The sequence below is a fragment of the Bubalus bubalis genome, chromosome 11 (genome assembly GCF_019923935.1).
Source record: "Bubalus bubalis isolate 160015118507 breed Murrah chromosome 11, NDDB_SH_1, whole genome shotgun sequence".
Taxonomy (NCBI): domain Eukaryota; kingdom Metazoa; phylum Chordata; class Mammalia; order Artiodactyla; family Bovidae; genus Bubalus; species Bubalus bubalis.
Genome location: NC_059167.1, coordinates 77086794 through 77158882, shown reverse-complemented (window position 1 = coordinate 77158882; position 72089 = coordinate 77086794). Strand labels below are relative to the sequence as shown.

General features: G+C 42.2%; 1 protein-coding gene and 1 pseudogene across 1 annotated transcript; both read left to right on the top strand.

The window, feature by feature from the left end:
- The first annotated feature begins 14808 nt into the window (after positions 1 to 14808).
- LOC102390014 lies at positions 14809 to 16174 on the top strand (annotated as a pseudogene).
- Positions 16175 to 45774: 29600 nt separating this feature from the next.
- On the top strand, positions 45775 to 47490 carry LOC102389674 (brain ribonuclease). The gene is made up of 2 exons (XM_006062047.4): positions 45775 to 45917; positions 46704 to 47490. The coding sequence occupies exon 2, from the start codon at positions 46729 to 46731 to the stop codon at positions 47230 to 47232; it is 504 nt and encodes a 167-aa protein (XP_006062109.1). The 5' UTR covers positions 45775 to 45917; positions 46704 to 46728; the 3' UTR covers positions 47233 to 47490.
- Positions 47491 to 72089: the final 24599 nt, after the last annotated feature.

Here is a 72089-nt window from a genome sequence, read left to right as displayed (position 1 = left end):
GGGGGAGTATTTGGAATCCCAGGGCTGCTCAGAGAATTCTTGACTACTTTTTATGGGGTCAATACCCCTTTCTCCTAAGAATCCTCCAGGTAAAATGCTTTGCCCTGTGAATAAGTGCAATTTCCCCTTTGTTGTCCTTCAGAAGACTAATTGGTAACACACAGCATCCAGGGAATCACTATTTTGATGCAACAATAGTTTTTCTTAGAAGAATTGACTTTTCCCTTGGTCTCCTGACATTCTTTCTTAAAAAAAAAAAAAAAAAAAAAAGGCAAAATTCGAGGTAAAAAAGAAAGCAGGAGCTTTGTGTGAATACAGATAGAGGTATAATGAAAAGTTCCATAAAGGATTTCCCTGGTGGTTCAGTGATCAGGAGTCCACCAAAGCAGGGGACATGGCTTCCATGTCCAGGAAGATTCCACATGCCAGGGTACAAATAAGTCCGTGTACCACAACTACAGAGCCTACCCTCTAGAGCCCGAGAGCCACAACTACTGAAGCCCAGGCCCTAGAGCCTGTGCTCTGCAACCAGAGAAGCCAGCACAGTAAAAAGTCCATGCATGAGTACTAGAAAGTAACTCCTGCTCACTAACTGGAGTAAGCCCACGTGCAGCAGCAAAAGCCCAATGCAGCCCTAAAATAAAATAAGTAAATAAATAAAAAAATTTAAAAAGTTTCATGAAAAGCCCTGATCCTTTAAAGCTGTGTGACCTCAAGCCAAGTGCTTGTACCTTCTTCTGAGTCACCCCAGAGCAGCTTGCATTAGCTACAGAGGGGTCCTTGCAGACAAAGTCTTTCAAGCACGGCAAAAAGGAAGGGAATTTGTTAAGCTCTCGCTTAACAAATGAAAGAACAGGAGCCCAATCCAGATTACCTTCCTTTCCCATGGCTATATGGGAAATAAAACGATCTGTGCAAATATCACATTATGTGATGGAATCAACATTATACCTGTGAAAAAGTAAACATGACATTAACTCTTTTAAGCAACATTGCTTAAAATTATTGTCAGATTTGATGTATTTTCACCATTAAATGCTTATTAAAAAAAAAAAGAACTTTCTCTTATGTAGGGTTATGGGACAGAGAGCCGTAACTACAGGGTCTGCCCATTATTCTATGGAAAATACACTCTCATTAGGTCTGTCATATCCAGACCCTCAGCTTCAGCTTAATTGAGAAACCATCAGGAGAAAGGTCCATGCATATTTGTACAGTTATCCTCTGTACTTAGATCTGTGTTTGACACAGGGCAGACTTCCACATTTATTGACGGAAGTGAATTTCCCTATATTCCTGTCCAGCTAGAGAGACAGTCTTATCTCAAACCACATGCACACTCACACGTGTGCACATATACACATGCATATGCAAATGCACATGCAAATGTACACCGAACTGAGTGCCCAGAGGAACTAAACTTGTCAGTCAGTTAACCTCAACCAGGACACCTGACCTAGAGTTAGGTGAGTTCATAGTGACAGGGGTATGGAACATCTGAAGGAAGAAAAGGAGTCAAGAAGAAAAAAGCAGGAGGAAAGGGCAGGGGTATAAGGGGAGACAAGTGAAGTCTTCATGAGAAAGTGAAGTTTCTAGAAACTTCTCTTTCTCCCCCCAGGGCAGAAAGTTGGCCAGGCATGGAGACAGATGAGTGGTCACATCTGCTGGGGACTCCCTGGGACCGGTGTGTCTTTGAATCCCCAATACCTGGCACACAGTCTATGCTCAGAAATGTTTGATGGATGAATGGAAGGATGCCCTGTCCTTCCAAACACGGAGTTTGCTAAAAGTCATTTAATATATGGGTCAGAATATTCTACTAGTCACATGTTATCCTACTTTCTGTTATGATCTCAATGATCATCTGTCTGGGTTTTCTGCTTTGAACTTTAGCTGTCCTCTAGGATCAGAACCATGACTGGAACCCCAGAGATTCATATGTCTCACCAGCGCTCTCCCATTGAGAGCTGGCTTGTTTCCTAGCCCCTTTGGCTGTAGACAAGAGCCTTTTCTCCACTGTTCATGCAAAATTACCACCTGACCAATACAGCCAGTGGTACCTGCTTTCTGAGGTGGCACAGTGGTAAAGAGTCCCCCTGCCAATGCAGGAGACACAAGAAAAGCGGGTTTAATCCCTGGGTCTGGATGATCCTCTGGAGAAGGAGATGGTAACGCACTCCAGTATTCTTGGCAGGAAAATTCAGAGGAAAGAGAAGACTGGAGGGCTAAAGGCCATGGGGTCACAAAGAGTCAGGAGCGACACACGCATCTGCCTTTCCACTGGGTTGGCTCTTCTAGAATTTTGACATCAGCCAGAATCAACTGGGCATTTTACTCTGGACTCCTGGCGCCTCTCCTTGGGAGCTAGCTCTTTAGCCAGATCAATATATTTTGAAAACACCAGCTTCTTCTTTTACTCAGTGGCCTAACTCAGGGGTTTCTGAGTGACTGACAGTCAAATAGGGACACGACAGAGGGAAAGTTGGCAAATGTGATTAGATTATGGATCCTCTGAAAACTGATGCTGTGATGGAATGTCTGATTGTAATCCACATTAATGCTCAGTTCCTATGGTTAACAAGGCTTTAGAGAGGAGTATCTAAAAAGCAGAACCATCCAGGGGAGTTAAAAATGGAACCATCACTTGTAATACATTTGGTTTGCATTTGTTTTCTTCTCCTGAATAATTGATCTCAAAGATCTTCAATCCTCCCCATTATCTTAGATGATCAATAGTGCAGGAAGGAAGATTCCACAGAGTGCTCAAAGGGATCAAACACGTTTACTGATTCATGTTAGTCAATGGTTACAGGTTAAGACGTTATAACCGAAACCATTGTTAAGTCCATTCAGAGGAGGTAAGAGTAAATAAAGCCATTTCTCTCTTTGACCTTCATTTCTTTTGTTCTTTATTGTCTTGATAGTGACTTGTAAGGATCTCTAATCACTTTGTACTTTAGAAGATCAGTACTGCAGAAACATTAGTCTGATCAGATGCTTTCCTGGGGAGAACGAGTAGTTCCTATGGGTTGAGGAGACTTTAAGAAATCTGCTTATCATAGTTGGTTCTAAGATATTTGCAATACGTGTTAGAATATGAAAAGCTCTTATAAGGGGCTTCCCTTGTGGCTCAGCTGGTAAAGAATCTGCCTGCAATGCGGGAGACCTGGGTTTAATCCCTGGGTTGGAAAGATCCCCTGGAGAAGGGAAAAGCTACCCACTCCAGTATTCTGGCCTAGAGAATTCCACGGACTGTATAGTCCATGGGGTCATAAAGAGTCGGACACAACTGAGTGACTTTCACTTCACTTGTTCTTTATCCCCACATGTTTATCCCCTTTCCCCATGGCTCCTGATAAATTTTGGAAAATGCTCTTGAAATATTTTATGGTCTCCTTTGGGTGCTGGGAGTCTTTACCTTCTCATGTTTGCTCTTAAGTGTCGCTGTAGTCTTGGTCCACTAGGCAGTAAACCTGAAAATCAGGAAGAGTCACAGTTCTGAAAAGAGCTGATGGTGCCCACAGGTCACAGAGCTTTGCCAGATAGAAGCTTTCAAATACTGATGGAAAGGTCATGCCATTTACCTTCATGGCACAAGGACCGACAAAAAAGCAGGAAGAAACTTCCTGTAACCTTCCTTCTCCAGGATAAATGCAAGAATGTATTCCCACTCTTTTCCTCATAAAAGCTTCATGCTTCTGAGATGTGGATTGTTGGAATGCAGGAAGCGTCTGAACTGAGGGGGCTTGTGAATGAAGTTGCAGAAGGAAAAAATGAGAAAACCTTCTTTCTTAATGTACATCTATTCCCTGATGCCACTGAGCATTCTGAGTCCAGAAAGTGTCTCTTTAAGTTTTCATAGCCAGAAGGGCCTCTATATGGGAACTCCTAACAGATATCCACTCATTCTTCCCTTTAGCATTTCACTTCCAAGGAAAGTTTTAGAAAAAGACATTTGCCCCAGATCTACTCTTTTGTAAAGAGTGGGTGTATAATCACTTCCTGATGTTCAAGCTGGTTTTAGAAAAGGCAGAGGAACCAGAGATCAAATTGCCAACATCTGCTGGATCACTGAAAAAGCAAGAGAGTTCCAGAAAAACACCTATTTCTGCTTTATTGACTATGCCAAAGCCTTTGACTGTGTGGATCACAATAAACTGTGGAAAATTCTGACAGAGATGGGAATACCAGACCACCTGACCTGCCTCTTGAAAAATTTGTATGCAGGTCAGGAAGCAACAGTTAGAACTGGACATGGAAAAACTGACTGGTTCCAAATAGGAAAAGGAGTACGTCAAGGCTGTATATTGTCACCCTGCTTATTTAACTTCTATGCAGAATACATCATGAGAAACGCTGGGCTGGAAGAAGCACAGGCTGGAATCAAGGTTCCCGGGAGAAATATCAATAACCTCAGATATGCAGATGACACCATCCTTATGGCAGAAAGTGAAGAGGAACTAAAAAGCCTCTTGATGAAAGTGAAAGAAGAGAGTAAAAAAGTTAGCTTAAAGCTCAACATTCAGAAAACGAAGATCATGGCATCTGGTCCCATCACTTCATGGGAAATAGATGGGGAAACAGTGGAAACAGTATCAGACTTTATTTTTTTGGGCTCCAAAATCACTGCAGATGGTGACTGCAGCCATGATATTAAAAGACGCTTACTCCTTGGAAGGAAAGTTATGACCAACCTAGATAGCATATTCAAAAGCAGAGACATTACTTTGCCAACAAAGGTCCCTCTAATCCAGGCTATGGTTTTTCCAGTAGTCATGTATGGATGTGAGAGTTGGACTGTGAAGAAAGCTGAGCGCTGAAGAATTGATGCTTTTGAACTGTGGTGTTGGAGAAGATTCTTGAGAGTCCCTTGGACTGCAAGGAGATCCAATCAGTCCATTCTAAAGGAGATCAGTCCTGGGTGTTCTTTGGAAGGAATGATGCTAAAGCTGAAACTCCAGTACTTTGGCCACCTCATGCGAAGAGTTGACTCATTGGAAAAGACTCTGATGCTGGGAGGGATTGGGGGCAGGAGGAGAAGGGGACGACAGAGGATGAGATGGCTGGATGGCATCACTGACTCGATGGACGTGAGTCTGAGTGAACTCTGGGAGTTGGTAATGGACAGGGAGGCCTGGTGTGCTGCGATTCATGGGGTCGCAAAGAGTTGGACATGACTGAGCGACTGAACTGAACTGAACTGAACTGTAGTGGAGGCAGAGAAATGTTAAAGAAGTAACAAATAAATAATTGAAGATTCTAATAAGAGCTATGAAGGAAAAAGTAAGATGATTGGATTGAGGAGCTGGTGGATGAAAAGAAGAGAATTGCTACAGACTGAAGTTTTTCAACCTCCCCCAATTCCTATACTGAAATCCTATCCCAAATGGGATAGTGTTAGGAGGTGAGGCCTTTAGGGTGATCAGTCATGAGGGTGGAGCCCTCATGGATGATATTAAATGTCTTTTTATTTTATTTTTGTATTTGTGTCCTTCTAAAAGAGGCTTTGGAGAGCCCCCTGCCTCTTCTACTATGTGCGAAGTGTGCTTAGTTGTTCAGTCGTGTCCAGCTCTTTGCGACCCCATGCACTGTAGCCCACCAGGCTCCTCATGGGGATTCTTCAGGCAAGAATACTGGAGTGGGTTGCCATGCCCGCCCCATGGATCTTCCCAACCCAGGGATCGAACCCAGGTCTTCAACCCAGGCCTCCCACATTGCAGGCAGATTCTTTACTGCTGAGCCAAAGCGTCTGCCTGCAGTGCGGGAGACCCGGGTTCGACCCCTGGGTTGGGAAGATCCCCTGGAGAAGGAAATGGCAACCCTCTCCAGTACTCTTGCCTAGAAAATTCCATGGATGGAGGAGCCTGGGCTACAGTCCATGGGGTCGCAAAGAGTCAGACATGACTGAGCGACTTCACTTTCATTTTTCACCAAGAAAACCCTGGCAAAAAGAGCTATCTATGAACCAGAAAGCAGGCTCTCCCTAGACATCAAAGGTGCTGGTGCCATGATTTCAGACTTCTCAGCCTTCAGGACCATGAGAGATGAATTTCTGTTGTTCATAAGCCGCCCAGTCTGTGGAAGTTTCTTGTAGCCATCTGGAGGCCCTAAGACAAGGACTATAGAGAAGGTGGTCAGAAAAGAACCTCTAATGAAGGGAAATTTAAACTGAAACCTGAAATATAACCTGAAATATTTAAACTGAAATATAAAAGAACATTTCATGCAGAAAGTGCAGAAGTCCAGAGCCAGGCAAAAGCTTCTCATCTTTCGGTGAAGTCAGTGGGTGTTAAATGATGAAGCAGATATGAAAAGAGAAGACGTACATAATAGAAGAGTCAGCAGAAGGGTTAGCAGGGAATTCTCCAGAGAATAGATTTCCTGTCACAGAGTTGGCTTGGCCTCAGGAAAATGATAGAGAGAAATCCCCAATTTCTTAAAGAAAGAGACAATGTTGACTGCAGACTATCATTGGAATGAATTAGGGATCAGCTCACAAGAAGGAACTATGCAAGATGTGACCCAAACTAGTGCACAGCAGCTGAGGAGCTCTCTGTCCACTGCTGCTGCTGCGTCGCTTCAGTCGTGTCCGACTCTGTGCGACCCCATAGACGGCAGCCAACCAGGCTTCCCCTCCCTGGGATTCTCCAGGCAAGAACACTGGAGTGGGTCGCCATTTCCTTCTCCAATGCATGAAAGTGAAAAGTGAAAGTGAAGTCACTCAGTCGTGTCCGGCTCTAGCGACCCCATGAACTGCAGCCTACCAGGCTCCTCCGTCCATGGGATTTTCTAGGCAAAAGTACTGGAGTGGGGTGCCATTGCCTTCTCCGTCTCTGTCCACAGGGCCCCTCAAAGTTGGGAGTGTATCTATGAGCTTCTGAGATCCTTCTTCAGAGGAAAGGGTGATGTAATGAGTCTCATTACTGACAGAGAAGTTGAGTGATACTTTTCATGGAGGACCATGCTAACATTTCTAACATCAGTGGCCGTCGTGAGGAGTATTCATTGAAATACCAGCAGCAGCCACACAACAGACTGTATTAAATAATGACGAATTCTATTCAGATGTTACTTTCTCATAAGTAGTAAGAACAGAGGAAATTCCCTGACAGTCCAATGTTTAGGACTCCATGCTCTCACTGCAGAAGGCACAGGTTTCATCCCTGGTGAAGGAACTAAGATCACAGTTCTTGGCCAAAAAGAGAGAGAGAGAAAGCAGAATGCAAACACAGAGATTTAACAACATTATTACCGAGCTGACAAAAAGGGATGTGAAGTGGTCTGCTGGATTACTAAGTATAGTTTTCTATGTAGGTTTCCTTTTTGCAAAAAAAGAGGAAGAGGTAGACCAATCTCTAAATTAATCAATTATCCCATACATTAATGGCAATGAGAGATTACCGATAGAATAAAGAACTTCCATTTGATTTCCCCTTTCTCTATCAGTGGTCCAATTTTTTCCTTTATTGACATCATTTATCGTGCAGTGGCACCCCACTCCAGTACTCTTGCCTGGAAAATCCCATGGACAGAGGAGCCTGGTAGGTTGCAGTCCATGTGGTCGCTAACAGTCAGACATGACTGAGCGACTTAACTTTAACTTTTTACTTTCATGCATTGGAGAAGGAAATGGCAACCCACTCCAGTGTTCTTGCTTGGAGAATCCCAGGGACGGGGGAGCCTGGTGGGCTGCTGTCTCTGGGGTCGCACAGAGTTGGACATGACTGAAGCGACTTAGCAGCAGCAGCAGCAATCAATCTATCTGTGCAGAGAGCAGTCAGCCCCTCCTGTCTAGGTGCACGGCTACTGGGTTCAGCCTGCCTAAGTGCCTGATGGCTTGTTCTCAGGATGGATTCATTGAACCCTATGGATCTCACAGACCTTTACATGTTCCTGATCAATATCAAGGCTTCCTTCTCATTTCTCTGCCTGAGTGATGCAAACCCTGAACCTGTCCCTGCCCCCACTATAGTTTCTCCAGCAAAGGCTTCAGTCTCCTGAGGTCACCCACCTGCTCCGCTCTATTGTGTGCTTTTCAGCTGTCTCCATGGCGCAGCCTGAGGCTGGTGTCACTCATGCAGAAGTCTAGAGTTGGGGACCTGGAGGCTATACAGATTCCTTTCCTGTGCCATCCACGCTCTCTCAGCTGTGTATCATAGGGAGACCTATCCACCTGTGAATACCTACACACATTCCAAGTCTCAGTTTAAAGGTCAGTTACTCCGCGGAGCCCTCCTTGGAACAATTCCTCTTCCTTTCCTTAGGCTCCTTGCATATTGAAAGCTTTTTGTAATAGTTTGGCATGACTAAAGTGACTTAGCAGCAGCATAGAACTGTGAGTACCTTGAAGGCAAATACTGTGTCTCATCTCTGTGTGGTAATAAGAACTAGTGTGTAGTAGATGCATGGTAAATAATTGTCAAAGAAGTTAATTATAGTGAACATCTGTCTTAAGAGAAGTCAAGGAGGTGAAAGGAAGCAAAACACAGTACCCCATGTTAGTTTGCTTCCTGTTTTTGTATACAAATTTATCAGTTGGCCCAATAATATCCTTGACAGCATAAATGTTTCTACAGGTAGCCCTCCCCTTCAGCCTATAAAGGTTCCTGCCCACTGATTGACAGTGGGGGAGTTGGCCTTTAGACAGATGTCTGCCTTCCCCACCCCGCAGTTGCCAGCACTGGCAACAGAACAAACTTTCCTTTCACCAACCTGGGCCTCTTTAATGCCTCTTGGGTGGTGAGCAGCCCAACCCCACTTTTTGGTAACAATACTTAGAGATACCTACATGGTAGGCTATTGAAGAATCTTCTTTGGGTTTTAGAAAGCTTGTTCATACTTGAGCTGTGACCCTGAAATAGTCTTGTTGGACCAACTCCTTGAAATTCTGGCACTGAAAAAGTGCCACAAGAATGACCGTTTTCATGCAGCCATGCCCAACGCTTTGGTGGGACTCACCTGAGGAATGCAAAGCATCCTATGAGGCCCTTTTAGGGCAGGCCCTCTAACTTATTTTTGTACTCCCATTGTTGAATGAATGAATGAAAGATCAAATTCTAAACTGGTTAGTGTGGGTACCCACTCAGATCTGCAGAGTTGATATGAAGGTTATTTTAAACAAGATATTTGAGACCCAGCAGATGCAGAAAGAAGTTTTTTGGAGCATCTCGTATATGAATAAAAGCAGAATCTTCTGAGGGTAAAGTTGCTATAAATCTACTCATGGGAGTTTTATAGCCTGGGAAAAGATAGACCTCTCACATTTGCATAGACAGACATTATCACAAATTATTTTCCATCCCATTTATTCCCTTAAAATCTCATTTATTTCCTGTAGAATCCCTATTTGCTCCCCCCGACACACTGAGTTCAATTCAGTTCAGTCACTCAGTCATGGCCAACTCTTTGTGACCCCATGGGCTGCAGCATGCCAGGCTTCCCTGTTCATCACCAACTCCTGGAGCTTACTCAAAGTCATGTCCATCAAGTCAATGATGCCATCCAACCATCTCATCCTCTGTTGTCCCCTTCTCCTCCCACCTTCAATCTTTCCCAGCATCAGGGTCTTTTTTAGTGATTCAGTTCTTCACATCAAGTGGCCAAAGTATTGGAGTTTCAGCTTCAACATCAGTTCTTCCAATGAAATTCAGGACTGATTTCCTTTAGGATGGATTGGTTGGATCTCCTTGCAGTCCAAGGGACTCTCAAGCATCTTCTCCAACACCACAGTTCAAAAGCATAAATTCATCAGCACTCAGCTTTCTTTATAGTCCAACTCTTACATCCATACATGACTACTGGAAAAACCATAGCCTTGACTAGATGGACCTTTGTTGGCAAAGTAATGTCTCTGCTTTTTAATATGCTGTCTAGGTTGGTCTATGTTGTCTAGCTTTTCTTCCAAGGAGCAACTGTCTTTTAATTTCACGGCTGCAGTCACCATCTGCAGTGATTTTGGAGCCCAGAAAAATAAAGTCTCCCACCATTTTCATTGTTTCCCCATCTATTTGCCATGAGGTGATGGGAGTGGATGCCATGATCTTAGTTTTCTGAATGATGAGTTTCAAGCCAACTTTTCACTATCCTCTTTCACTTTCATCAAGAGGCTCTTTAGTTCTTCTTCACTTTCTGCCATAAGTGTGGTGTTATCTGCGTATCTGAGGTTATTGATATTTCTCCCGGCAATCTTGATTCCAGCTTGTGCTTCATCCAGCTCACTGCACGACAGGCCAGTGAATCCAAGAGCTGAGGCATTGAGTCAAAGAATATGACTTTATTTGAAAAGTTGGCTGACTAATGTCTCAAAACAATTATCTTCCTTTGGTCTGGATGTCAGGTTTCTTTATGGATCAGAGATGGGGGAAGGTGAATAAACAAGGTAAAAAGGCCATTAATCTTGCAAGTGTTTCTAGAATGGCAAGTCTCAGGCAGGGCAATGTGTTAATTTCTTCCTTCCTGCCATCTGTAGGTAGACAGGGTTCTGAACAAGGCACTTTATTTTAACAGTCAGGCAGAGGGGCAGGATTCGCTGAGGCAGACCTTTACGTATGATTATAATAACAAAAGCTAGTCAAAGAAACAGTTCCAACATGGAGTTTGAATTGACTTCTCCCTGCAATATATATATTTATATATATATTGAGAAATGAAATATTTCAGTAAACATGGATGTCACAGTCACCAGTGATTTGAGCTTTCCAATGTGAGCTGGTGAGCCCTAAGGGCACCCAGCAAGGAGAAGAATAACTGCGGTCTGGTAGCCATCAGACTGAAGCCACTCCCTACGGTGAGCCTGAAGGGAGCTCAGGATGTGAACAACATAGGATACTGGCCCAGGATAGCTGAGATGCTTATGAAAGGAATGATGCTAGCAAGCCCACTCTGAATCTTCCTACACATAGAAAAGCACTAAATTTCTTAACTTGGGACATCCAGTGTTCTTTAATTAACAATAATCTTTTCATGTTCACACTACCTGCCCTTTGCTGCAAAACTTCTATACAACCTGACTCTTCCCCTCGCCTCCTCAGAGTAGTTCTCTCAGGGTCACTTGGGATACTATCTCCTGGGCTTGAAGTCCTAAATATTTCTGCTGAATTAAACTTAGCTCTCAACTTTTAGGTTGTGAATATTTTGTAACTTTGCAATATAGGCATAATGTGCTCAGTCGTGTCCAACTCTTTGCAACCCCATGGACTCTAGCCTTCCAGGCTCCTTTGCCCATGAAAGTTTTCAGCAAGAATACTGGAGTGGGGTGCCATTTTATACTCCAGGGGATCTTCCTGACCCAGGGATCCAACCCATCTCCTGCACTAGCAGGAAGATTCTTACCATATAGCCCCTTACATATATATTAGTAGGGGGTTTCCCTGGTTGCTTTGTGGTAAACAACCCGCCTGCAATGTCAGAGATGCAAATTCGATCCCTGGGTTGGAAAGATACCTTGGAGGAGGAAATGGCACCAACTCCAGTATTCTTGACTGGGAAATCACATGGACAGAGGACCCTGGCAGGCTGCAGACCATGGGATCGCAGAAGAGTTGGACATGGCTTAGCGAATAAACAACGATAATAACAACAAATATATATGTATGTGTGTGCTTCCCAGGTGGCATTAGTGGTAAAGAATATATATATATATATATATATATACACACACATATATATATATACTCATATATGTCTGAGTCACTTTGTTACACACCTAAAACTAACACCATAATGTAAATCAACTGTATCTTAAAAGTAAATAATAAAAATAAAATTGTCTTCCAGCAAATACAGGTCTCTTTCTGGGAGGAAAGTCTATTGCCAAGAAATATAATGTTCTCTGCTGAGGTCCAGCCCCGGCTGATCCAGGGAGTTCGAAGCGGGAACGGCATCGGCGAGGATCAGGATACAATAGCTTCAACTAGATATTAATTAGAGATATAAAGAGTAATAGAATGAGGATAGCTCAGTAGGAAAATTCAGTGGAGAAAAGAGGCTGAGTAGCTTGGTTTGCGTGGGAGACCAATAAAACTTCAAGACAAGAAGTTTGTACCACTTATGTAGGCCGCAGGCGTCCTTCCGTTCTCCCGAAGGAGAGGAGACACTGAGGCCTCCCCGGCTGGATCTTAGAAGCCCAGGCAAAATTAGTAAGCTTGGTGGGTTCTGCGCTCCAGATGGAGACTCAGCCAGAGTTTGAGAGAGAGAGCTACATGGGGAGACCAGTATTTCGAGAAACTGATCCCAATTCTTTATTTTCCAGAGTCTGTTTTTATACACTGGGGTGTTATACAAAAGTCACGTGGGGTCAGCAGTCCTGACTTTTATCAAAGTCAGGTGCTTCATACAAATGTATACAGAAGTCTTAGGGGTGTTACATCATCTTCTGGCCGGGGGCCTGCTGACAATTTATGACCCTCTCCTTGTGACAGCGGTCAGTCAACCAGGACACTTATTTCTCCAGGGGTGATTATTCTTAAAAAAGACTCCACCTTCCAAAGGTACCAGATAAAGTTACATTCCTATAGGGTGAGGGTGTAGTGTGTTTTAATTAAGGAAAGAATTTACTTAGCCTAAGGTCTAACGTGATTAATATCAAAGGTTAATACTTATTTCTTGTATATATTCATTAATGTGTGTAAGGGCAGGGGATGTGGAGACTTAGCAACAAACATTGGCTCAACAAATGAAAAACCCTTCACCAATACAATTTCTAATCAGCCCACTAGACTATACTAATAGTTTTCTAACTTCTCTAAAGAACCTGTTTTTAGAAGGTTTAAAGCATCTCGTGCCTTTCACGATTGGGAGGCTGTGAGCAATCACATATGGCCGGACAAGCCTGTCAGGCAGGCTAGAGAACCTTCAGAGGAGTTTGTAAGTTTGGAACACTCCTGTCACGCCTAGGCATTATTATTAACTGGAACTCTAAGTTAACTCCTTCTCTGAAAGAGGTGGTGGGGGACAGCCCCCGTAAAGTCAGAGGTGTAGGTGAGAGCACAAAGTAGTAAAGTAGGCAGGCTCTGGTTTTGGGGGTAGATGTTGGAGAATTTCCAGGGGGACTCCTGAGGCTCGATCCCGCCTTTGCGTATGTCGAGCCTCCTTCCTCATGACCTTTGCCACGGGTGGAGGTCCTCCCGCGGCTCCCCGCAGTTCTCTATTTCTTCTCTAAAGGGGATTTTGCATTTTGGCTTTTCTCAAGTTCCTCTCCTCTACTCTGGCCTATGGAAGGATAGGTCAGTGTAGATAAGATCGGCCACACACTGTTCTTCATCAGCCCAGGAGAATAGAATTGGCCAGAACTGGGTGAGTCACACAGAGGCTTCCTTCTCCTCCGTGTTCAGGTAATCATCCCTTCTCCAGATCTAGGGATCCTTCCAGCTGGGGGCAACTGGACACCTCTTGCTTTTCCCCTTGCAGAGGTGCTGGCGGGAGATGTGGAATTCTGGCCAAAGCAGCTCCAGGACTTCTGGGGAGAGAAAGGACCTTCCTTTTTCTCCCCTTTCTGTGATCATATGCAATGTGCCTTTTGCTAAACTCATGGCAACCCACTCCAGTACTCTTGCCTGGAAAATCCCATGGACAGAGGAGCCCGGTAGGCTGCAGTCCATGGGGTCTCTAGGAGTCGGACATGACTGAGTGACTTCACTTTCACTTTTCACTTTCATGCATTGGAGAAGGAAATGGCAACCCACTCCAGTGTTCTTGCCTGGAGGATCCCAGGGATGGGGGAGCCTGGTGGGCTGCCGTCTGTGGGGTCACACAGAGTCGGACACAACTGAAGTGACTTAGCAGCAGCAGCAAGGGCTATTTAGTGCAGAACAAAGACTTGGTTGGGGTTCAAGCATCAGTGCTATAGTGACTTTCTCTGCTGCTTATAGAAAGAAAGGGTCTTATTGGCAGCCCCCAAAGAGGGTGCCCTGGGCAATTCCCAGTCCCTTCCTAACATGACCTTGTTTTCCTGTGGACTGAGACCAAGATGTTCCTCCCACCCTGCTCTTCTTGAAACCCAACCCCTTTTTAATTTGTATAAGGTCCACATTCCTGGGATAGACTGATTGCAGAAACTGCTTTCTCTCTCAGAGACCAAGCTAGAGACTTAGGTAAGAAGCCCAAGAGTTGGTTTCAGAGGCTGCTTCTGCTTGAGGGTTTGAGAAGGGGGTTCCAGAATGACCGAGACTAGCCTGAGAATCAGGATGGGCAGACATGAGCAGTGGGTAGAGCTGGGGTCAGGAAAGGCTGCAGGGAACCCATGAGGCTGGAGAAGGGACAGCACTCTGGCTGGGGAGGCTCAAATTTCTCTTAGGAACACAATGGTGTCCTTATGTTGTGGTGTCAGACACGGAGCTGAGCTTCCCTTGCATTGGAGGACAAGAGGGCTCTATCAACTGTGATCCTGGGTGAATACTGGGTGGTTATTTCAGGGGTACAACTTGTCTTATTCAAAATCTTTCTTATTAATGGTTTATTCAAAAGGATCACCTAATGAGCTGCATGAGTGTATTTTATTTTCCAAATATATTTCATATCAAAAGACCTTCTATATTCAAAGACAGGACTTCTAGGATTTTAGGTCATTTCTGAGGTCACCACCTAGAGAGGCGGATGACCCCTCTGTAGGAAGTGGGGGTCAAATGTTTGTGGGAAGAGTATATGTGAGTGTCTCCTTACTTAGAAAAACTCTTAGGAGGACAGACATCTTTCTGGTTGACTGTAAGCCAGGGAGGCTACAGGTGGGAGCTGGGGTTCTCTTTCGAAGGTGATGCTTTTCCTCATCTCCCCCTTTTCTCATTCAGATTCCTCCAGGGGAGTGTGGTCATCATGGCTCTGAAGTCTCTAGTCGTGTTGCCCCTGTTGGTCCTTGGTGCTGCTGCTGGTGCGTGTTCAGCCTTCCCTGGGCAAGGAATCTGCAGCTGCCAAGTTCGAGCGGCAGCACATGGACTCTGGCAGCTCCCCCAGCAGCAACTCCAACTACTGCAACCTGATGATGTTCTGCCGGAAGATGACCCAGGGGAAATGCAAGCCAGTGAACACCTTTGTGCATGAGTCTCTGGCCGATGTTAAGGCCGTGTGCTCCCAGAAGAAAGTCACTTGCAAGAATGGGCAGACCAACTGCTACCAGAGCAAATCCACCATGCGCATCACAAGACTGCCACGAGACTGGCAGCTCCAAGTACCCCAACTGCGCCTACAAGACCACCCAAGTGGAGAAACGCATCATAGTGGCTTGTGCGGGTAAACCGTACGTGCCAGTCCACTTCGATGCTTCAGTGTAGGTCTCCACCTGAGGCCAGAACAGTGAGATGCACCGCTTCATCACAAAGGCATCTCCCTCTTGTTTCCTTACCCTGAGGGCAACAGCTCAAGTTAGTTAAGGCTTTTATCCCTGCAACCCCCCCCCCTCCACCACACACACCCATGTTTCCCTGGCATGAGGGCAATAACTAAAGCTAGTTAGGGCTCTTATCCAACATACACATGCTCCCCTGGCCTGAGGCTTGCCCCTGTGTAGTTTGGGGATTGAGGAGTGGGTTGTAATATGGGACCCATGTTAACCTAATCACTGCTACTTTCAATAAAACACACTTGCAACCACCTGAATTACTGATGCTGTCCCCATGCATGAGGGCTTCAGTGGTTGTGGTGCATAGGCTTAGTTGCTCCAGGGCTTGTGGAATCTTCCTGACCCAGCTATCGAACTCACATCCCCTGCATTGACAGGCAGTTGCACCAGGGATGTCCCCATTTTACTTTTTTTTGAGGAGCTATTGCCAAATCAGAAAGATGCTTCGCTCTTACTTGGAAACTTGGAACTCTCCTTTCAGAGGCTAGAAAGGACTTCAGTGATCACCAAATGAGGGGATGATAAGTAGATTTCAGCTTGTGGACCAACTCTAAGTGGCAATGCCTGCCTAGAATGTTGTAGAAAAATGCCTAAACAGTGATGTGATGGAGCAGTGGTCTCCACCAAAGGCTTGAGGGAGGGGAGGGTGTTCGTGTCATCCATTGGCAATCCCTGACCTAATGAAACCGCTGCCTTTTACAGGAGGGCACCCTGAGTCTTAGAGAGGTTAAGTGACCTGCTCCTGGCATCTGTTAGTTAGTGTCTGACTGAGACCAGACCCTGGGTGTCCTGGCCACTCAGTTGTTGCTCCTTCCACTACTGAAATCTGCCACAAGGAGGAAATCCCCCAGTCTCCCTCCTTCACGGAGAGCTGTGGAGTCATAGCTTTCTCTGCCCGAGTTGTTGGTAGCTGTCACAGGTTCCCAGTGCACCTGTGAGGCTACTCAGTTCTCCGCAACCCTTGCTTACATCATTGAAAAGACTAGACTCAGCTTCTGGCAGCATGTAATCCTTTCATATGATCCTCTGTGCACACTTGCATCTGGCTCTAGACAAGGTCACAGAACTAGAGAGAGATCCTGCTGCTGCTGCTGCTAAGTCACAGCGGTCGTGTCCGACTCTGTGCGACCCCACAGCCGGCAGCTCACCAGGCTCCCCAGTCCCTGGGATTCTCCAGGCAAGAACACTGGAGTGGGTTGCCATTTCCTTCTCCAATGCATGAAAGTGAAAAGTGAAAGTGAAGCCGTTCAGTCGTGTCCGACTTTTAGTGACGCCATGGACTGCAAGCCTACCAGGCTCCTCCGTCCATGGGATTTCCCAGGCAAGAGTACTGGAGGGGGTGCCATCGCCTTCCTACTGCCAACCAACTTAACCAGTGCTGTCATCATGTGTACTACATTTATAAATAGTGGAATCAATTGTGTGTTTTTAGGTAAAGTGAGTGCTTAACCTTGGAGTCTGTGGTGTGAGGGGCGGACAGCTGATTCAGTGGCAGTAGGAATCTCACTACTTACAGTGAGGATAGAGGAGGGAAAAAAAGGGAAACTGTTTCTAGATCTATTTTCTTTAGATAGAATTTTCCCTAAGTTCATTTAACTCTTGCTTCCAAACCGGAAGTTCCTCACTAATCCTGCTGAGCTAGAGCTAAGAGAGCACTTTAGTGGAGATTCAAACACTCGGAGTTTTGCTGCATCTACTCTGTAGAGTCACCAGCTCTGGCTACTGGTTCTCTGCATGTTCTGGGCCAGGGGACCATGTGAGCCTCATTCTTTGGGTTCCACTTTTCCACTGCAGGGGGCAGTGTTCCCTCCCTGGTTGGGGAACTAAGAGGCCACATGGTGGGACCAAAAAAGCCAAACACTACCACCAACAAAAACCAAAGGTTTCTCTTCTGTGGAGAGAGTATTGCTGCCCCACAAATAAAGGAGTAGTAACCTCTTCCAGGAGACTGACTCAGGCAGATTAATCTTAAAATTGAGATGCTAACTGTGAAGATGGGCATCTGTATAACGACAGAAATGACTATATCCTGTGATTCTTGTAAGATCCTTCTGATGGGAGGGACTGCCCTGCAACAATATCGCTACACTGGTGGACACACTTACTCAGTCAAACCATGCTGTCATCTCTGGAATCCGGCAGAAAGGGAAAAATAAAAGCCATTTTTATAAAATAAATAATAGAAAATTCTGGAACAGTCATCCATTTCATAATTTGATCACTTTGAGAAAAGTTTTAGAAAAATGAACTAGAAAGTAGGTGAAGTCAAGCCTGAGCTTTCAGGGTTCTGTCTGTGAAATGCCAACAGTCACTGAGGCTGGCCCAGATATCCCTCCATGGATTGGTAAATAAGGGCCTTTGGTTAGAAGAATGTGCATTTTGTTTCACCAGCAGTGAGATGTGTTAACACTCTAAGGTAAGGTAAGTGAAGTCGCTTAGTCATGTCCGACTGTTCGCTACCCCGTGGACTGTAGCCTACCAGGCTCCTACATCCATGGGGTTTTCCAGCCAAGAGTACTGGAGTTGATTGCCATTCCCTTCTCCAGGGGATCTTCCCAACCCAGGGATCGAACCCCTGTCTCCCGCACTGCAGGCAGACAGTTTACGGTCTGAGCCACTGTGGCGCTTTAGAGTTGATGCTCTAAACTGAAACAAAACCCAAGAACTTTAAGGACAAGTCCCTACCCTTCTCATCAGGTGCACTTGAAAGGGCTCATCAGGATAGTTCACCACTGAGGGCAACATTTCAAAGTTATCAGCTCTCATGCTGCTGTCCTGAAAAGGGAAAGTAACTGAAATACTCAGCAGGAGGACAAAGGTTAAACAAGTGATGGCAGCAATGTAGGATGGCACATTTTGCTGCCATAAATTCTACCCTAGGAGAACTATATGGGAGTGGAAAACATTCCTTTTATGTTGCTGAGTGAAAAAGCAGAACATGGAATAGTATGGATCTCCCCACACATTTTACTTCTAAGTGTAATCAGGAAAAGTACTGGTTGGAAATTTGCAAATACCAAAAAGCATTTGTCCTTTGGTTGGTGAGATTACAACTGACTAGATCTGGAATTTTTCCAAATTTTCTAACGTTTATTTACTGAATATGTGCTACTTTTAAAAACTAGAAACAAATTTAAAATGTCATTTTAAATAGTTGCCCCTTAAATCAGACATTCTGAGGTTCTCTCCAGTCCTCTGCTTGCTGCGGTGAAGACTGCACACTTACCTGGAATTCTGGACTCCTCCTCAGGTAGGTGATATGGATGGGGGAATGTTTGGAATTCCAGGGCTGCTCAGAGAATTCCTGACTGCTTTTTTTTTTTTTTCAGGTTTCATTGCAGACATTTATTTTTGTTCTGTTAATTTCAAATATTCATTGATCTCTTATATCAGATTTAAGGCAGAGAAAAGATATACGTCCCAGGACTGCAGGCAAGGCTGTTAACTGGGTTTAGATGGGGTACTTTACCCTCTACCAGCTCTACCAGGGAGACCTCACCACAGGGGACAGTACTGGCGCTGGGACACAGTTGAGCACTGAGAGGCAGGTCAGTCTGGGAGTTCAGAGAATAAAAAGCTTGGGAGAGGGCAGGATTCTCACAGGATCCTGACTACTTTTTATGTGGTCAATCCACATCTTTCTCCCAAGAACCCTCCAGGTAAAATGTTTCCCCCTCCTTATAACTGCAGTTTCCCATCTGTTGTCCTTCAGAAGACTGATTGGTAACATATACCTTCCAGGGTATCTTTATTTTAATGCAACAATATTTTTTCTAAGAAGAATTGTCACTGACTTCTCCCTTGGTCTCCTGCCATCCACTCTAAGAAAAGTCAAAGAAGCTTGATGTCAGCAAGAAAGCAGGATCTTTGTGTGAATACCTATAAAAGTATAATTAAAAGTTCTATTAAGGACTTCCTGGTGGCCCCAGTGGTTAACAATCTGGCTGCCAAAGCAGGGAACACCACTTCTGTCCCTGGTCCAGGAAGATTCCACATGCCAGGATACAAATAAGCCCGTGCCCCACAGCTGCAAAGCCTGCCCTCCAGAGCCCGAGAGCTGCTACTCCAGAAGCCCAGGCCGTAGAACCTGTGCTCTGCAGCAGGAGAAGCCAATGCAGTTAGAAGTCCATGCATGACAGCTAGAAAGTAACTCCTGCTCACTACAAGTGGAGTGGACTCACTGCAAGCCCACATGCAGCAACAAAAACTCAGCACAGCTAGAAAATAAGATGGTAAATACAAATTTTTAAAAGTTTCATGAAAAGTTCTGATACTTTTAAGCTGTGTGACCTCAAGCAAAGTGCTTGTATCTTCTTCTGAGTCACCCCAGAGCAGCTTGTATTAGCTACAGAGGGGTCCTTACAGACGGTCTTTCAAGCACCAAAAAAAAGGTACACGCACTTTGCTTGAGGTTAGGTTAGGCATTATAATGGATCCTCTGAAAACTGATGCTGTGATGGAACGCGTGATTCTAACCCAGATTAATGCTCAGCTACTATGGTTAACGAGGCTTTAGAAAGGTATCTAAAAAGTTAGTAACACCATTCATGGGAGTAAAAAATGAAACTGTCATATCCATTTGGTTTGCATTTCTTTTCTTCTCTGGAAGAGTCTATCTCAATTGTCTTTAATTCCCCCGTATCTTAGATGATCAATATTGCAGGAAGGAAGATTCCACAAGGTCCTCTAAGGGATCAAACACATTTACTGATTCACATTAGTCAATGGTTATAGGTTAAGACTTTATAACTAAAACCATTGTTAAGGGTATTCAGAGGATGTAAAGGAAATAAAGCCATTTCTTCTTTGACCTTCACTTCTTCCACTTTTTGTTGTCCTAAGAGTGATGCATGTGTGTGTGTGTGTGTGTGTGTGTGTTAGTCATTTAGTGTGTCTGACTCTTTGTGACCCCATGGACTGTAGCCTGCCAGGCTCCTCTGTCCATGGAATTCACCAGGCAAAATACTGGAGTGGGTTGCTATTTCAGGGTTGAAAATCAGGAGGACACACAGTTCTGAACAGAACTGATGGTGCCCACAGGTCACAGAGCCTTGTCAGATAGAAGCTTTCAAATACTGATGGAAATGCCATGCCATTTACCTTCATGGCACAAGGACCTACAAAAAAGCAGGAAGAAACTTCCTGTAGCCTTCCTTTTCTAGTATAAATGTCAGAGCTTACTCCCACTCCTTTCCTCAAAGAAGTCTCATGCTTCTTCTTAGATGCAGATTGTTGGAATGATGGGAAGAGTCTGAACTGAGGAGGCTTGTGAGTGAAGTTGCAGAAGGAAGAAGTTAGCCCATGTGAAAATTTGTGAGAACCTTCTTTCTTGATGTGCCTCTATTCCCTGATGCCAGTGAGCATTCCATGTCCAAAAAGCCTATCCTTAAGGTTCCATAGCTGCAAGGGCCTCTATATGCAGATACTAGCAATCTGGGGGAGAGCAGGCAAGGGGAGGTCTTCTTGTGAATAGTGGTGCTTGATGCATAAAAATTGTAAAACAGTGGAATAGAAAATATAATAGAAAACAGAAACAGACTCACAGACAAACTTGTGATGAAAGGGGTTGGGGAAGGAATAAATTAAAAGTTTGGGATTCAGTTCAGTTCAGTTCAGTTCAGTCGCTCAGTAGTGTCCAACTCTTTGCGACCCCATGAATCGCAGCACACCAGGCCTCCCTGTGCATCACCAACTCCCGGAGTTCACTGAGACTCACGTCCATCGAGTTAGTGATGCCATCCAGCCATCTCATCCTCTGTCGTCCCCTTCTCCTCCTGCCCCCAATCCCTCCCAGCACCAGAGTCTTTTCCAATGAGTCAACTCTTCGCATGAGGTGGCCAAAGTACTGGGTTTCAGCTTTAGCATCATTCCCTCCAAAGAAATCTCAGGGCTGATCTCCTTCAGAATGGACTGGTTGGATCTCCTTGCAGTCCAAGAGACTCTCAAGAGTCTTCTCCAACACCACAGTTCAAAAGCATCAATTCTTCGACGCTCAGCCTTCACAGTCCAACTCTCACATCCATACATGACCGCAGGAAAAACCATAGCCTTGACTAGACAGACCTTTGTTGGCAAAGTAATGTTTCTGCTTTTCAATATGCTATCTAGGTTGAACATAACTTTCTTTCCAAGGAGTAAGTGTCTTTTAATATCATGGCTACAATCACCATCTGCAGTGATTTTGGAGCCCAGAAAAATAAAGTCTGACACTGTTTCCACTGTTTCCCCATCTATTTCCCATGAAGTAATGGGACCAGATGCCATGATCTTCATTTTCTGAATGTTGAGCTTTCAGCCAACTTTTTCACTCTCCACTTTCACTTTCATCAAGAGGCTTTTTAGTTCCTCTTCACTTTCTGCCATAAGGGTGGTGTCATCTGCATACCTGAGGTTATGACCAACCTAGGTAGCATATTAAAAAGCAGAGACATTACTTTGTCAACAAAGGTCCGTCTAGTCAAGGCTATGGTTTTTCCAGTGGTCATGTATGGATATGAGAGTTGGACTATAAAGAAAACTGAGTGCTGAAGAATTGATGCTTTTGAACTGTGGTGTTGGAGAAGACTCTTGAGAGTCCCTTGGACTGCAAGGAGATCCAACAAGTCCATCCTAAAGGAGATCAGTCCTTGGTATTCACTGGAAGGACTGATGTTGAAGCTGAAACTTCAATATTTTGGCCACCTGATGCGAAGGGCTGACTCATTTGAAAAGAATCTGATGCTGGGAAAGGTTGAAGGCAGGAGGAGAAGGGGACAATAGAGGATGACATGGTTAGATGGAATCACTGACTCAATGGACATGAGTTTGGGTAAACTCTGGGAGTTGGTGACGGACAGGGAAGCCTGGCGTGCTGCAATTCATGGGGTCGCAAAGAGTTGAACTGAAGTTTAGTCATGAGAACCTCATTGTCCAGTGGTTAAGATTATCACTTGCAATGCAGGGGATGCAAGTTCAATCCCTTGTTGAGGAACTAAGATCCCACATGCTGGGGACAGCTAAGCCCACGTACTGCAACTAGAGAGTCTAGGTGCAGCAATGAAGATCTTGAATGCCAGAAGTAAGAACTTGATACAGCCATACAAACTAATAATATTAAAAAGAACAAACTAAAATTTGGTCAGTTACTTAGAAACCAACAATTGAAAATATAATTCTAGTTCTAAGGACTTCCCTAGGGTTACAGGTGGCACTAGGGGTAAAGAACCCACCTTCTTATGGGGGTAGACTCAGAGATGTAAGATCGAATCTGCCTGGGTCCATCCCTGGGTCAGGAAGATTCCCTGGAAGGGGACATGGCAACCCACTCCAGTATTCCTGCCTGGAGAATCCCATGGACAGAGGAGCCTGGCGGGCTACATTCTATAAGGTTGCAAAGTATGGTACACCACTGAAGCGACTTAGCATGCTTAGTCACGAACGGTGACTAAGATACCACACTTTGAGGGGACACAGGTTTGATCCTTTGTCGTGAGACTAAGATCCCATATGCCAAGTAACAAATATGTGTATGTATATATATATGTATATATAGTACATGTACACACACACACACATACACACACAATCTAACAACACTTTAAGCATATTTATTGTTAGAGGTAGCAGTTCAGTTCAGTCACTGAGTCATGCCTGACTTTTTATGACCCCATGGACTGCAGCATGCCAGGCTTCACTGTCTATCACCAATTCCCGGAGCTTGCTCAAACTCATGAACACTGAGTCAGTGATGCCATCCAACCATCTCATCCTCTGTCATCCCCTTCTTCTCCTGCCTTCAATCTTTCCCAGCATCAGGGTTTTTCCAAGGAGTCAATTCTTTGGTGGCCAAATTATTGGAGCTTCAGCTTCAGCATCAGTCCTTCCAATGAATATACAGTACTGATATCCTTTAGGATCTACTGGTTTGATCTCCTTGCTGACCAAGGGACTCTCAAGAGTCTTCTCCAACACCACAGTTCAAAAGCATCAATTCTTCAGTGCTCAGCTTTCTTTATGGTCCAACTCTCACATCTATACATGACTACTGGAAAAACTATAGTTTTGACTAGATGGACCTTTGTCAGTAATGTCTCTGCTTTTTAATATGTTCTGTAGGTTTGTCATAACTTTTCTTCCAAGAAGCAACTGTCTTTTAATTTCATGGCTGCAGTTACCATCTGCAGTGATTTTGGAGGCCAAAATATAAAGTCTGTCACTGCTTCCATTGTTTCCCCATCTATTTGCCATGAAGTGATGGGACTGGATGTCATGATCTTAGTTTTTTGAATGTTGAGTTTTAAGCCAACTTTTTTACTCCCTTCTTTCACTTTCATCAAGAGGCTCTTAGTTCTTCTTCACTTTCTGCCATAGGGTGGTGTCATCTGCATTATCTGAGGTTATTGATATTTCTTTTGGCAATTTTGATTCCAGCTTGTGCTTCATCCAGTCCAGCATTTCGCATGATATACTCTGCATATAAGTTAAATAAGCAAGGTGACAAATAGCCTTGATGGACTCCTTTCCCATTTGGAACCAGTCTGCTGTTCCATGTCCAGTTTTAACTGTTACTTCTTGACCTGCATACAGATTTCTCAGGAGGCAGGTCAGGTGGTCTGGTATTCTATCTCATTAAGAATATTCCACAGTTTGTTGTTATCTACACAGTCAAAGTCTTTAGCGTAGTCAATGAAGAAGAAGTAGACATGCTTCTGGAATTCTCTCGCTTTTTCTATGATCCAATGGATGTTGGTAATTTGATCTCTGGTTCCTCTGCCTTTTCTAAATCAGCTTGAACATCTGGAAGTTCTCAGTTCATGTCTGTTGAAGTCTCGCTTAGAGAATTTTGAGCATTACTTTGCTAGTGTGTGAAATGAGTGCATTTGTGCAGTAGTTTGAACATTCTTTGACATTGCCCTTCTTTGGAATTAGAATGAAAACTTACTTTTTCCAGTCCTATGGCCACTGCTGACTTTTCCAAATTTGCTGGCATATTGAGTGCAGTGCTTTAACAGCATTCTCTTTTAGGATTTGAAATAGCTCAGCTGGAATTCCATCACCTCCACTAGCTATGTTAGTAGTGATGCTTCCTAATGCCCACTTAACTTCGCATTCTAGGATGTCTGGCTCTAGGTGAGTTATTATACCATTGTGGTTATCTGGGTCATTAGATCTTTTTTGTACAGTTCTTCTGTGTATTCTTGCCACCTCTTCTTAATGTCTTCTGCTTCTGTTAAGGTTCATACTGTTTCTGTCCTTTATTGTGCCCATCTTTGCATGAAATGTTCCCTTGCTATCTCTAATTTTCTTGAAGAGATCTCTAGTATTTCCTATTCTATATTATCCTGTATTTCTTTGCATTCTTCATTTAAGAATGCTTCCTTATCTCTCCTTGCTATTCTTGGAACTCTGGATTCAGATGGATATGTCTTTCCTTTTCTCCTTTGCCTTTCATTTCTATTCTATTCTCAGCTATTTGTAAGGCCTCCTCAGACAACCATTTTGTCTTTTTGCATTTCTTCTTCTTGGGAATGGTCTTGATCACCGCCTCATGTACAGTGTTACAAATCTCTGTCCATAGTTCTTCAGGCACTCTATCAGATCTAATCCCTTGAATCTATTTCTCACTTCCACTGTACAATTGTTAAGGGATTTGATTTAGGTCATACCCACATGGTCTAGCAGTTCAACTTCAGCTTCTTTGGCATTAGTGGTTGGGGCATAGACTTGGATTACTGTGATATTGAATGTTTTGCCTTGGAAATGAATAGAGATCATTCTGTCATTTTTGAGATTGCACCCAAGTACTGCATTTCGAACTCTTTTGTTGACTATGAGGACTACTCCATTTATTCTAAGGGATTCTTGCCCATGGTAGTAGATATAATGATCATTTGAATTAAACTTGCCATTAGAAGTATGAAAGATACTCTTGTGACCCCATGGACTGTAGCCCTCCAGGCTCCTCTGTCCATGAGATTTTCCAGGCAAGAATACTGGAATGGGTTGCCACTTCCTTCTCCAGGGAATCTTCCTGGCCCAGGGATGGAACCTGTGTTTCCTGCACTGGTAGGTGGATTCTTTACCACTCAGCCACCTGGGAAGCCCACAAAAGAAACACTTTCCTGAAGAAAATTCTTCCAGGTTTAATCAAATCAAACTTGAGGCTCATGAACTCTGCTGCAGATTTTCATTTATCTCTGTCTCATTTTCTCTCTCCTACATTAAGCCCCACAGGCCCCAGTGTGGATGAAAAGTCCATTTGGCATTTTGGGAACTATCTTTACTAACAAAAGGGAAACAGACACTTAAATATAACAAACACAACACAGGGGATTCTCCAGGGAATAGATTTCCTGTCACAGGGTTGGCATGACCTCAGGAAAATTATAAAGAGAAAATCCAATTTCTTAAAGAAAGAGACAATACTGACTGTAAACTATCATTGGAACAAAATAAGGATCAGCTCACAATGAGAAGCTATGTAAGATCTGACTCAAGCAAGTGCACAGTAGCACAATCTCAGGTGAACAGCTCTCTGCCCATAGGGACCCTCAAAGTTGGGAAGTGTATCTATGAGCTTCTGAGGTCCTTCTGCAGAGGAAAGAGTGATGTAGTGAGTCTCATTACTAGACAGAGAAGTTGAGTGATACTTTCCCTGGAGGACCATGCTAACATTTCTAACATCAGCAGCTGTCATTAGGAGTATTCACTGAAATACCAGCAGCAGCCACACAACAAATTGTGTTAAGCAATGATGAATTCTGTTCAGATGTTAATTTCTTATAAATAGTAAGAATAGAGGCAATTCCCTGGCAGTCCAGTGTTCAGGACTCTGTGGTCTCACAGCAGAATGCACAGGTTCCACCAATGGTGAGGGAACTAAAATCTTGCAAGTTATAGGGCCAAAAAAAGAGAGAGAGAAGGGAGAATGTAAGCACAGAGATTTAGCATCATTATTATCGAGCAGCAGAGAAGGGCTGTGAACTGACCTACTGGATTACTAAGGATAGATGTTGAAAGTCATTTCATTAGTTTTCTATGTAGTTTTCCTTTTTGCCAAAACAGAGGAAGAGGTAGACCAATCTCTAACCAATTATCCCATACATTAATGGCAATGAAAGATCACCGATAGAATAAAGAAGTTCCATTTGATTTCCCCTTTCTCTCTCAGTAGTCTAATTTCCTTCTTTATTGGCCTTATTTATTGTGGTCTAATCAACCTAGGTTCCAAATAGGAAAAGGAGTACGTCAAGGCTGTATATTGTCACCCTGCTTATTTAACTTATATGCAGAGTACATCATGCGAAACGTTGGGCTGGAAGAAGCACAAGCTGGAATCAAGATTGCCAGGAGAAATATCAATAACCTCAGGTATGCAGATGATACCACCCTTATGGCAGAAAGTGAAGAAGAACTAAAGAGCCTCTTGATGAAAGCAAAAGAGGAAAGTGAAAAAGTTGGTTTAAAGTTCAACATTCAGAAAACGAAGATCATGGCATCTGGTCCCTTCACTTCATGGGAAATAGATGGGGAAACAGTGTCAGACTTTATTTTTCTGGGCTCCAAAATCACTGAAGATGATGATTGCAGCCATGAAATTAAAAGATGCTTACTCCTTGGAAGGAAAGTTATGACCTACCTAGACAGCATATTCAAAAGCAGAGACATTTCTTTGTCAACAAAGGTCCATCTAGTCAAGACCTTGATTTTTCCAGTGGTCAGGTATGGATGTGAGAGTTGGACTGTGAAGAAAGCTGAGCGCTGAAGAATTGATGCTTTTGAACTGTGGTGTTGGAGAAGATTCTTGAGAGTCCTGTGGACTGCAAGGAGATCCAACCAGTCCATCCTAAAGGAGATCAGCCCTGGATGTTCATTGGAAGGACTGATGTTGAAGCTGAAACTCCAATACTTTGGCCACCTGATGCGAAAAGCTGACTCATTGGAAAAGACCCTGATGCTGGGAAAGATTGAGGGCAGGAGGAAAAGGGGACGACAGAGGATGAGATGGCTGGATGGCATCACTGACTCGATGGACATGGGTTTGGGTGGACTCTGGGAGTTGGTGGTGGACAGGGAGGCCTGTGTGCTGCTGTTCATGGGGTGGCAAAGAGTCGGACACGACTGAGCGACAGAACTGAACTGAACTGAATCAACCTATCTGTGCAGAGACCAGTCAGCCCCTCCTCTCTGGGTGCACAGCCAGTGAGTACAGCCTTGAGGGCAGGCACTGTGTCTCATCTCTGTATGTTAATAAGGACTAGTGTGTAATAGATGCCTGGTAAATAATTGTCAAAGAAGTTAATTATAGTGCACATTTATCATAAGGGAGGTCAATGAGGTAAAAGGAAGTATAATTCCATATCTTTATGTTAGTTTGCTTCCCATTTAGTTGGAAACTAAATTTATATAAGGAGACAACTGAAAATACAAGGCCACAAAAGCAGAACATAAGCAGTGCAGAGTGAGGTTCTGTGAGTTCCGAGGAAGACTGGATCCCTCAGGGCTGAAATAGCCAGGCAAGACTATGGAGGGTCATGGAGTTAGTATTTGGAGTTTGGAGGTGAACAGGATGTGAATGGATGGGCAAGTGCACCCTAGACAGCAGGAACGGCAAATGATTCAAAAGGAAATTCAGAAAATGGTAAATAGACAACTTTGGCTGGAAGCAGTATATTTAAGCTTGATGCAATACTTTAATCAATCTATTTTGTATACAAATTTGTCAATTAGCCCAATAATATCCTTGATAGCATATTTCCCTCTAGTGCAGATTCTAGCCTGATGTGAAGTGCCACATTTAGTTGTATGTCTCCTTAGCCAATTTTACTCTGTTACATTTCCATACTCTTTCTTTGTCTTTTCGGCCTTCAAAATTTTTGAAAAAGTCATCATCTCCTTTTAAAATATTTCCCTTTAAATACGCCTCATATTTTGGAGCAGTTTTAGGTTCACAGCAAAATTGAGCAAAAAACACTGAGAATACCCAGATACTACCCCCACTCCCACCCCTGCCATGGGTCCAGCAGCCCCCGCTATGAACATCCTCCACCAGATGGGTACATTTGTTACAACTGGTGAGCCAGTGGACACATTATAGTCACTGAAAGCCTAGTTCACATGATGATTCACTCTTGGTGGTGTACATATGTATGCAATTTAAATTTGCTTTGTTTTCTTGTTAATTTATATTTTGTTTGATTTGTAGTCTCCAGTTACTGAACCATAATGGATAGACAAAAAAATTTCTTTCTCTCCTGCATTACCTTCCCATTAGGTTATCATATGTCCCTTCTTCCAATACACAACATTAACACTTGTACTCATTGTATAAAGAAAGTTGAGCACTAGAGAATTGATGCTTTTGAACTGTGGTTTTGGAGAAGAATCTTGAGTGTCCCTTGGACTGAAAGGAGATCCAACCAGTCCATCCTAAAGGAAATCAGTCTTGACTATTCATTGGAAGGACTGATGCTAAAACTGAAACTCCAATACTTTGGCCACCTCATGCGAAGACCTAACTTGTTGGAAAAGACCCTGATGCTGGGAAAGATTGAAGGCAGGAGGAGATGGGGACTGCAGAGGATGAGATAGTTGCATGGCATCACTGACTCGATGGACATGAGTTTGAGCAAGCTCAAACTTGGGGACTTGGGATGGACAAGGAATCCTGGTGTGCTGCAATCCATGGGGTCACAAAGTGTCGGACACAACTGAGCGACTGAACTGAACTGAACTCTATTTGCTCACTCTTGTAATATACCTAAAGGAGTTTGAGAATTATTTGCCCCTATCACTATAATATTTATCACTATAATAAATAAGACTACTAAAAATGTTTAGAATATGTTTGCAATTTTTTCCCTACCCCTACCATACTCTGCTTAAGATGGAAGGGTCACAATGAAACCATAAAATAAGAAGAGAGAATGAAAGTGTTGTTTGGTAGTGTGATATGCAGCAAGAGATAACCAAGATGATGTTACTGGTCTTAGGTTATACTATGGCACTGGGCTCAAATTTCTATCTGTGTATTCCCAGAGTCTATAGTTTCTTTTCATTATGTTGTATTCCATGAAGTCACAGATGAAGAGTTAAGTGGGCCTTTAATCAGGAATATGAAGTTGTTTAGAGGCAGAGGATAACAGACAGATAAGCAGGCCAAGAGGGCAAGAGTGCTCTCTTTTCTTTCTTAAGTTTAACCATTGGGTAAAATGGATGGATGATGAGGAGCATACCCTAAAGAGCTGGAAAGTCAATGAAAGTTCAGAGCAAACTTTCTGAATGTCTATCCATCCTACCACTCTCCACTCTGAATCTCATTTTAAATATTTTTCTCTGGAAGAGGAGATTCTCTGGAACTTGAGCATCTGCTGCTGCTAAGTCGCTTCAGTCGTGTCCCACTCTGTGCGACCCCATAGACGGCAGTCCACCAGGCTCCCCCGTCCCTGGGATTCTCCAGGCAAGAACACTGGAGTGGGTTGACATTTCCTTCTCCAATGCATGAAAGTGAAAAGTGAAAGTGAAGTTGCTCAGTCATGTACGACTCTTAGGGACCCCATGGATTGCAGCCCACCAGGCTCCTCCGTCCATGAGATTTTCCACACAAGAGTACTGGAGTGGGGTGCCATTGCCTTTTCCGATAGCAGCATCTCAGAAATGTTAAATAAATATTCCACTGTCCCCTGAGAACTTAATGATTTTATTGTTCTGGTGAATAAGGGCTGCCACTCCAGTCATCTGAGCTGACTGACCAGCTTTCAGCTTTGAGATGCTATTTGCAAGGGTCTGATTTGAAACTGCTGTCAGGCAGCATCCCCCAGAAGCTAAACAGGGATTAAGGACTCTGGAGAGGCAGTTCAGGAGACAGGGCAGGACAGGGGATGCAGGTATGTTACTGCTTTGAGTCGGCTCCCTCCTTCCTGGCTTTTCTTTCTTCTACGACATAGAACAGAGCGTTCAAAGGCAAACTTCCGGGTGCAGAGTTTAGATATCTCTTCCTCCAGGCTTCATCCACTTCTTTTGTTTCCTTTTTTATTTTCCACCCCATTCCCCCATCCTCCACCTCAAATTCAGGCATTGACATGGCTCTCACCATCACCCCTCTAGAGTTATGCTTGGTCCATATACACAGGGTCCCGATTCTCTCTCAGAGGCATTGCTTTCCACTTGTCCGTGCCTGCTGAACATTCCTCTGATATTAATCTCAGTGTGTCTACAATGACTCATGACCTTCACAGGTGCCCCAAGCCTGGATCTGTCTGCCCTGTGTTTCCTGACATGTCCCCTCTGTTTATGCTGCTCTCTGATTCTATGTAAAGACAGAATTTAAAGGCCCATCAGTTCATCTCTCCCTTCCAATGAAAAACAGTCACTGTCACTCCTATTAACTCAAAATTGAAACTGAACTTGTGACTGTTAAAGAAACAGTATCAATACTGGTAATAATAACACTACCACAACATCAATTAAGGGCTTACTATGGGCTCTAACTAGGGTGAACATATAATTTACTGTTCAAACTGGGACATTTTCAAGAATTGAAAGAAAAGGAGCACTATTATTAATTTTTCCAGGGAGTAGGCGTAAATAGAGATAGTTGTAGGCAAACAGGGACGTACAGTTCCGTAGCTATGAACCACTGTTTCTTGTTATTACCTCACCTGGAAGAAGGAGGCAAGGGAGCTCTCGGGAATCTCTAATCCCACCATGAGGTCTCCGCTGTCTTGACCTAATCACCTCCCTAAGGCCCCACCCACCTCCTAATGTCATCATATTGAGAGTTAGGTTTTAATACAAGAACTTTGAGGGAACACATTCAGTAAGGTACTTTAATTATCCCTAGTTTACAGGTTAGGAAACAAACTGCAGAAGTTACAAAATGATCTTTTAAACAGTACATTAGAACTTCTGTGCATAAGTCTACACTCACCCAGAAGAATGTCAATCAGTTTTTCAGGAATCATTAAAAAGTTGAACTGAATCCACACCCCAAATCCATCCACATATATACATTTAATATACATATTAGTATATAAACACACACACACATGCACACAGGTATACGTTTCAATTATCCTTTATGATTTAGAAAAGGCGGAGGAACCAGAGACCAAATTGCCATCATCCGTTGGATCATGGAAAAAGCAAGACAGTTCCAGAAAAACATCTACTTCTGCTTTATTGACTATGCCAAAGCCTTTGATTGTGTGGATCACAACAAACTGTGGAAAATTTTTAAAGAGATGGGAATACTAAACTACCTGACCTGCCTCCTGAGAAATATGTATGCAGGTCAAGAAGCAAGAGTTAGAACTGGACATGGAACAACAGACTGGGTCCAAATCGGAAAAGGAGTACATCAAGGATGCATATTGTCACCCTGCTTATTTAACTTATATGCAGAGTACATCATGAGAAATGTCGGGTTGGATGAAGCACAAGGTCGAATCAAGATTGCTGGGAGAAATATCAATAACCTCAGATATGCAGATGATACCACCCTTACGGCAGAAGGTGAAGAAGAACTAAAGAGCCTCTTGATGAAAGTGAAAGAGGAGAGTGAAAAGTTGGCTTAAAACTCAACATTCAGAAAACTAAGATCATGGCATCTGGTCCCATTACTTCATGGGAAATAGATGGGGAAACAGTGGAAACAGTGTCAGACTTTATTTTTTGGGGCTCCAAAATCACTGCAGATGATGACTGCAACCATGAAATTAAAAGAGTTGCTCCTTGGAAGAAAAGCTACGACCAACCTAGACTGCATATTAAAAAGCAGAGACATTACTTTGCCAACAAGGGCCTGTCTAGTTAAAGCTATCGTTTTTCCAGTAGTCATGTATGGATGTGAGAGTTGGACTATAAAGAGAGCTGATGGTGAAGAATTGATGCTTTTGAACTGTGGTGTTTGAGAAGACTATTGAGACAGCAAGGAGGTCCAACCAGTCCATCTAAAGGAAATCAGTCCTGAATATTCATTGGAAGGACTGATGCTGAAACTGAAACTCCAATACTTTGGCCACCTGATGTGAAAAACTGACTCATTGGAAAAGACCCTGATGCTGGGAAAGATTGAAGGCGGGAGGAGAAGGGGATGACAGAGGATGAGATGGTTGAACGGCATCACTGACTCAATGGATATGAGTTTGAGTAAACTCCAGGAGTTGGTGATGGACAGGGAGGCCTGACGTACAGCAGTCCATGGGGTCGCAGAGAGTTGGACCTGACTGAATGACTGAACTGATTGCTTTGTCAATTATCCAGCCTATCTATTTTACACGGATGAAACTGAGATTTAGAGAGGTAAATAATTTTCCCTGAAAACAGCAAAACAGTCATGAAGCTGCAACCAATATATTTAGTCTATCCACTCTATTAGCTCTTCTCAAATTCTTCAGAGCGATTTGTGGAGATAAATATCACATGTTATGCATATAAAGAAGCTGAAATGGACCAGGAACGTATGTCCTCAGCCTTCCTTTTGTCTTTGGGAAAAATTTAGCCAAAGAATAAGCTAAATCACAGAAATGAGAAAATGAAAATCACAGAAGCAAAGAACAATAGTCCAGTAAGACTGATAAAGTTTAGTCATTAAACACAGTCAAGGACTTTTAGCTCCTTCTCAAGGGCTATAGATAATATTCTGAGCCACGTCTTGTGAGCTGTCTTTTAGAGACTGAAACTCCCACCAAGTGGAAGAAGTTAACTACACAGTGACCAGATTGTAGCCATGAAATAAGCTGCAGAAGTTATGAAAATTTGCCTCAAGGGAAAGGGAACAAACTCACCTTAGAACGGAAGATTAACTGTACTTAGAAAACAATCAAGATGATGCTGGTCAGACCACCAATGACCAATTTCAAGATGACTGTCAGAGCTAACAGTGCTGTTTCTACATCTTAGCCCCCCTCCTATAAAAGGTCCTGCCCACTGATTGTCAGCGGTGGGGGAGTTGGCCTTTGGAGAGATTCTCTCCTACCCCTGTCCCTTGTCCCATTGCTGGCATCCAAAATAAAACAAACTCTGCTTTCCACCAACATTGTCTCTATTGGCTTTTGAGCAGCAAGCTGGTGGACCCCACTTTCAGTTACAAAACCACAGTTGTGATGTATGTCAAATTACATAAGAAGAATCCCTAGAGATTAATACTATTTTTGAATATGTGTGATGATAGTAAAACCTGTAGCTGTGGTTTAATGTATTGGAAATGAACGCCCCTCAGTAATGGGTCATGGACTTCCCTAGTGACTCAGTAAAGAATCTATCTTTAATGCAGGAGACCCGGGTTTGATCCCTGGGTTGGGAAGGTCCCCTGGAGAAGGAAATGGCAATCCACTCCAGTATTCTTCCCTGGAGAATCCCATGGATAGGGGGGCCTGACAGGCTACAGGCCATGGGGTCGCAAAGAGTTGGATACAGCTGTGTGACTAACTTTCACTTTCAGTAATGAGTTATAAACTCAGACTATACAGATAACTTACCCCATGACCTAGACGACAACAGAGGTGTTGCAAGTGTTCTTAGAAACCTATTTCAAAACAGGTATTTGAGGAAAGGGGAGAGAAGTGTCTCAAGTTCCACTTGTACAACCAGTTTCCATAGATGAAAAGAACATTACTGCTCTGGTCATATTCCAGGTCAACTTCTCTGTTTCGCATTTGAATCCCTTTTCTTATCTGGTACACATTCCGCCCCACCCCGTTCTCTTTTACGCATTCTGACATACAGGAACGAAGCAGGATGCCATCTCTGCCAGTTCTTGGGCAATGCTCTATCTCTGTGCTGTTTCTTTCAGTGTCTTTTCCTGTCTGGACTCTTTCTTCAGGGTATGTACACCTCTCCCCAGCCTAAACTCATCAAGCTAGCGCACTTAGAGTGCTTTCTCTTCCTTGTCAGGTGTTTCATCAATGCCATTCTTTATCTCTGACTTTCTTTTCAGCTTTCTGAAATAAGGATGCTCTGAAGTTACACCAGCAAATAATCGAGTGAACCCTCAATTTTCCCATCTGTTCATCTAATAACATATTTCTTTTTAAAGCATTTTATAAATTTGTTGTAGTGCCCAATGCACTCATGTTCAGAAAGTTTAAAGAATATCTATGTGGCAAACACTCATAACTTCAGCCAAGGTCAGAAACAACACTGCCAGCACTTCCAAAGCCCCCGACCATGTGCTTTTTTTCTGACCACAGTCCTATCTTTCCCTCTAGAAGAAAGCATTGTATTTGTGTTTGAAATAGCAATTTCCTTTCTTCTTCTGCTACTTTTATTTCCTATGTATGTATCTTTAAAAATACAGTTTAATTTTGCCTGTACTTGAATTTTTTTATTTAAATAGAATCACATTGAGCATATCTTTTATAACTTAAACTAATATCAGGTTTATGAAATCCATTCATCTTGCTACAATATGCATGTTTTTCAACCTGTTTTCCCCAGTGACTACATAGGGCATAACCCCTTGGCTGGATCAGGGATAGCATGAAAATGAAAAATTTTCATTAAATCAAAAATTTCAATAAATGAAAAATTAAATTTATATTACTTAACTTTTTGAGTTGTATGTTACAACTTAGCCTATCCCAACAGATCCACAACCAGTTAGTCTTTGCTAGTTTGGAATTCATACAATGTATTTGTACTCATTGTTTACCTTAGAAGTTCCAAATTGCATGATAAACATAAAAAAGTCCAATCTTATTGAACACCTTTTAGTTATCTGTTGAACATTTGACAATTTATAACACTTCCTAATTATGTTATTGATGTGTCACGGGGTTGGCATGGCCTCAGGAAAATGGTGAAGAGAAACTCCGATTTCTTAAAGAAAGAGACAGTACTGACTGCAAACTATCATTGGAATGAAATAGGGATCAGCTCACAATGAGAAACTATGTAAGATCTGACTCAAGCAAGTGCACAGCAGCACAATCTCGGGGGAGCAGCTCTCTCTCCACTGGGACCCTCAAAGTTGGGAGTGTATCTATGAGCTTCTGAGGTCCTTCTGCAGAGGAAAGAGTGATGTAGTGAGTCTTATTACTAGACAGAGAAATTGAGTGATACTTTCCCCGGAGGACCATGCTAAACTAACATTTCTAACATCAGCAGCTCTCATTAGGAGTATTCACTGAAACACCAGCAGCAGCCACCAAACAAACTGTTAAGCAATGATGAATTCTGTTCAGATGTTAATTTCTTATAAGTAGTAAGAATAGAGGCAATTCCCTGGCAGTCTAGTGTTTAGGACTCCCGTGCTCTCACTGCAGAAGGCGCAGTTTCCATCCCTGGTGAGGGAACTAAAATCTTGCAAGTTATACGGCCAAAAAGAGAGAGAGAAAAATCAGAATGCAAACACAGAGATTCAGCATCATTATTATCGAGCTGCAGAGAAGCGCTGTGAACTGATCTACTGAATTACCAAGGATAGATGTTGAAACTCATTTCATTAGTTTTCTATGTAGTTTTCTTTTTTGCCAGAATAGAGGAAGAGGTAGACCCATCTCTAACAAATTATCTCATACATTAATGTCAATTAAAGATCACCGATAGAATAAAGAACTTCCATTTGATTTCCCCTTTCTCTCTCAGTGGTCTAATTTCCTCCTTTATTGGCCTCATTTATCATGGTCTAATCAACCTATTCATGCAGAGAGCAGCCAGCCCTTCTTCTCAAGGTGCATGGCCACTGGGTACAGCCTGGTGACTTGTTCTCAGGATAGGTTCATTGAATCCTACCCATCTCACAGACCTTTATATGTTCCTGATTAATATCAAGGCTTCCTTCTCATTTCTCTTCCTGGTGCAAACCCTGCACCCGCCCCTACCCCCACTGCAGCTTCTCCAGCAAAGGCTTCAGTCTTCTAAGGTCACCTACCTGCTCCTCTCTTTTGTGTTCATTTCAGCTGTCTCCATGGAGCAGCCTGAGGCTGGTATCATGCAAAAATCTGGAGCCGTGGACCTGCAGGCTATACAGATTCCTTCCCTGTCTCATCTACGCTCTCTTAGCTGTGTACCAGAGAGACCTGTCCACCTGTGAATACCTACACACATTCCAAGTCTCAGTTTAAGGATCAGCTACTCTGTGGTGCCTTCCTTGGAACAATTCCTTTTCCTTTTCTTATGTTCCTTGATCAATGAAAACTTTTTGTGTAGTTCTGTTCCCCCTGTAGAATTGTAAGTGCTTTGAAGGCAGGATGGGGGAGCCTTGTGGGCTGCAGTCTATGGGGTCGCACAGAGTCGGACACGACTGAAGCGACTTAGCAGCAGCAGCAGCACTGTGTCTCATCTCCATGTGTTAATAAGGACTAGTGTGTAATAGATGCCTGGTAAATAATTGTCAAATAAGTTAATTATAGTGCACACCTATCATAAGGGAGGTCAATGAGGTAAAAGGAAGTATAACACCATATCCCTATGTTAGTTTGCTTCCCATTTAGTTCGAAACTAAATTTATATAAGGACACAACTGAAAATGCAAGGCCACAGAAGCATCATGTAAGCAGTGCAGAAAGAGGTTCTGAGTTCAGAGGAAGATTAGATGCCTCCTGTTGAAATAGCCAGGAGAGTCTATCGAGGGTCAGGGGGTAGTTAGTTGAAGCTTGGAGGTGAATAGGACGTGTATGGATGGGCAAGTGCACCGTTGGCAGCAGGAATGGCAAAAGATTCAAAAGGAAAATTCAGAAAACCTAAGTAGACAGCTTTGGTTGGCACAGAAATTTAACCTTCATGCAGTACTTTTATCAAATCTGTTTTTGTATACAAATTTGTCAATCGACCCAATAATATCTTTGGCATCTTTTTCCCTCTAGCACTGGTTCCAGCCTGGTGTGAAGTGGCACATTTAGTTGTGTGTCTCTTTCACTTCAGTTCGGTTTAGTCGCTCAGTTGTGCCCGACTCTTTGTGACTCCATGGACTGCCTCATGTCAGGCTTCCCTGTCCTGTCCATCACCAACTCTCGGAGCTTGCTCAGACTCATGTTCATCAAGTCAGTGATGCCATCCAACCATCTCATCCTTTGTCGTCCCCTTCTCTTCCTGCCTTCAATCTTTCCCAGATTTAAGGTCTTTTCTAATGAGTCAGTTCTTTGCATCAGGTGGTCAAAGTATTGGATCTTCAGTTTCAGCATCAGTCCTTCTAATGAATATTCAGGACTGATTTCTTTTAGGATTGACTGGTTTGATCTCCTTGCAGTCCAAGGGACTCTCAAGAATCTTCTCCAACACCACAGTGAAAAGCATCAATTCTTCAGTGCTCAGCTTTCTTTATAGTCCATCTCTCACATCCATACATGACTACTGGAAAAACCATAGCTTTGACTAGATGGACCTTTGATGGCAAAGTAATATCTCTGTTTTTTAACGTCTCTTTAGCCACTGTTATTGTTTTAATTAATTAATTGATTAGTTATTTTCGTTGCTCTGGTCTTTGTTGCTGTGCTCAGGCTGTATCCAGTTGCTACAAATGGGGACTACTCTTTGGGGGCCATGCTTTGTTTCGCTGCTGGGCTTCTTATCTGGGCTTCTCTTGTGGAGCACAGGCTCTAGGCCCATCAGCTTCAGTAATTGCAGCATGCCAGCTAAGCTGCTCTGCCACGTGTGGAATCTTCCCTGGAGCAGCAATCAAACCCCCGTTCCCTGCATTGCCAGGGGGATTCTTATCCAGTGTACCACCAGAGAAGTCCAGCCACCTTTAATCTGTTACATTTCCACAGTCTTTCTCTTTTTTTTTTTAGGTCTTTGAAACTTTTGAAGAAATCAGTATCTCCCTTTTAAATAGACTTCATATTTTATAGCAGTTTTAGATTCACAGCAAAATTGAGCAGAAAGTACTAAGAGCAACCGTGTATCCCCACTCCCATCCCTGCCACATGCCTAGCATCCCCCACTATCAACATCCCCTACCAGAAGGGTACATTTGTTACAGCTGGTGAACCTACATTGATACATTATAATCACTCAAAGTCATGGTTTGCAAGATGCTTCACTGCTATCTGTGTACATATGTACACAATTAAATTTGGTTTGTTTTCTTGTTAATCTGTGTTTTGTTTGATTGACAGGTCCCCAGTCACTGAAACTTAATTGGTAGAGGAAAATGTTTCTTTCTCCCCTGCATTACCTTGGTGCTTTCAATGCAGGGGCCCAGGTTCGATCCCTGGTCAAGAAATTGGGATCCCACAAGTCACTTAGCATAGCCAAAGAACAAAACAAAAACAAACAGTCCCCACCCCCAAACCAAGGGATTGGACAGATTGACATGCACAAACAGGTAAAATGACTTCTTATAGATTGTGATGCCTTGTAGGCTATTGAAGAAGCTTATTTGGGTTACTGAAAACTTGTTCATATTTGAACAGTGATTCTGAAATCTTCTTGTTGGACCAGTGCCTTGAAATTCTTCTTGCACTGGAAAGATGCCACAAGAATGACTATTTTTGTGTAGCCATGCCCAACACCTAGGTGGGACTCACCTGGTGAATATAAACCATCCTGGGCACCTCTAGGGCAGGTCCTCTAACTTATTTCTATATTACCACTGCTGAATAAATGACAAATTCTAAAGTGATTACTGTGGGTATCCACTCAGATCTGCAGAGTTGATAGGAAGATTATTTTAAGTAAGATATTTGTATAATATCATATAAGAAATGAACCACGAGTCCAGGTTTGATGCAGGATACAGGATGCTTGGGGCTGGTGCACTGGGATGACCCAGAGGGATGGTATGGGGAGGGAGGTAGGAGGGGGGTTCAGGATGGGGAACACGTGTACACCCATGGCGGATTCATGTTGATGTATGGCAAAACCAATACAATATTGTAAAGTAATTAGCTTCCGATTAAAATAAATAAATCTAAATTAAAAAAAAAAAACAATAGGTTTCTCCTACCTACAAAATGCAAAGCAATAGCTTACTTGCCTTGATAAAGTATTTTTTTTTATTTTAACTTTGATCAAATAAATTTTTTAATGTACTTCTTCTAAAAAAAATTATAAATTTTGTTATTGTTTAAAAAATTATTAAAAAAAAGATATTTGAGACTTAGCAGATGCAGAAAGAAACTTTTTTCGGGAGAATTTCTTATCTGAATAGGTAGAGTCTTCTGAGAGTAAAACTGCTGTAAATCCCCTTAGGGGAGTTTTATAGCCCAGAAGAAATCAGACCACTCATACTTGCATAGACAGACATTATCACAAATTCTTTTACATCCCATTTATTCCCCTAAAAGCTCATTTATTTCCTGTAGAGTCCCTCTCCCTCCCATTAAGTTGATGTATAAACCTTTACCCATGCTGTTTGGGGAACTGCTTCTTTTGTGCTCCTCCACATGCATAGGAATAAACTTTGACAATTGTTCTCTTAATCTGTCTTTGGTCAGTTAATTCACAGGCCTCATGAACTAAGTGGGTGAGAGTCACTCAGTTGTGTCCAACTCTTCACTACTGCATGGACCATGCAGTCCATGGAATTCTCCAGGCCAGAATACTGGAGTGGGAAGCCTTTCCCTTCTCCAGGAGATCTTCCAACTCAGGGATCCAACCCAGGTCTCCAGCATTGCAGGCAGATTCTTTACCAGCTGAGCCACCAGGGAAGCCTTTCCTCTTCCGTGAACTAAAGGTAGAGGAAAAGTTTTCCTTCCAACCCCTCTCAAGATGATATGAATAAGATCTTAAGACTAAGAGACAAGCAAAACCTGGGTGGTGGGTGACCTACGGAAACAGGAAACTAAAATCTCATGCCTCACCATGTCTTTCTTGGCCCTACTTCCCCTTCCAAATTTATACACATTACAAAATAATGCTGACTTTACACAATTTTTTTCAGATTTCATGTGGCAAAGCAATTTAAAATTTCCACTTAAAGAATTCTGTTATTCCAATCAGGTTTCCTCTCTTCTCTCTTCTCCCTCTTTTTCCCTCCCCAAGGCTTTGAAACTCCCTACTATTTTCAGCTCTGGTTTTTAGCAGGAGTTACTTGACTCTATCCCCTGTAGAAAGCAATTCCAAGATTACCCAGTATTATTTAATTCATTTTTATATTATTTAATTTAATTTATTTTATTTTTGGCTGCACTGGGGCTTCATTACCCTGCATGGGCTTTCCGTAGTTTTGGCGAGCAGGGGCTATGCTTCGTTGTAGTGCATGGGCTTCTCATAGCAGTGGTTTCTCTTGTTGCAGAGCGCAGGCTCTGGGTGCATAGGCATCGATAGTTGTGGTCCATGGCTCAGTTGCTCCGCTACATGGGGGATGTTCCCAGACCATGTTCTGTCCACTGGCAGGTGGGTTTTAACCACTAAATCACCAAGAAAGTCTAGCCAGTATTATTTAAACAGGCTTTCTGTGGGAGCTCTTAACCCCACCCCATGTGAACAATCACTCACTTACTAAGTACTACCTTAAGTCCTTTGCATCTTACCCTATTTTGTCTTAATAACAAACCTAAGAGGAACATGTTATTATCATCCCCATTTTGGAGGTGAGGAAACTTGCTCAGTACTAAAACAGAAACATGCTAAAACAGAATTTGGACTGAGACCGTGTAAACCTAGAGCATGGAGAGATATTTTGATAATTCTCACTCCAGAAGAATTACAGTTGTCCTCCATTACACGTATGTACATATATTGCTGAATCACTTTGCTGTACACCTGAAAATGATACAATAGTGTAACCTGCCTATACTTTAAAGATATTATAAATTAAAATAAAATTGTGTTCCAGCAAACACAGGAATCTTTCTGGGAGGAAATTCTACTGCTAAGAAACATGAGGTTCTCCATTTCTTCTCAGAACATGAGGTCCATATTGCAAAATTCATGCTTAAATTGAAGAAAGTAGGGAAAACCACTAGGTCATTCAGCTATGTGAAGTGAAAGTTGCTCAGTCATTTCCCACGCTTTGTGACCCCATGGACTACACAGTCCATGGAATTCTCCAGGCCAGAATACTGGAGTGGGTTGCTATTCCCTTCTCCAGAGGATCTTCCCAACCCAGGGATTGAGCCCAGGTCTATTGGGCCAGGTCTCTGGCACTGGCAGGTAGATTCTTTACCAGCTGAACCAGCAGGGAAGCCCAAGAATACGGGAATGGGTAGCCTATTCCTTTCTCCAGTGTATCTTCCCAACCCAAGAATCAAACCAGGGTCTCCTGCATTTTGGGGAATTCTTTACCAGCTGAGCTACCAGGAAATCCCTAAGTCAAATCCCTTAAGATTATACACTGAAGGTGACAAATAGATTCAAAAGATTCGATCTGGTAGACAGAGTGCCTGAAGAACTATGGATGGAGGTTTGTAGCATTGTACAGGAGGTGGTGACCAAAACCATCCCAAAGAAAAAGAAAGGCAAGAAGCAAAGTGGTTGTCTGAGCAGGCTTTACAAATAACTGAGGAAAGAAAAAAGTAAAAGGCAAGGGAGAAAATGAAAGATAAAACAACTGAATGCAGAGTTACCAGGGAATAGCAAGGAGAGATTAAAAAGACCTTAAATGAACAGTGCAAAGAAATAGAGGAAAACAATAAAATTGGAAAGATTAGAGATCTCTTTAAGAAATTTGGAGATATCAAGGAAACATTTCATGCATGGATAGGCATGATAGTGGACAGAAACAGTAAGAATCTAACAGAAACAGAAGAAATTAAGAGGTGGCAAGAATACACAGAAGAACAAACAAAAATGGTCTTATTGATCTGGATGATCATGATGATGTGGTCACTCACCTAGAGTCAGACATCCTGGAGTGTGACGTTACGTGGACCTTAGGAAACATTACTATGAACAAAGCTTGTGGAAGTGATGGAATTCCAGCTGAGCCATTTCAAATCCTAACAGAGGATGCTGTTAAAGTGCTGCACTCAATATGCCAGCAAATTTGGAAAAGTCAGCAGTGGGCATAGGACTGGAAAAGGTCATTTTTCATTCTAATCCCAAAGAAAGGCAATGTTAAAGAATGTTTAAACTACTGTATAATTGTACTCATTTCACATGCTAGAACCCGAGGGACAGGGGAGCCTGGTGGGCTGCCGTCTATGGGGTTGCACAGAGTCAGACACGACTGAAGTGACTTAGCAGCAGCTGCACATGCTAGCAAGGTAATGCTCAAAATCCTTCAAGCTAACCTTCAGCGGTATATGAACTGAGAACTTTCAGATATACTAGCTGGATTTAGAAAAGGTAGAGGAACCAGAGATCAAATTGTCAGTATCTGTTGGATCATAGAGAAAACAAGGGAATTCCAGAAAAAAACATCTACTTCTACTTCACTGACTACCCTATAGCCCTTGACTCTGGATCACAGCAACCTGGGGAATATTGTTAAAGAGATGGGAATACCAGACCACCTTACTTGCCTCCTGAGAAACCTCTAAGCAGCTCCAGCAGCAACAGTTAGAACTGGACATGGAACAACAGACTGGTTCAAAATTGGGAAAGGAGTATGTCAAGGCTGTTTATTGTCACCCTGCTTATTTAACTTACATGCAGAGTACATCATGCAAAATGCTGGGCTGGATGAAGCTGGAATCAATTTGCTGGGAGAAATATCAACAACCTCAGACGTACAGATGATACCATTTTAATGGCAGGAAGTGAAGAGGATCTAAAGAGCCTCTTGATGTGGGTGAAAGTGGAGAGTCAAAAGGTTGGCTTAAACTCAGCATTAAAAAAGTGATAATCATGGCATCTGGTCCCATCATTTCATGGCAAATAGATGGAGAAACAATGGAAACAGTGACAGACTTTATTTTCTTGGGCTCCAAAATCACTGCAGACAGTGACTGCAGCCATGAAATTAAGACACTTGCTGCTTAGAAGGAAAGCTATGACAAACCTACACATCACGTTAAAAAGCAGAGACATCACTTTGGTGACAAAGGTGCGTGTAGTCAATGCTACAGTTTTTCCAGTGGTCATATATGAACGTGAGAGTTGGACCATAAAGAAGGCTGAGCGCTGAAGAACTGATGCTTTCAAATTGTAGTGCTGGAGAAGCCTCTTGAGAGTCCCCTGGACTACAAGGAGATCAAAACAGTCAATCCTAAAAGGAATCAACTCTGAATATTCATTTGAAGGACTAATGCTCAAGCTGAAGATCCAACACTTTGGCCACCTGATGTGAAGAGCTAACCCATTGGAAAAGAGCCTGAAGCTGGGAAAGATTGAGGGCAGGATGAGAAGGCACTGCAGAGGATGAGATGGTTAGACAGCATCACTGACCCAATGGACATGAATTTTTGAGAACTCCAGGAGATAGTGAAGGACAGAGGAATCTGGTGTGCTGCAGTCCATGGGGTTGCAGAGTCGGACACAACTTATCGACTGAACAACAAATGTCTTCTCTAAAGGGGATTTTGCATTTTGTCCTATCTCAAGTTCCTCTCCTCCACTCTGGCCTATGTAAGGAGGGCTCACTATAGATAAGATCAGCCACATACCCTCTTTCAATAGTCCAGAAGTGTAGAAGTGGCCAGAACTGGGTGAGCTCACACAGAGGCTTTCTTTTTCTCTTCTGTGTTCAGGTACTCTTTTCTTATTCTCCATATCTGGGTACCCTTCCAGCTGGGGACCACTGGACACCTCTCCTCGCTCTCCTCGCAGAGGTACTGGTGAGATATGTGGAATTTTGGCCAAATCAATCAGATTGGTACTCTGCAGGGCCCTGTGGGGCTGCTGGGCACAAGGCCTTTGCAACCTCCACTGCTTTGATTGTAGGAAACAGCCTTCTTTTAACCTCCATGACCTTCCCTGAGTTCCAATGGGCAGATTCAAGCAGTTGTTAATTAGGGAAGGGAGGGGATGAGAGACCAGGGAGACACTAACAGTCAAGAGCAGCCTTGGGGCAAGGTTCTGTTTTCCCATCAATGGATACACACAGCAATATCTTTAAGCTATTCTCCCGATTCTGAAACCCCCTCCAGGTGAGATAAGTTAACAAATGATGGTATATTTGCTGCCCACAAGCATGTAGACCCCAGAGCACTTAGTTGGTCCTGAAGGCTGATGATGTTGACTCCTAATTACCTCACTCACCAACCCATCAGAAGAATGTCCATGAGCTGATCATGATCTCTTTTACTATAAAACATGTCACTATCTTCCTCTAGTTGATACATTCGGTTTTGAGGGCTTGAACCTGCTATATCCCTCTTTGCCTGGCAAAACAATAAAGCCATCATTTTCTACTTCACCCAAAACTCTGTCTCTGAGATTTGATTTGGCACTAATGTACAGAGAAGCTGAGCTTTCCTCATCAGATAAGAATGGACACATACTCTACTTCAACAGTCCAGGTGTGTTGAGGTTGTCAGAACTGGGGGAGGTCATACAGAGGCTTCTTTCTTCTCCATGTTCAGGTGGAATCAAGACTGCCAGGAGAAATATCAGAAAGCAAAGAAGAACTAAAGAGCCTCTGGATCAAGGGGAAAGAGGAGAGTGAAAAAGCTGGCTTAAAACTCAATATTCAAAAAACTAAGATCATGGCATCCAGTCCTATCACTTCATGGCAAATAGATGGGGAAAAAGCGGAAACAATGACAGACTTTATTTTCTTGGGCTCTAAAATCGCTGCAGATGGTGACTGCAGCCATGAAATTAAAATATGCTTGATCCTTGGGGAAAAGCTATGACAAACCTAGACAGCATATTAAAAAGCAGACATGTTACTTTGCCCACAAAAGTCCATATAGTCAAAGCTATGGTTTTTCCAGTAGTCATGTATGGATGTGAGGGTTGGACCATAAAGAAGGCAGAGTGTCAAAGAATTGATGCTTTTGAGCTGTGATTTTGGAGGAGACTCTTGAGAGTCCCTTGGACTGCAAGGAGATCAAACCAGTCAATCCTAAAGGAAATCAGTCCTGAATGTTCATTGGAAGGACTGATGCTGAAGCTGAAACTCCAATATTTTGGCCACCTGATGTGAAGAGCCGATTCACTGGAAAAGACCCTGAATCTAGGAAAGATTGAAGGCAGGAGGAGAAGGGGATGATGAAGGATGAAATGGTTGGATGGCATCGCCGACTCAATAGACATGAATTTGAGCAAAACTCCAGGAGATGGTGAAGACAGGAAAACTTGGTATGCTGCAGTCCATGGGGTTGCAGAGTCAGACACAACTGAGTGAATGAACAACACACTCTTCTCCAGATCTGGGAACTCCTCCAGCTAAGGGCAGCTGGACACCTCTCCCCACTCCATGCAGCCTTCCACCCCAGAGGTGCTGGTGGGAGATGTGGAATTTTGTCCATAGCAGCTGTTCTCATGATCATGTGTTTTGTGTCTTTAGCTAACCTCAAAGTGTTATTTAATGTAGAGCAAGGACTTGATTTGGGTTTGAATATCAGTGCTATAGTGGTTTTCTCTGCTGCTTACATTAATAGAAAGAAAGGTTCTTACTGGCAAAGGCTTACTCTCCCCAGTAGCCCCCAAAGAGGCCGCCCTAGGCAATTCCCCACCCGTTCCTAACATGACCTTGTTTTCTTATGGACCAAGATGCTCCTCCCACCCTGCTCTTCTTGGAAGCCAAGCCCCCTTTCATCTGTATAAGTTCCACATCTCTGGGATAGACTGATTGCAGAAACTGCCTTCTTTCTCAGAGACCAAGCTAGAGACACAGGTAAGCAGCCCAAGAAGTGGTTTCAGGAGCTGCTTTTGCTTGAGGGTTTGAGAAGGGAGATCCAGGGTGAGTGAGACTAGCCTGAGAATTGGGCTGGGCAGACAGGGGCAGGGAGCAGAGCTGGGGTCAGGAATGGAGCACACAGGCTGCAGAGAGCGCTTGGGGCTGGAGAAGGAGAAGCCTTCAGGTTGGGGGAGGCTCGAGTCTCTCTTAAGAATCCAATGGCATCCTTTATGGTGTGGGGTCAGACACAGGACAGGGACTGAGTTTCCCTTGTGCTGTAGGACAACAGGGCTCTGTCAACCGTGATCCTGGATGAATGCTGGTGGTTATCTCAGGGAAGCCCGCAGTCCATGGTGTCACAGAGAGTCAGACACGACTGAGCAATTGAACAACAACAATCTCAAGGATACAATGTGTCTTACTCAAAATCTGGCTTATTTATTTAATGATTTATTCAAAAGGAACATCTAACTTGCCACGTGAATGCTGGGTTTATTTTTCAAATATATTTCATATCAAAAGACTTTCTGTATTCAAAGACAAGACTGCTAGGATTTTAGGTCATTTCTGGGGTCACCACCCAGAGGGGAGGACGACCCCTCTGTAGGGAGTGGGAGTCAAATGTTTGTGGGAAGAGTATATGTGAGTGTCTCCTTACTTAGAAAAACTCTTAGGAGGACAGACATCTTTCTGGTTGACTGTAAGCCAAGGAGGCTACAGGTGGGACCTGGGGTTCTCTTTCAAAGGCGATGTTTTTCCTCCTCTGCCCTTTTTCCCTGGCAGGTTTCTCCAGGGGAGTGTGGTCATCATGGCTCTGAAGTCCCTGGTCCTGTTGTCACTGTTGGTCCTGGTGCTGCTGCTGGTGCAGGTCCAGCCTTCCCTGGGCAAGGAAACTGCGGCTGCCAAGTTTCGGAGGCAGCACATGGACTCTGGCAGCTCCTCCGGCAGCAACCCCAACTACTGCAACCTGATGATGACGCGCCGGAGGATGACACGTGGACGATGCAAGCCAGTGAACACCTTTGTGCACGAGGCCCTGGCCGATGTCCAGGCTGTGTGCTCCCAGAAAAACATCACCTGCAAGAATGGGCAGCCCAACTGCTACCAGAGCAAATCCACCATGAGCATCACAGACTGCCGCGAGACAGGCAGCTCCAAGTACCCCAACTGTGCCTACAAGACTAGCCAGAAGCAGAAATACATCACTGTGGCTTGTGAGGGAAACCCATACGTGCCAGTCCACTTTGATGGGGCGGTGGTCTTACCTGCCACGCCTGTACCCTCACTGCCACCTCCACACAGGCTTCTCTGACTTGAGGGCAATAACTCGTTAGGTTTCTTATTCAACACACACACACACACACACACACACACACACACACGTATAACTGCATGATTCCCTGACCTGAGGGCAATAACTCAAGCAAGTTAGGGCTCCTATCCAACCCACACGTGTGCCCCTGGCCTGAGTCTTGCCCCTGAGTGTTTTGCGGGGTGAGAAGAGGGTTGTGAGATGGGACCCATATTAACCGAATCGCTGCTTCTTTCAATAAAACACTCTTGCAAACCACCTGAATTCCCTATTTGGGTCCTGTTTGTGTGATTGCTCTCTTGCCAAGGGTGAGAAGTGTGAATGAGGTCATTTGTGCTGAGAGACGAATGGAATCCTTAAATGCCACCTCTTCTAACTTTTGGTTTTCACTGCTCTAAGATAATTCCTCTCCTTGTAGGTTTCTTGATGTCCAATATAGTTTTAAATTGTGGGTGATTTTAGCTAGAAAAGATCTATAGTCTGGGACACTGTTATGCTTGGTGAGCTGACAGAGGGTGAAACTCACATACAAAAATCTCTGACATAGAAGGAAAGACTGTACGACCCAGGGGGGGACCCTGCTCCATCTTGGGATGAGGGGAGGCGAGTGTATGAAATTATGACCCTAAATTTCCATTTTCCTTTTTTTTTGACAGAGCCACTGCTAAGTCAAAAAGGTGGTCTTCTGTTACTCGCAACGTTAGAACCCTCCATTTAGGAGCTAGAAAGGACTTCAGAGATCATCTAATAAGGGAAAGATAAGTAGATTTCAGCTTGTGGACCAACTCTAAGTGGAAATGCCTGCCTAGAATGTTGTAGAAAAATGCATAAATAGTGATGTGATGGAGCAGTGGCCTCTACTGAAGGCTCGAGGGAGGTGAGGGTGTTTGTGCCACCCGTTGGCCATCCCTGACCGAATGAAACCCCCGCCTTTTACAGGAGGACACCCTGAGTCTTAGAGAGGTTAAGGGACCTACTCCTGGTGGCTACTAGTTAGTATCCGACTGAGATCAGACCGTGGGTGTCCTGACCTCCCTGTCATTGCTCTTTCTGCTACTGGAGTCTCCTCAAGGAGGAAATCCCCTAGTCCCCCTCTTTCACTGAGAACTGTGGGGTCACGGCTTTCTCTGCCTGAGCTTCTGGTGGCTCTCACAAGTTGCCAGTGCACTTGGCGATGAGACTGCTTAAGACTACCCTTGCTTACATCACTGAAAAGACTAGACTTGGCTTCTGTCAGCGTATAAGCATTTCATATGATCCTCTGTGTACACTTGTATCTGGCTCTAGACAAGGTCATAGAACTAGAGAAAGATCCTACTTCCAACCAGGTTGACCAATTCTGTCTTTGTGTGTTGTTGTTTAGTTGTTAAATTGTGTCTGACTCTTTGTGACCCCATGGACTGTAACCCACCAAGCTCTTCTGCCCGTGGGATTTCCCAGTCAAGAATACTTGAGTGGGTCGCCATTTCCTTTTCCATGGAAATCTTCCAGTTCCAGAGACTGAACCTGTGTCTCCTGCATTGCAGGCTGATTCTTTACTGCTGAGCCACCCTAGGAAGCCCGTCATTGCATTACTACCAAACACGCACACACATGTACTCCTGCAATTCCTTCAGTTAGCCAAAATAATGGGAGATACTTTAAAAAATCAATTCTTTCCTTATTACATTTCTTTACAAGCTGCTGTCTGTGAAATCCCCCAAACCACAGGCCGTTACCATATAACAGTTGTCGTAAGAGCAGGGAACAAGTTAACTTTGTACGTTGTATCCTCACTTCAGAAAAGTTGTCAAACTGCATTTAAAGACCTAAATATAAGGATGCCTAACACTATTGCATAGGTCTTGGGAGCTCTGATGAAACGTCTGTTTATAATCACTGTTATAGGCTGAATTGTGTTCCCCCCAGATTTATATGTTCAAGCCCTGACTTGTCAGAAATGTCTGACTCTGACTCTTTGCGACCCCATGTTGTATCTGACTCTTTGCGACCCCATGGACTGTATCCACCAGGCTCCTCTGTCCATGGGATTCTCCAGGCAAGAATACCGAAGTCAGTGGACCCTAATCCAATGTGACTGGTGTCCTTATAAAAAGAGGAAATTTGAACACAGAGAGACTACACCAGGGGTGCCAGACTGCTGCTGCAAGTCATTGTCCCAGTCGGAAAAACAGGAAGTTGAGAGCTGGCTAGAAAGTGAGCTATTTGAGGATGTCTTTTTCAGCGAGCTAAAAAAACTTTTCTTTAAGCTTGTAATCATCCAAAGAGGAGATGGATCTATTTTATGATGTATTAGGAATTTTTAGAGCCCCTTTTATATGTGTGTTTATATAAACCACACTGAGAGCTAACACTAATCACTCTTTGTTAAATATTTCAGTTTTCTTGGTTGTTTTTTCCACTCAAAGATACTAGTGATCAGGTTTTTTTTCACTTTTCTATAGCTGGTGATTTTCAGGGTGCCAAAATTGAGTTTGGTAGAGTCTATAAATGAATGTGAGTAAATATAATATCTTATCTTAGTAAATGAGGTGTTGTTTATTTGCAAATGTAAGTAATTTGCACAGGTAGTAAATGTCTGTACTGAAATTGTTTTTCTTTAATTTTTATTTTGAAATAATTTTAGAGGTACTGAACAGTTGCAAAAATGATACAAAGAATTCCTGTATATCATTTGTCTATATTCTCTAAACTATAATTTTTTTCCTATTTGTTTTATTAGTCATATATTTATATACAGCTATATAATTTTTTTTTTTCTGAATGTTTGAGAGTATATGATAGATGTGTTGCCCCTTTCCTAAATACTTCACTATACACTTCCTAAAAATAAGATCATTCTTTTTACAAGGGATTAAGAAGTATACTTATCAAAATCAGGAAATTTGAATTGAAACTCTACTATTATCTAATACTCAGACTATTCAAATTTCATCAGTTGCCACACTAGCATATTCTACAACAAAGGAAAAAAGTTTTTTTCTTTTAGGATCCCATTTAGGCTCATACCATGGATCTAGTCAGGTCTGTGTAGTCTCTTTTAATACGTGTTTCCTTTAATTCAGTCTTTGCCTTTCATGATAGTGATGTTTTGAGGCATATGTGCTGACTACTTTACAAAACGTCTTTAAGTTTGGACTTGTCTAATTTTTTCCTTCATGATTAGATTTTGGTTATGCTTTCAGTGTTGTTGTTGTTGTTGTTTTTGGAAATCCACTTGTGTCAGGCCTTGTACTAGAATGTGAGGATCTAAAGATGCAAGCAACATCTTTTTTAGCCTTCATGACAATGTTGCGCTATCTCATACCCATCAGATTGGCAAAAATGCAAGAGCATGATACTCTCATGTTTTGCCAAAGACAGGACATTGGGACATCAAAACACACATACCATAATTTCTGGTGAGAGAGTCAAATTATACAATCAATGTTTCAGTTACATATGTGTAACAAATTACCCCTAAACTTGGAGGCACGAGACAATCATTTCTTATGCTCCCAGTGATCCAAGAGTTCAGATACAGAGGGGGCAGCTTGTCTCTGTTCCAGTGTCTGAGGCTGCAGCTGGAAGACTCTGAGGTTCAGAGCTGGAATCATCTGAAGGCTCATTCACCCACATGTGTTTGAATGGTTCATGTTGCCTGATGCCTTAGCTGGACCTGCTGGCTAGAACACTTATACGAGGCCTCCATGTGGTATCATCTTACTCACAACCTGATGATTGGGTCCAAGTGTGGGTGTCCCACAACACAGAGGGAAAACCAGGCAGAAGTTGTCTCATCATGTCTATCATATACTCTCAAACATTCAGAAAAAAAAATTATATAGCTATATGTAAATATATGACTAATAAAACAAATAGGAAAAAAATTATAGTTTAGAGAATATAGACAAATGATATACAGGAATTCTTTGTATCATTTTTAAACTGTTCAGTACCTCTAAAATTATTTCAAAATAAAAATTAAAGAAAACCAATTTCAGCACAGTCATTTACTACCTGTGCAAATTACTTACCTTTGCAAATAAACAACACCTCATTTACTAAGATAAGATATTTATTTTATCCCTGACATTGCCTTTTATTTATTTATTTTTGAACATTTTATTTTGTATTGGGGTATAGCTGATTAACAATGTTGCGATATTTCAGGCGAAGGGACTCAGCCATACATATACACATATGCATTCTACCCCAACACTTACCATCCAGGCTGCCACATAACATTGAGCAGGGTTCCATGTGCTATACAGTAGGTCCTTGTTGGTTATTCATTTTAAATATAGCAGTGTGTTCATGACCTGCCCAAACTTCCTAAATATCCTTTCCCCCCAGCAAACATAATTTCATTCTCTAAGTCTGTGAGTCTCTATTTGTTTTGTAAGTAAATTCATTTGTATCATTTCTTTTTAGATCTCACATATAAGGGATGTCATATAATATTTTTCTTTCTCTGTCTGACTTCACTCAGTATGACAGTCTCTAGGTCCATCCATGTTGCTGCAAATGGCATTATTTCATTATTTTTTTAATGACTGAGTAATATTCCATTGTATATATGTATGTACCACATCTTCTTTATCCATTAGTCATCGATGAGTATTTATTAATAAGTTGCTTCCATGTCTTGGTTATTGTAAACAGTGCTGAAATGAACACTGGGGTGCATGTATACTTTTGGATCAATTTTTTCTCTGAATAAATGCTCCAGAGTGGAATTGCAGGATCACATGGTAGCTCTATTTTTAGTTTTATTTATTTATTTTTGACTTCACTGTGTCTTTGTTGCTGCGTGTGCGCTTCCTCTAGTTGTGGGAAGTGGGGGCTACTTCTAGTGGTGTGAGAGCTTCTCATTGCAGTTGCTTCTCTTTTTGCAGAGCATGGGCTCTAGGGCCCGCCAGTTTCAGTAGCAGCTGCTGGTGGGCTCAGTATTTGTGGCCCAGTGGCTTAGTTGCCCCAAAGCATGTGGAATCTTGCTGGACGAGGGCTGGAGCCCATGTGCCCTGCATTGGCTGGTGGATTCTCAACCACTGGACCATCAAGGAAATCCATGGCCTGGCTTTGGAAGTCATACAGAATTATTTTCACCCGATTCTATTCACTAGGAGGGGTTTTCTAAGACTAACCCATACTCAAGGAAAGGGAAGATTTTGATAGAGAAGAGTCAATATGTAGAATGGGATATGTTGATATGGACATCTTTGAAAAATACAATCTGTTACAATCAAGTTGTGCACAAAGAAGAATAAAGAACAAAATGGCAACCCACTCCAGTGTTCTTGCCTAGAGAATCCCATGGACAGAGGAGCTGGCGGCCTTCAGTCTGTGGGGTTGCAAAGAGCTGGACACAACTTAGAGACTAAACAACAACATCAGAGGATTAAGTAGCAACCCACTACAGTTGCTTACTGACAGGGCACCCTGTGAGGAACTGAGGATGATAAACAAGACAAGGCACTCTGTGCTCTGAATAAACAGCCCTTTGGATGGTTACATGTGTATCTCAGGAATAATTTCAATGACTCCAGATTCTTGCAGTTTTCCATACATAAAAATCACTAAAATCACTAACTTGAGATGTCTGTTCTTTGTGATTAGCCATAATTTTTTTTAACCAAGATGTATGCTTGACTGTCTGTATTCCCTAGCTATAAAAATCATGTATAAATTGGCTCCTCCCCTACCTCTTTGGAGCAGTTACTCAGAGCTAACTGAGTAGCTGTCTCCCAGGCTCTAGTACTCAGTAAAATCATGAATACAACTTAAACTCACAATTCTTATGCTGCTTTTTTTTTTTTTCTTTCAGTTGACGAGTTTGGAGAAAATATGGCAAAATTTAGTAAAAGTAATAGATCTTGATAAAAATTTTCCCACATGTGTGCATAGAGAAATGTACAAAGATATCATTGCAACACTGCTTGTTAGAGTGGAAATTTGGGAATGTTCCTAATATCCATGAACAAACTATTGATAAATAAATAATGGTTTGTTAATACAAAGAAACAATACATCAGGAAAAATAAAAGAACAAGAAAGATACATTTTTATATATATGAATGATGAGTTCCAAGTTTCTTTCTGAGGTTTAGTTTTATTGTTTCTGTGGAGCTGAAGGCCTGACACTCAAAATGGCCTCCAACCCTTAGCCCTTTGGTCAATTTGGGCATGTTATACTGTTTCTTCTTTGTCCGATTGCTAGATCAGACTGTTTCTTGTGACTTCTTTCCTCTTCACATCAGTCATAAGGACCTCTATACATTTCCTGAACAATTCATAAGTGTCTGTGTCTTCAGAAGGGAAAATAATCCAAAATTTGAAAATGGACAAAAGAGATTTCTGTTCAGTTCGGTCGCTGAGTCATGTCCGACTCTTTGAGACCCCATGAACTGCAGCATGCTGGTCTCCCTATCCATCACCAACTGCCAGAGTCCACCCAAACCCATGTCCATTGAGTTGGTGATGCCATCCAATCGTCTCATCCTCTGTCATCCCTTTCTCCTCCTGCCCTCAATCTTTCCCAGCATCAGGGTCCTTTCAAATGAGTCAGCTCTTTGCATCATGTGGCCAAAATATTGGAGTTTCAGCTTCAATATCAGTCCTTCCAATGAACACCCAGAACTGATCTCCTTTAGGATGGACTGGTTGGATCTCCTTGCAGTCCAAGGGACTCTCAAGAGTCTTCTCCAACACCACAGTTCAAAACCATCAATTCTTCGGCACTCAGCTTTCTTATAGTCCAACTCTCACATCCATACCTGACCACTGGAAAAACCATAGCCTTGACTAGATGGACCTTTTTTGACAGAGTAATGTCTCTGCTTTTCAATATGCTGTCTAGGTTGGTCATAATTTTCCTTCCAAGGAGTAAGTGTCTTTTAAATTCATGGCTGCAGTCACCATCTGCAGTGATTTTGGAGTCCAGAAAAATAAAGTCAGCCACTGTCTCCCCATCTATTTGCCATGAGGTGATGGGACTGGATGCCATGATCTTAGTTTTCTGAATGTTGAGCTTTGAGCCAACTTTTTCACTCTCCTCTTTCACTTTCATCAAGAGGCTCTTTAGTTCATTTTCACTTTCTGCCAAAGGGTGGTGTCATCTGCATATCTGAGAGTCTTTTCATTTAGTACCAGGATTTGTCCAGCAGACCAACTGGAGATGCTGTTCGTAGTGTCTGTACACTATGAAGGTGTATACATTTGACTTGCAGAGTAGAAATGTGCTTCTGTAAAACTAATAACATGCATATCTTTCCTATTCATAGTGATGCAAATGAATTTTGTGCAGCAGAGAATATACATTTCTGTAAACCAAAATCACATTTGAACTGTTTTTAGCATGTTACTAATATCCTCATTAGGAGAAACATTTCCTCATCCTCAAGATGAGCTGAATAAAATGTGATTATTTATGAGTTTATTTGATGACATGGGTTGTTTTTTTTTTTAAGTTTTATGATAACCACAGTTTTAACTTTAAAAAATAGCATTCACACTTTTACAAGCATTATTTCTTTTACCTGGATTTTCCTTTCCAACCTAGTCTGCTTGGTTGTTTACCCATCTTTCTAGACTGTGCTCAAATATCTTCTCTGAACTTTCCTCTCTGCAGGCACAGAACTCTTCCAGCCCTAATTTGTTCAGATCCTATTAGCACTCACTGGATTCTAATTGTTAAATTATATTGTAGTTATATCAAAGTATAATTGAAGGGTAAATTCAGTTAGAAAACATCAGATCTGCTGTCTCGCCCTTCTGCTCTTTGCTCTAGCTCGTCAAAGCAGGATGGTTTTTACTAACCACACATTTACTTAATAGCTTTCTCTTTTTACTTCTAATTGAGTTAGAATTTCTCTATGAAGTAAATTGACTTCCAGCTACTCCTAAGAATGCACACTTCACATATCTGGAATGGAACTTTAGAAGCTTTGATGGTTGTCATAATGTGATAAACCATGATTCTTCAATATTTGTTGGAAGGATTTAAGGAGTATAAAATGCAGTAAGTTCACAAAAACGAGAAGGGATAGAAATTTTCTCAGAATACAGAACAAAGGGCAAAGATGGCACAGCAAACCATCTCTCCCTTTTCTCACCATCCTCTCTATCAGCTACTGCTGATATGAACTAGAGTGCTGTCTTGGAGCAGAAATAAACTGTGTGTGAGAGTATTTATGGAGTTATTATAAATTCGTTGTGTGTAATATCTTATGAAAATATCTATCTTTGAATAATATCCTTGTTCTAGATAATGCTGACTCCTAAAATATGGCCTATACAATGTGTATGTGTGTTAGTTGCTGAATTGTGTCCAACTCTTTGTGACTATAGTCCCCATGGACTATAGCCTGCCAGGCTCCTCTGTCCATGGAATTCTCCAGGCAAGAACACTGGAGTGGGTTGCCATTCCATTCTCCAGGGAATCTTCTCTACCCAGGGACCAAACCTGAGTCTCATTATGTTTCTTGTGCTGGCAGGTGGATTCTTTACTACTAGTGCTACCAAGGAAGCCCCAGGGCTATAGGGGTAATAAAATCTGAATAACAAAATTTGAAATTTTGTCAGAGTATCTCTAAATTCAATATAAATTACTTTGGAACCACCAATCCCAGCTGGTAGAATGAGTTTTGATTTTCATCATAGGGGACTGGAATGCAAAAGTAGGAAGTAAAGAGATACCTGGAGTACCATGTAAGTTTGGCCTTAGAGTACAAAATGAACCAGGGCAAAGGCTAACAGAGTTTTTCCAAGAGAATGTACTGGTCAGAGCAAACACCCTCTTCTAACAACCCAAGAGACAACTCTACATATGGACATCACCAGGTGGTCAATATTGAAATCAGATTGATTACATAATTTATAGCCAAAGATGGAGAAGCTCTATACAGTCAGCAAAAACAAGACCTGGAGCTGATGGTGGCTCAGATCATCAGCTCCTTATTGCAAACTTCATGCTCAAATTGAAGAAAGTAGAGAAAACCACTATGTCATTCATGTATGACCTAAATCAAATCCCTTATGATTATACAATGGACGTGATGAGGAGATTCAAGGGACTAGATCTGGTAGAGAGTGCCTGAAGAACTATGCATGGAGATTCATACCATTGTACATCAGATGGTGGCTAAAATCATCCTCAAGGAAAAAAAAATGCAAAAAGGTTGTCTGAGGAGGCCTTATAAATAGCTGAGAAAAGAAGAGAAGCAAAAGGCAAAGGAGAAAGGGGAAGATATACCCAACTGAATGCAGAGTTCCAGAGAATAGGAAGTAGAGATAAGAAAGCCTTCTTAGGTGAACAATGCAAAGAAATAGAGGAAACAATAGAATGGGAAAGACTAGAGATCTCTTCAAGAAAATGAGAGATATCAAGGGAATATTTCATGCAAGGATGGGCACAATAAAGGACAGAAATGGCAGTGCAGTTCAGCTCAGTCGCTCAGTCGTGTCCGACTCTTTGCGACCCCATGAACCACAGCATGCCAGGCCTCCCTGTCCATCACCAACTCCCGGAGTCCACCCAAACCCATATCCATTGAGTCGGTGATGCCATCCAACCATTTCATCCTCTGTTGTCTCCTTCTCCTCCTGCCCTCAATCTTTCCCAGCATCAGGGTCTTTTCCAATGAGTCAGCTCTTCGCATCAGATGACCAAAATATTGGAGTTTCAGCTTCAACACCAGTCCTTCCAATGAACACCCAGGACTGATCTCCTTTAGGATGGACTGGTTGGATCTCTTTGCAGCCCAAGGGACTCTCAAGAGTCTTTTCCAACACCACAGTTCAAAAGCATCAATTCTTCTTTATAGTCCAACTCTCACATCCATACATGACCACTGGAAAAATCATAGCCTTGACTAGATGGACCTTTGTTGACAGAGTAATGTCTCTGCTTTTCAATATGCTGTCTAGGTTGATCATAACTTTCCTTCCAAGGAGTAAGCGTCTTTTAATTTCATGGCTGCAATCACCATCTGCAGTGATTTTGGAGTCCAGAAAAATAAAGTCAGCCACTGTTTCCCCATCTATTTGCCATGAAGTGATGGGACTGGATGCCATGATCTTAGTTTTCTGAATGTTGAGCTTTAAGCCAACTTTTTCACTCTCCTCTTTCACTTTCATCAAGAGGCTCTTTAGTTCTTCTTCACTTTCTGCCATAAGGGTGGTGTCATCTGCATATCTGAGGTTATTGATATTTCTTCTAGCAGTCTTGATTCCAGCTTGTGCTTCCTCCAGCCCAGCATTGCTCATGATGTACTCTGCATATAAGTTAAATAATGAACTAATAATAATTAGCAATAATTGCCAGAAGTAATAATTGCTGGAAATAATAATTGCCAGAAATGGCAAGGACCTAGAAAAAGCAGAAGATATTAAGAAGAGGAGGCAAGAATACACAGAAGAACTATACAAAAAGTATCTTAATGACCCAGGTAACCGTGATGGTGTGGTCACTCATTTAGAGCCAGACATCCTGAAGTGTGAAGTCAAGTGGACCCTAGAAAGCATTACTATGAAATAAGCTAGTGGAGGTGATGGAATTCCAGGTGAGCTATTTCAAATTCTAAAGGATGATGCTGTGAAAGTGCTGTGCTCAATATACCAGCAGTGGCCACAGGACTGGAAAAAGTCAGTTTTCATTCCAATTCCAAAGAATGCTAAAATTACTGTACAATTGCACTCATTTCACATGCTGCCAAGATTATACTTAAAATTCCTCAAGCTAGGCTTCAGCAGTACATGAACTGTGAACTTCCAGATGTACAAGATCAAATTGCCAACATTTGTCGGATCATAGAAAAAGCAAGGGAATTTTTAAAAAATCTACTTCTGCTTCACTGACTATGCTAAAGCCTTTGACTTGCTAATCATAACACACTGGAATATTGTTAAAGAGATGAGAATACCAGACCATCTTACCTGTCCTGAGAAACCTGTATGCAGGTCAAGAAACAACAGTTAGAACTGGACATGAAACAATGGACTGTTTCAAAACTGGGAAAGGATTATGTCAAAGCAGTATATTGTTACTTGCTTGTTTAACTTCTATGAAGAGTACATCAGGCGAAATGCCCAGCTGGATGACTCACAAGCAGGGAATCAATATTACTGGGACAAATATCAACAACCTCAGATATGCAAATGATACTACTTTAATGGTAGAAAGTGAAGAGCAACTAAAGAGCCTCTTGATGAAGGTGAAAGAGGAGAGTGAAAAAGCTGGCTTAAAACTTAACATTCAGTGATCACGTGTTTGGCACTCAGGCAGAAGTTCTGACAGCTGCTTTGGGATGAGGAACTTGTTGGGCATTGCTGGAGAAAACAGATGGATCTTATCGCAGCTTTGGAGGCAGAAGTTGTAGGTTTGCTAAACTCAACATTCACATGATTGGCAAATCTGGAAGTCACTTCCCAGTCAAAGCCAAGTTCAAGGTGGCAGAAGAAACAGTGTGGGTTACCAGAAATCTATGAAGAAAAACAAAGAATCTAGGGTTCAGGTTCTTTGGGGGAAAAGTGTAAGAAGAGCATCAATAATTAACAAAGGAGGCCTGTCAGTCTTTAAGAGGGTCCTATGCTTTGCAGAGGATTGGCTTTGGCAGAAATCACACTACATGTGTCTCAGGCCATTTGATATAATACTATCTCTTTATAGAAGACTGGTATCCTAGCAATAAAACCTATGATCTGAGAAATGGGGTTCACTTTGCCCGCTCAGGTCAGAGTGCTACATAAATGCGGCACAAATACTAAGAAGTAGAGATTGTGGATTGGTAGACAAAAAATAAAAGAGATCAGCACTTAGTATCTAATTAAACAGCCAGCCAAAGACAGCAAGAAAAAACAAACAAACAACAAAAAAAAACCCACCACAATATTAAAAAAATGATTGTAGCATCTGATCCCATCACTTCATAGCAAATAGAAAGGGAGAAAGTGGAAACAGTGACAGATTTCATTTTCTTGGGCTCCCAAATCATTGTGGATGGTGTGTGCAGCCACAAAATTAAAAGATGCTTGCTCCTTAGGAAAAAAGCTATGACAAACCTAAACAGCATATTAGAAAGCAGAGACATCATCTTGCTAACAAAAGTCCAGTAGTCATGTATGGATGTGTGAGTTGGACCACAGAGAAAGCTGAGTGCTGAAGAATTGATGCTTTCAAACTGTGGCGTTGGGGAAGACTCTTGAGAGTCCCTTGGACTGCAAGGAAATCAACCAGTCAATCCTAAAGGAAATCAACCCTAAATATTCATTGGAAGGACTGATGCTGAAGCTGAAACTCCAATACTTTGGCCACCGTGAAGAGCTGACTCATTGGAAAAGACCCTGATGCTGGGAAACATTGAAGACAGGAGGAGAAGCGGATGACAGACGATGAAATGGATGGCATCACAGACTCAATGGACATGAGTTTGAGCAAACTCGGGGAGATAGTGAAGGATGGCGAAACCTGGCATGCTGCAGTTCCTCGGGTTGCAAAGAGCTAGACAGGACTTAAAGAGTGAACAACAGCAACAATGGTATTTTTGATAGTTATGTACATATGTGTGGTATTTGTACCACAACCACTAGACCGATGACTGTAAACTTCTCTGAGAATTTGATGAAAGCCATTTGACTTGCTGTCCCCAAATGGAAACATATCAAGACTTTATAATTTCAGTGGGCTTATAGACTTCTTGAAGTCCTCAGATTAGAAGAAACTGTTTTAGGGAACATGACTTCCTGCAGGAGACTGGCTTTTTCCTTCTTCAATCATGATTGCTTAGCACAGCATTTATCACATAGTAGACATTCTATAAAGCTGTTGGATAAGTGAAAGCATGAATGAGTGAGTGAATATGAGAAACATTTAAACCATGCAAAGTAGCATATGTGAAAGTGTAGGTGGCAACTCTTTGGGATGCCATGGACTGTACAGCCTGCCAGGATTCTCTATCCATGGAATTCTCCTGGCAAGAATACTGAAGTGGGTAGCCATTCCCTTCTCCAGGGCATCTTCCCTACCTAAGGATTGACCATGGGTCTCCGGCATTGCAGGCAGATTCTTTACCATCTGAACCACCAGGGAAACTCACAAGGTAACATACGCTGAGTCCCAAATGTATGGCACAAATGAGTTAGGAGGAAGGGATCATCATGAATAGAAGGCTAGCAGCTTCTCAGTGGCCATGGGAGTAAACTGGGGTGTAAACAAAGGGCAGATTGTCACCAAGTGGCAATAAGTAAGAAAGAAGTTTCACGATACTGGATGCTTGGGGCTGGTGCACTGGGACGACCCAGAGGGATGGAATGGGGAGGGAGGAGGGAAGAGGGTTCGGGATGGGGAACACATGTATACCCGTGGCGGATTCATTTTGATATTTGGCAAAACTAATACAATTATGTAAAGTTTAAAAATAAAATAAAATTAAAAAAATAATAAAAAAAATACAAAGAAAAAAAAAAAGAAGTTTCAGTGACTGAAATGTGTATGACATATTCCTGGAACTGTAAGTGACTATTATTAAGAGAACAAGTAAAGTGAAATTTTAGGAGATGAGCCTCGCGAGGTGGGGAGGGTAGATTATGAAGATAATGGGCTTGAAACTGAGCAGAATCCTACAGGACCCTCCAGGTACAAAAGTCTTTCTGTTTCTTATTTGTAGATCTTCCCCTTTTCCAAAGAGCTGATGCAGACAGTTAGTAATTAGAGAAGTGGGGAAATGCAGAAATGAAGGAAAAGTGGTCAGGAAACAAAAATAGTACAGAGACAAAGCAGAGTCCTAGTTCCTCTTCAAGGGGTATAATAACAATATATTTTTGAGTTCTTTTACAGGAAATAAGGCCCCCACCTCGGTGGAGGATGGTAACTTCAAGTGAACACAAGAGTCCTGGGTTATCATCGTATTGCCTCACCACCAACTAATCAGAAGAAAGTCATACGCTGTGCAGCCCTCACCCCAAATTTGGCATTTAAAAACTCTTCCCTGAAAACCATTAGCGATTTCAGGTCTTTTGAGAATGAACCACCCGTTCTCTTCGCTTGGCTCTGCAATGAACCTTTTTCTGCTCCAAACTATGATGTTTTGGCACAGTTGGCACCACAGTGCATCATGCATACTAACTTGGTTTTGACAAAGTGCTGCATAAAAACAGTTAATGTTTCCTGTAGGATAAGGTAATTTGTATGCATAGCCGATCTCTGAAACTAGATGTTATGATCATGCTGGTGATTGTGAGGATCACAGACTTTGGAGACAGAGTTTATCCATTCGGGTATTTTGGGTTGCAAGCAACACAAAACAATTTGATGCAGGGAATTTTAGGTGGCAGTGAAACCACACAACCCAGATTGGGATTCAAACTCACTGTCTTTTAATTGAGATCACACACCTGGTCTCAGGACTTACTGCCTCAGGGCAGAAAGAATTCAGTGAGAGACAAAGTGATAGATAAGAAACTGAAAGTGAAAGTGAAGTCGCTCAGTCATGTCCGACTCTTTTCGACCCCATGGACTGCAGCCCACAAGGCTCCTCCGTCCATGGGGTTTTCCAGGCAAGAGTACTGGAGTGGGGTGCCATTGCCTTCTCCACTAAAGCATTCTACGTCCCTCTTTATTTAATAAAGTTGCAGATAGGCACTTATTGTCCAATGAGTTGGATCGACTCTCAGGTGTGAATCTGAATATATATGGAAAAATGAGCAGCTAAGTTTATAGTACTTAACACACTTATTTTGATATCTATTTAAAGATAAAAGCCAAGATAATTTCTGGTTTTCTTTCTTAAAAATGCAATGTCTCTGCAACATGCATATTACAGAGCACATCTGCAGTACTTCAAGTGACTTGGCCTTATATAAGATCAGTAGTCTGTCTTTTTATTTCAGTAATTAAATAGTGGTCTTACGATTCTTTGAGACCAGGAAAGCAGTTCAACAGATCAAAATTTCACTAAATGAAACAAAAAGTTCCTAATGGTAAAGTTCCAAGTTCAGTCTGTTTGAAAATCTGAGGTGATCAATGGCTGCATTTATGAATAATTCTCCATATTAAAAATAGCTTCATGGTGTTTGAGAGAACATTATCAAGAAATTTAAGACATTTACTAAATACTCTTAAACAATACTTTGACACGTATATATGTGCACAAACAGTCCTAAGACAGTAGTAAAGAGTCTATCATTTGACCAAAATTGTAATCTGAAGGGGAGGATATTGCAAGCCATTTTCTACCAAAGTTTCTCACTCTGTTTTGAATGCCAAAATTAAGGCCCACAAGTCACTAATGGGACAAGTATAGTGGTTTGTATCTTCAACACCTGGGTGAAAATCTTTTAAATTCATGACAGAGGGATAATAGTGTTTCTTCTAAGACCAAATATTTTAAATGGTGCATCCACTACGTTTTTCAGTTAATTCTGTTAGGTAGGTAGAATAGGGAAAAGGAGTCCAAAATGGCGGTGGCTAAAAGACAAGGAAGGAAAAGCCCACAAAAATAGAACAAAGGAAGGTCCGAGGACCAAAGTGAAGACTTCAGGTAGAACAAACAGCACTCCTGGCTAAGCCCAATTTGCACAGGGCAGGCCCAGGTGGAGGAAAAAACATATAAAAGGAGGAGCCAAAGTGCTTTCTCGCTCTCTTTCTCTCCCATGTGCATGCGCTCTTTATCTCTCTCTCCCTCTCTCACTCTCTCTCCCTCCCTCCCCCACGCGCTCCACCACTCTCTTCTCTTAGAGTCTTTGGGTTGGCATGCCCCCTTGCTTCGAGGATGGATTCTCCTGCTATCTTCTAAATAAAATAGAGCTGTAACACTGATTTGCCTAAGAGCTATAACACGGGTTGTCCAAGACCCGAGAGCTGTGATGCGCCGAGGGCTTTAATGTCCGTCGCTCCAAATCTTTGTTGTGACGAGACAAAGAACCGAGGAACATACACTCGTGTGACAATTCTGATTAAGCTGGAAGCCTCATGCTTGAGGTAGGGGAAAAGCAGAGACTGGCTTTAGATGTGCTGGTGTAATTTGCCTTCCAAAGGTAAATCTTGAAGAAGAGAGAACCCAGTGCTATAAAGTCGTGGGAGCATCTGAGAATTCAGGAGAATCCACTGGGTAAATGTCAGTTAAGAATTGTCATGTTCTTCCTTCCTTTCAATCTGCCAAATTCTGACAGCTAAAGAAAATTCTGATCTTAGTTCCTTTCTTTCTCTACTCATGGTCAAATAAATTATTGTTCATTAGGGGTACCCCTTTGGGAAAACCCAATGCATCCAGATTTGTAAGACAAAACTTTGTATTGATTGGAAGTCGCCATAGAATTTCTTTAGTTAACTTTTTCAGTGTTTTCAACATGATTGGGTTTTAAAAAAAGATTTACATACAACTTTCCTAAAATTCATGAACTTGTATAAAATGTGTGTATACCTGAATATATTAAAAAACAACAACAACAACAACAATGAAAGTATATGAACAAATAGTTTAAAAATATATATCCTAGTCAAAATAAAACTGACCTGAATGAGTAAAGAAAATCAAATAAATAAAAAAGTAAGTTTAATTTTCACTCCTCTCTTCCCCCACACTGAGGTATCTACTAAAACACCTAAAAGAAAAGTATCTGACCTAAGAAGGAATCAGTACTCAATATTACAAATTTAGGTACCGAACAATAGGTTAGAGGGAAAAAATTGCACATTTTACTGAGGAGGATCTTTAGACACCTCAAAGCAATCATTTCATTTGTACATGAAAAATCTGAGTTCAGAGAGGTACAAAAACTTGCTCAGTCACAACACTAATTAGTAACAGAACCTGATCATCTCTTCCCAATTTCATGATTGTTTTGCCAGCTATCAATACTAGTCTTGAGAAAAATACACAAAAAAATGGGTATTTTTCCAAGATAAACATTCTTATATTAATTTTACATAAAATACATCACATTATTTCAAATCAGTAAATAAATTCATGTTATATACCAAAATGGAAAATAGGTTAACAATCTCTTCTTCATATTTTGATCAAGTATTTTCTTCAAACGTCTCAGAATAAGATTTAGTGCATCAAATCCAGCAGCATATCATTTCAGTCTTCATCAGTCTTATGTTCAGTATTGATTAGTGAAGAGAAGTTAAACCTTATCTCTTTGTGAATAGATTTCAGCAGTTCTAACCCTGCTTGATGGTCTGTGCACAGTGTTGCTATGCATCAAAAAAATACAGCTACAAGGTTAATCCAAAGAACAATTTAAAAGCCATTTCAATGGCAATTTCTGTAACTGAGTCATGAAAACAGACATAAAGTTCTTGAAGTTTGGGATGAAGAAAGAGTCTCCCTACTACCCAGTAAGCCATAACTGGTGGTGTTTTCCTCTGATCAGTCCAGTTTTCAGGTGAGCATTCAAAAAATACACCATGTTCTTTCACAGGGTTCAGAGAAGACACTAAATTTGTTGAACCTGAATGATCTTTACCATTTAGTGTTTTCTTTTCCTCTTCAGCCAACGTCTGCTGGAAATCTGCACGAATGGCGAGACAACATTGATGGAAATTCTTTATCAGTTGAGGGTGGATAGAGCCACTCAGCTGTACCACCTCTTCATGGGTGGGAGTAATAAAGATGCCTTGCACTGTTTCTAGGACAGCATAATGGAAAAGTGTGTTCTCAGGACCAGATGTCAATTTCACTGTGTTATATATATCCAGTTCTTTTTCTGAAAGGTCCTTTTTAGATAAGAAGTGGGTTTAATTGGAGATATACACATTCCATAGACAGAAGATCTGTCTCAAAAGGTGAGAACAGCCTTGGGAGGAAAAAGCAAACACCACAGAGAGTGTGGACCATCTCAGAAGAGGGCAAAAGGCCCCCAAATATGGGATGGTTGGTTTTTATGGGCTAGGTAATTTCATAGGCTAAGGATTGGGAGGATTATGCCAACCATTTCAGAGAAGAGGTGGAGATTTCCAGGAATTGGACCACTGATTTTTTTTTTTTTTTTTAACCTTAAATGGTTAGCCTTGAAATTGTTATGGCACCTTTGGTATGTATTTGGATGCTAAAATATTACAATGAGTGTATAATGAGGCTCAAAGTCTACTGAAAGTCAAATCTTCTGCCATAATGGACCTAGTTGGTGCTAAAGTTTATGTTGTATCCTCTAGGGCTTATGTCATTCTTTCAGAGGTTGTGTTCTGGCCCCTTCTCTCTTGTTTCAATCGTGGAAATGGTGTGGGGATCTATTGGAAGAATCTGGGAGAGATTACAATATGAAAAAAATATAGCAGCAGGATCTGTCTTTGAAAAAGTTGGAACCCAAGAAGCTTGGATCAAAGGCAGAACAGTGCCAAATGGGCGTTAGTCCACTTTACCTTAAAAAAAAAAAAAATCCTTGCATCACTACTTGAGATTTAGACTCTGAGGACAGTGTAGGGGAAAAAAAATGTTTTCCATTTTTCTTTCCCAGTTCTCAGTTAGGGTCTCTATAACAAAAGATAGATTAACAAGAGAAAAGTGGACAGAAGTTTATTAGTGTGACTACCCCACATAGACATGAGAGAAGCTCAGTTCAGTTCAGTTCAGTAGCTCAGTCATGTCCGACTCTTTGCGACCCCATGAATCGCAGCACGCCAGGTCTCCCTGTCCATCACCAACTCCCGGAGTTCACTCAGACTCACGTCCATCGAGTCAATGATGCCATCCAGCCATCTCATCCTCTGTCGTCCCCTTCTCCTCCTGCCCCCAATCCTTCCCAGCATCAGAGTCTTTTCCAATGAGTCAACATTTTGCATGAGGTGGCCTTTCAGCTTCAGCATCATTCCTTCCAAAGAAATCCCAGGGCTGATCTCCTTCAGAATGGACTGGTTGGATCTGCTTGCAGTCCAAGGGACTCTCAAGAGTCTTCTCCAACACCACAGTTCAGAAGCATCAATTCTTCGGCGCTCAGCTTTCTTCACAGTCCAACTCTCACATCCATACATGACCACTGAAAAAACCATAGCCTGGACTAGAGGGACCTTTGTTGGCAAAGTAATGTCTCTGCTTTTGAATATGCTATCTAGGTTGGTCATAACTTTCCTTCCAAGGAGTAAGCATCTTCTAATCTCATGGCTGCAGTCACTATCTGCAGTGATTTTGGAGCCCAAAAAATAAAGTCTGACACTGTTTCCACTGTTTCCCCATCTATTTCCCATGAAGTGATGGGACCAGATGCCATGATCTTCGTTTTCTGAATGTTGCGTTTTAAGCCAACTTTTTCACTCTCCTCTTTCACCTTCATCAAGAGGCTTTTGAGTTCCTCTTCACTTTCTGCCATAAGGGTGGTGTCATCTGCATATCTGAGGTTATTGATATTTCTCCCGGGAACCTTGATTCCAGCTTGTGCTTCTCCCAGCCCAGCATTTCTCATGATGTACTCTGCATATAAGTTAAATAAGCAGGATGACAATATACAGCCTTGACGTACTCCTTTTCCTATTTGGATCCAGTCTGTTGTTCCATGTCCAGTTCTAAGTGTTGCTTCCTGACCTGCAAACAAATTTTTCAAGAGGCAGGTCAGGTGGTCTGGTATTCCCACCTCTTTCAGAATTTTCCACAGTTTATTGTGATCCACACAGTCAAAGGCTTTGGCATAATCAATAAAGCAGAAATCGATGTTTTTCTGGAACTCTCTTGCTTTTTCGATGATCTGGCAGATGTTGGCAATTTGGTCTCTGGTTCCTCTGTCTTTTCTAAAACCAGCTTGAACAACTGGAAGTTCATGGTTCACGTATTGCTGAAGCCTGGCTTGGAGAATTTTGAGCATTACTTTACTAGCATGTGAGATGAGTGCAATTGTGTGGTAGTTTGAGCATTCTTTGGCATTGCCTTTCTTTGGGATTGGAATGAAAACTGACCTTTTCCAGTCCTGTGGCCACTGCTGAGTTGTCCAAATTTGCTGGCATATTGACTGCAGCACTTTCACAGCATCCTCTTTTAGGATTTGAAATAGCTCAGCTGGAATTCCATCACCTCCACTAGCTTTGTTCGTAGTGATGCTTTCCAAGGCCCACTTGACTTCACATTCCAGGATGTTTGGCTCTAGGTCCATGATCACACCATCATGATTATCTGGGTTGTGAAGATCTTTTTTGTATAGTTCTTCTGTGTATTCTTGCCACATCTTCTTGATATCTTCTGCTTCTGTTAGGTCCATACCATTTCTGTCCTTTATCGAGCCCATCTTTGCATGAAATATTCCCTTGGTATCTCTAATTTTCTTGAAGAGATCTCTAGTCTTTCCCATTCTGTTGTTTCCTCTATTTCTTTGCATTGATTGCCGAGGAAGGCTTTCTTATCTTTTCTTGCTATTCTTTGGAACTCTGCATTCAGATGCCTATACCTTTCCTTTTCTCCTTTGCTTTTCACTTCTCTTTTTTCACAGCTATTTGTAAGGCCTCCCCAGACAGCCATTTTGCTTTTTTTTGCATTTCTTTTCCATGGGGATGATCTTGATCCCTGTCTCCTGTATAATGTCATGAACCTCATTCCATAGTTCATCAGGCACTCTATCTATCAGATCTAGGCCCTTAAATCTATTTCTCACTTCCACTGTATAATCATAAGGGATTTGATTTAGGTCATATCTGAAAGGTCTAATGGTTTTCCCTACTTTCTTCAATTTAAGTCTGAATTTGGCAATAAGGAGTTCATCATCTGAGCCACAGTCAGCTCCTGGTCTTGTTTTTGTTGACTGTATAGAGCTTCTCCATCTTTGGCTGCAAAGAATATAATCAATCTGATTTTGGTGTTGACCATCTGGTGATGTCCATGTGTAGAGTCGTCTCTTGTGTTGTTGGAAGAGGGTGTTTGCTATAATCAGTGCATTTTCTTGGCAAAACTCTATTAGTCTTTGCCTTGCTTCATTCCGTATTCCAAGGCCAAATTTGCCTGTTACTCCAGGTGTTTCTTCACTTCCTACTTTTGCATTCCAGTCCCCTATAATGAAAAGGACATCTTTTTTGGGTGTTAGTTCTAAAAGGTCTTGTAGGTCTTCATAGAGAAGCTCAGCGATGAGTAACTCAATGAGGTGGCTAGAACTTGGGCTTATATTCTCTCTTCAGCTAAAACAAAGAAAGAAGAATGTGGAGGCAGCAAATTATGGGGCGGTGACCAGGAAAGGTACAGTAAATAAGGGTAAGTTTTGTTATGCAAGTTTTAGTTGATAAGTGTGTCTTATGATTAGAGCCATTTTTTCCTTCCTGGAAAGAGAGGGAGGCATCCTTACAAAGGGAGATTTCCATTGTAATTGTCAATTTCCCTTCTATAGGGTAATCTATACTCTATTTTCAAAGCTTCTCCTTTATCTGCTACTTCTCAAAATACTCCTGTGTCAAAGATGTACATTCTGGTCTCCTATAAGACAGAGTACAGCTAGCCTACTTGGATGCTATTACTATGGTTTGACTCAGTAGAGGAGATCAGGAACCTCAATGGACAGCCCCACCAATATACACACAAAAATAAGAAGTATACACACAAAATACCAGTATACACACAAAAATAAGAAGGATAGTTCCCTAAGAGAAATGAATATTGTTGTTGAGTCCCTAAGTCATGTCTGACCCAGTGGACTGTAGGACCCCAGGCTCCTATGACCTCCACTATCTTCTGGATTTTGCTGACATGCATGTCCATTGAGTCAGTGATGCTATCTAACCAACTCATTCTCTGCTGACCATTTCTCCTTTTGCCTTAGATCTTCCCAGCATTAGGGTCTTTTCCAATGAGATGGCTCTTGGCATTAGGTGGTCAAAATATTGGAGCTTCAGCTTCAGCAAGAGTCCTTCTAATGAATATTCAGGATTATTTCCTTTAGGATTGTCTGATTTGATCTCCTTGCTGTCCAAGGGACTCTCAAGAATCTTCACCAGCACCACAGTTCAAAATCTGGGTGCCTTCTTTATGATCCAACTCTCACATCTGTACATGAGTACTGGAAAAACTATAGCTTTGACTATGTGGACCTTTGTTGACAAAGTGATGTCTCTGCTTTTTAATTGTCTAGGTTATATCATAACTTTCCTTCCAAGGAATGAGCATCTTTTCATTTCATGATTGCAGTCATCATCCACAGTGAATGAATATGCATCTATCCAAATAGGGGGAGTGGATATGGGAAATTCTAAGCAACAACACAAGGCTATTGTACTGTGTTGACCTGAAACAAATAGACTGCCAGATATTTCTCCAGCAAAGATAGGTTTATTCAGAATCAGCATGGGTGCATACTAAGTTGCTTCAGTAGTGTCCAACTCTTTGAGACCCCATGGGCTGTAGCCAGCCAGGGTCCTCTGTCTATGGGATTCTCCGGGCAAGAATACTTGGTCTGATGCCACCATTGTTTTATTGTTTGGGGACATGTTTCATGCTTCTGCTGTGTGGATTTTGTTTGTAAACAAGCCTGTTCAGTTTTGTGGTTAAGCAAACCTGCTTTTTTGAGTAATCATTAATTTACAGGGATCTCCCATACTTTTTTCTTTACTTACAATCCCCTAGTGTAATTAACTATTTAATCATCTACTTTGTCCCATTACTCTGTCCCTATTAGTTTCAGGGCTTGAGTCACTCAATGATGCAGGAGATTGAAGAACACAGGGTCCTTTAATGTTCGGTATTTCTCCTTCAAATACCTGTCCCAGGCAAAATTATATGACATGAACATTTCTTACTCTGTTTCTATATCCTCAATTTAGCAAACAACTTTGGTGAACCCTATTTACTTGTGTCTTTAACATTTCCTTCTCTAATCTACTTCCTCTTTCCTCCAACAAAATGTAAGTCTTAAGCCCCGCTTTTAAAGTCCTCTTTGCCTACCCTGGAGCTTCCCTGGTGACTCAGTGGTAAAGAATCGGCCTGCCAGTGCGGATTCAGGAGATGCAGCCTTGATCCCTGGGCTGGGAAGAACCTCTGGAGAAGGAAATGGCAACCCATTTCAGTATTCTTGCTTGGGAAATCCCATGGACAGAGGAGGCTGGTGGGCTACAGTCCATGGAATCTCAAAAGAGCCAGATAAGACTTAAGTACTAAACAACAACAAATCTGTACCCTATATCTCTGCCACGTGAAATGGTTGTTTATCAGATAAACTCATTTTGCTCATATCATCTACTTAATGTACTATTCATCAGGAGACATAACAATTTAACTCATCTAAAATGCAATAGCTTCCTTAGAGACATTCTTTTTTTTAAATATAAATTTATTTATTTTAATTGGAGGTTAATTACTTTACAATATTGTATTGGTTTTGCCATACATCAACATGAATCCGCCACAGGTATACACTTGCTCCCTATCCCAAACCCCCCTCCCTCTTCCCTCCCCGTACCATCTGTCTGGGTCGTCCCAGTGCACCAGGCCCAAGCAACAAGTATGCATCGAACTTGGACTGGCGATTTGTTTCATATATGATATTATACATGTTTCAATGCCATTCTCCCAAATCATCCAACCCTCGCCCTCTCCCACAGAGTCCAAAAGACTGTTCTATACATCTGTGTCTCTTTTGCTGTCTCGCATACAGGGTTATCATTACCATCTTTCTAAATTCCATATATATGCGTTAGTATACTGAATTGGTGTTTTTCTTTCTGGCTTACTTCACTCTGTATAATAGGCTCCAGTTTCATCCACCTCATTAGAACTGATTCAAATGTATTCTTTTTAATGGCTGAGTAATACTCCATTGTGTATATGTACCACAGCTTTCTTATCCATTCATCTGCTGATGGACATCTAGGTTGCTTCCATGTCCTGGCTATTATAAACTGTGGTGTGATGAACATTGGGGTACACGTGTCCTTAGAGACATTCTTAACAAAAGCAAGGAAGAGAGATGATTGATAGGCATTTGTCATGTTTATTTTGGCAAAGTTAAAATACCAAGTCAAGGATGAGGAAGGAAAAAAAACAGTGATGGCTGAGCAGCTGCCAAGTGCCAGGAATATGCTACATATTTTATACAGCTCTAATCAGCTCTGGTCACGTCAACCAATCTGGGTGGATCTCAGCATGTCCCCACCATCAATGCTTACAAAATTTCCCCAGCTTAGCACATAAACAGTTATACTTTCATCACACACACAAGAAAAACTAGTATATGCTTTAGACACACACATATTATACACACTTACATAAAGCACAAATCACATTCAAGCAAAAGCTATATAACACACACTTAGAACACCTGTATTAATCACACAACACATACTCTGCACACATAAATAAATTTCACATGCATTGAAACTATATAATTTATTTAGGGATGGAAAGATCATTCAGCTTGCAAAGGTATAAGGAGAATCAATATCAGAAAATTTCCCAGATTAGTCAGAAAGAGGCCATATGTGCTGAATCTTTAAAAAACAAACCAAAATAAACATGTAGAAGGAAATCAGATAAATGAGAGCAGAATGGTATTTCAGGCAGAGAAACAACACAGGCAAAGTTACGAGAGCAAGAAACCACGTGAAACTCTAAGTGGTTGGAAACCATTGGCTCATAAATGTAAGGGCTCTTGATGTAGGTGGGGCCACCACTTGGGAGCACTGAACACTGAAAGCTGTGGGTGTGGGTGGACTTTCTAGTTGCTGATATCCTCTAATAACCGCATGTCCTCTACAACATCAACAAACCCATTCATGCTGCAATGGAATTCAATGTAGCTGTAGCTCTTGTAACCTTTATAATTGCTTTTGCTGTTCTTCCGGATGCACTTGAGTGTCTTGAAGGGATATGGGGCCCATATATATACATTTCTGTAGCGTTCTCTCCAGTTCCTCAGGCATATACGCTCAATTTTGTGCCATAAGGTATAGATGAAGATGTGATAGTTCTTGTCTTTTG

Coding starts and splice junctions, on each gene's coding strand:
- LOC102389674 (XM_006062047.4), top strand. CDS start 46,729: ATGGCTCTGAAGTCCCTGGTCCTGTTGTCACTGTTGGTCCTGGTGCTG.